The 58,971-nt window shown below is 37.9% G+C and overlaps 2 protein-coding genes across 2 annotated transcripts; one reads left to right on the top strand and one right to left on the bottom strand.

Annotated features, from left to right (window-relative positions):
- Positions 1-17,866: 17,866 nt before the first annotated feature.
- On the bottom strand, positions 17,867-18,690 carry LOC309849249 (uncharacterized protein). Its single transcript, XM_082701613.1, has 2 exons — positions 18,243-18,690; positions 17,867-18,032 (listed from the first exon to the last, which is right to left on the bottom strand). Exon 1 carries the CDS (start codon positions 18,667-18,669, stop codon positions 18,307-18,309), a length of 363 nt encoding a protein of 120 aa, XP_082557739.1. The 5' UTR covers positions 18,670-18,690; the 3' UTR covers positions 17,867-18,032; positions 18,243-18,306.
- Positions 18,653-46,276, top strand: ITM2B (integral membrane protein 2B). The gene is made up of 6 exons (XM_082701612.1): positions 18,653-18,784; positions 40,021-40,149; positions 41,606-41,812; positions 43,721-43,831; positions 44,473-44,623; positions 45,533-46,276. Exons 1-6 carry the CDS (start codon positions 18,668-18,670, stop codon positions 45,616-45,618), a joined length of 801 nt encoding a protein of 266 aa, XP_082557738.1. The 5' UTR covers positions 18,653-18,667; the 3' UTR covers positions 45,619-46,276.
- The last annotated feature ends 12,695 nt before the right edge of the window (positions 46,277-58,971 follow it).

The raw sequence follows: 58,971 nt of genomic DNA, 5'->3' as shown, positions 1-58,971 counted from the left end.
CCTGTATTAATATATACAGAAGATAATTTCCTACTAGAATTGCTTGGTCGATAAATCTGAGAACGTAAAATGTTCATAAATACTGCTAGAGTTCCTTCCAAAAGGTTTCACCAATTTACGTTCCTACTCAGAATATGTGAGCATACTTATTTCTTCACATTCTTGCTAACACTGGGTATGATAAAGAGTTTAAACCTTTGGTGATCAGATGGAAATCACATATCAGCGGTGTATTCATACTTTTATTTACGAGAGAAGTCCAGGCATTTTTACGGTTTTTTCTCATATTCATGTCCCTTTGCTCACTTTTTAATTTAATTTTTTCTTGTTGATCTGAAGTAGCTCTTTGTACATACTTTTAAAATAGCTATTTATGGAGGCACCTGGATGGCTCAGTGGGTTGGGCCTCTGCCTTCAGCTCGGGTCATAGTCTTGGGGTCCTGGGAAGAAGTTCCTCATCGGGCTCTCTGCTCTGCGGGGAGCCTGTTCCCTACCCCCCCACGTCTGCCTTTCTGCCTACTTGTGATCTCTGTCTATCAAATAAATAAATAAATAATCTTAAAAAAATAGCTATTTATGACATATTATAAATTCTGTGATCCTGAGAATCATTTCAGTTTGCTTATGGTACATTTTTATGAGAAAGTCTTATGCAGTATACTGTATTGATTGATGTTTATTCCATCATTTAAGATGATTGCTTTTGCCTAGAGTCCTTCCTTCACACCAAGATTGTTTAAATTCATCAATGTTTTCTTCCAGTAATTTTCTGGGTTTAAATTACATTTAAAAATCTGATCCAAGTGAAAAGTTTTTACTCTCCACAAATCTGCCCTCTAGTTATTTTGTCGCAATGAATATATACTAGTACTAAAATTTTTAAACAATGCAGTCACTAGCTAGTGTAGTATAGATGTATCTTTCTATGGAAATCTTAACAAAAACAAAATCAACAACAGATGTAATTTGAAAAAATCAATACGGTAAAAGGATGAAACTAGGCTTCCCATATTTTGCCTTGAGATGTGAAAGATCACCATATGTGGGCCTCCCTCTGCTGTGTCTAAGCTCCTCCTCAACGTGTACACACTGTTCAGCACAGGAGGACTGCCGGCTTGTTACTGATGGCCACCTCTCCTCGGGCTTGACATCAATCCACAGAAAAAAAAGGAGGAAAAAAAAGAAAAAAAGTAACAGAGCTATAGGAAGATAGAATAATCTGTTAAAAGCAGAATCAACATTTTCCAGTGAGCAGCAACAACTCTTCCTGTCATGTGTGGACTGCCACATAGTACAATTCATTTCTTGACTCCCCCTTGTAAAATAAAAACTTGTCCAAGCCCCCAGCCCCTCCAGTCCACAGCCCCAAAGGGTCTCTGCTTTGCACAAAGTTAAGAACACAGGCTCTGGGGGCAGATCATCGCATTTACACTGGACTCTCCCAGTGACCAGCTGTAAGACCTTGTCACATTGCTTGAGTATCTCTGGGCCTCAGTTGTCTCACCTGTAAAATGGGGATTATAAAATAATACCTTGAGATATCTTGCAGATGCATCACCTGAATTAATACATATAAAGCATTTAGCACAATGCCTGGAATGTAAGTGCTCAATATATATTAGCTCCTATCTTTATCAGAGAGCAATTAAGTTTATCGGAGCTACAAGTCCACTGCAGAAGTCCAAAGGAACACCGGCAAGTTGGGAATTATAGGACATTCCAATTTTCCTGTTGTTTGACAAGTTTGCAAAGATCATGCAACTCTCCCTTTCTATTTTGTTAAGCTATAATATGTGGGTAATTAGTTTCTTATAGCAATTAACTACTAATTGTAGAATGCAGTAAATATGCAATCTGGGGGCTACTCTTATTAAAGGGGTTCTTACTCACCTGACTTAAGACATGTTATTTCTTCTCCAAATGACTCAGAGCTCTACTCACTATTATTATGCAATGAAGTTAGAGAATTACTGAATCATGTCAAGCCTATTTATTGATGCAAAGATCCCACTGGGTAACAGCAAAAAAAGTCTTAGTCATAGAGTAAGACAAAGGCATCATGATGGAAAAGAAAGAAAAAACATCGTACTTGGTAAACTGCAGCTGAAGTGCATTTTGTGATGATTCCACCCAGCAACTCCATGAAGTAAGCATTTTCTAAAGTCCTATGACGTTTCCCTCTTACAGAAAAGTGAACTAAAACTTTTTGAGATTATATTACTAGTAGGGACCATGAAGGCTTATTTTAGGAAATAAGCCTAGCATGTTTTTTCTTTTTTCAAAAAATTTATGAATGCAATTAAAATGCATTTTTTAAATTTTGCTGTTTGGTTTATCCACTAGGGCTTTTATTGCAGTGATTACATTTTGTTGTTGTCAAGATCAAAACTGATTCTTTAATTAAGAACTGCCTGCTGGTATGGTTGTAGTACCTTCTCCTCTCTCTGAGGTTATTGATTATAATTAATTTATAATTGTATTTGCTCTAGTAACTATATCCTTGGGCATTCATGCTTGTATTTGTTGGGTTTGGTACCTGCCTTTCGTGGTGTTTTTCCTTAAAAGCCTGACGATTCCTGGTTTGCTGCTTGATTTGGTAACTGAGCGTCCCCATCTGTCGGAGATGTTCTGTGCCAGTGAGCTTGTCTCTGTTCATTGCAGTTAGGCCAGGGTAGAGGTACTAAGAGGATCTCCCATTTCTCTCCCGTTCCTTCTGTATCTCACTTCTCTCTGAAACAATGTGTTTCCACCTTTTTTTCATCACTGTCCTCCAAAGGAATCTTTTTAGGCACTTCTCCCCCTAATCACCACTTGTGCCCAATGCAATTCCACAGATAAGGCCACAAGTTACTGCAGTATCTAACTTTTTTTGCTTCCTTTTTCCCACCTCACTGAGAAAGATACCACCATGCCCTCCGCTGAAAATGCATGCCCTGAAGAAGGTCCCTGCCTTTCCCTAGTTCCATTTACCAGGTATGCCAGAGGTAAATGGTCTTCTGCTTAAAAAGGACTTACCCAAAGAACTTATTAGTTCCTTTATCCAATGCATCTGAATTTAAAACATTCCAATTTCTAAAGTCTCTGAGGTACTAGGGTTTTTGTTGCTGTTGTTGTTACTTTTTAATTGATAGACTTTATTTTTTTAGGGCAGTTTTAAGTTCACAGTAAACTGAGCAGGAAATACAGAGTGTCCTCTTACCTCCTCCCCACCCCACAAGCCCCTCTCCCTGCCCTCAACATCAGCAATGCACACGGGTTACAATCTGCACTTGTTTCAGAACTGAGGTTTGCTCTGTTAATCTGATGATATAAGCTCTCAATATTTCTGGAAGTCCTGAGAGCATATTTTGTTATTTTCAAGCAATAGAATGAATTCCTCTTCATCTTTATGATGATTGTAATTTTGAGGAACTGGGGCAGGGGGAGGGAGGCCATTCTTCACCTCCTCCAGCATGGGGGTGGGTGGGGGGAAGAAGGTCCATAGACTGTTATTCTAAGTCATACCAACAGTCTTCCAGTCTTAGCTCAATAATTCTTCTAAATTCTAAAAGGCAAGCAAGTTACTTTTAACTAAATATTCAGCATTTTTTAAAAAAGTAGTCTCTATGCCGAAAGTGGCTCAACCCAGAGATCGAAAGTCTCATGCTCTATTGACCAAGCCAATTTATTATTTAAATAATAAATATTATTTATTTAAATAAATAATATATATTAACCTATGTATGATAAAGTAGAATGGCTCTACTTTAATGAGTTTTTTCTTTAATATATTGTATTTGTGATTGTGGAATTTGTGACATATTTAATTTACATAGTATATTAAAATTGCTTACCAATACTGTATGTTTAAGCAATTTTATAGAAAAAAGACCACAAAGGCATTAAGTTCTATTTCTATTGCTCCATATTCAGTTTTAATCTGTCAGTATACATGAACGCATACTGCATAGTTCCAATATTTTGTACACACCATTTTTGTACTGTTTTGTTAACCAATGTGTATGTATATTCACTTACATTCAAAATTGTCATTTTTATTTCCCATATAATTGTTAAACAGAATGGAATCATTATGTTTACTGACATCTTGTAAGTATTAAGAATAGACTTTATTGTGTCTGAGAGTATGAATACCATAAGGCAGATTTCTAAAAAACTCAAACAACTGGGGTGCCTGGGTGGTTCAGTGGGTTTAAGCCTCTGCCTTCTGCTCAGGTCATGATCCCAGGGTCCTGGGATCAAGCCCCGAATCGGGCTCTCTGCTCAGCAGGGAGCCTGCTTCCCACCTCTCTCTCTGCCTTCCTCTCTGCCTACTTGTGATCTCTGTCAAGTAAATAAATAAAATCTTTAAAAAAACTCAAACAATTTACAGCGCCTTGTCAACCCTGCCAAACACTGGGTTCAAAATTTCAATTCTTTTGGAGGTTTTTAAATTGAGACTTTTTTTTTTTTTTTTTTTTAATTTGTGAACACATTTTCCCACTCAGTGACTTCCTATCTGTATTCTCACACGTACGAAAGTGTTTGTGGTAGACTGCGCTTTCCTAATCTGTCTGTAACAACCAAACTGCCCCATACCTTCTTCTTGGACACTCCTCCCATTGAGAGGTAAAAGCTATGCTTTTCTTCTATATTTTGAGTGTGACCCTGTGTGACCTCCAAAGCTGGGAGAGAGAATGTGTGGGTTCAAAAGAAGTGTATCAAAAGATACACCTGCTCTTAGAAGTAAGCCACCTAGCTGGGAGGAAGCCCAAGCAAACTGTAAAGAGGCCCGTGTGGAGCAGAACCGAGGGCCTCAACCCACCGTCCTGGCTGAGTTTAGTAAAAAGCCAGCCCCGACTTGCTAACCACGTGAGTGAGTCACCTTCGCGCACCAGCACCGGAACTAGTCACTCTTGCTAATGCTGTTGGCTGACAGAAGTATGGCATCCCTGCTCAGCTCAGCCCAAATTAAACATTTATGAGCAAAATAAATGACTGTTTTGTTTCAAACCACAAAATTCGGGGCTGGTTTGTTACCCAGCGACAGATAATTGATACGGTGTGTAGATCTCTTTCAACCATGCATGGAGTGCAATTTGGAATGCTCACGTGTGCAGGCATAGCTCAGATGTATTGCAGGTTTGGTTCCAGACCACTGGAATAAAGTGAAGATCCCAATAAACAGAGTCAAATGAATTTTTTTGTTTCCTAGTGCATATAAATATTATGTTTACAATGTGCTATAATCTATTACGTGATCAACCGCCTTATATCAGAAAAAGTACATGCTTTAATTTAAAAATATTTTATTGTTAAACAATGCTAACCATCATTTGGGCTTTCAGGGAGTCATAATGACTGATGAGAGATCACCATGAAAAACACAATAATAATGAAAAGAATTGAAATATTGTGAGAATTACCAAAATGTGAGAGACAGATGAAGTGAGCAAATGCTATTGGGAAATGGCACTGATAAACTTGCTCACACAAGGTCACAAACCTTCAACATGTAAAAAATTCAGTATCTGCGAAGCGCAAGAAAGCTAACACAATAAAATGAAGTATGCCTCTATTTGTCTAATCCTTTATTTGGAATAACCACTTTTTTTTTTTTTTTTTTTTTTTTTTCAAATCTGAGAGAAAGCAGTAGAGCATAAAGTGTAAGAGAACTCTGGCATTAGATTGCCTGGGGTCAGATCCTGGCTCTGCCAATCACCAGCAAATTATCCCATCAGCTATTAAATAAGGCTGGTAATGACAGCCATCTCATTAGAAGTATTCTGAGGATTAAATGAGTTAATGTATAAAAAATACTTAGCTCAGTACTCATCCCAAAGTTAATCCTCTTTAAGTGTTAGCCATTCTTACCAGTTACATATTTTCACCCATGACTCTATTTTGCTGTTTTTTAAAAAACTGCATTATAAGGGATGGGTTGGCTGGGTGATGGACATTGGGAAGGGTATGTGTTGTGGTGAGTACTGTGAATTGTGTATGACTGATGAATCACAGACCTGTACCCCTGAAACAAATAATACACTATATTGTACGTTATGTTAATAAAAAAATATGTTAATAAAAAAATCCAGTCTTGACCTCTTCTTTACACCATCCACAAAAATTAAACACATTTGGATTATACATTTAAATAAAAACATAAAACAATTAAAAATTGCATTTTGACATAAACATTTTCTTTCCTTTTTTTTTTTTTTTAAATATTCTCTTTACTTTTATATTTGGTATCAGTCAGGACTGGGGAGGCTGGGTGGCTCAGTTGTTGAGTGTCTGCCTTCAGCTCAGGTCATGTTCCCAGCGTCCTGGGATCAAGCCCTGCCATCAGGCTCCCTGCTCAGCGGGAAGCATGCTTCTTCCCCCCCACCCCTCCCCCCGCTTGTGTTCCCTCTCTCACTCTCTCTGTTATAAATAAATAAAATCTTAAAAAACAAAAGAAGAAAAACAAGGACATAGCTTAACTAACTTTGTAAGAGGTCTTCGTAGAACAAGATCTGGGGTTGATCACTGTATCATTTCAATAATTCCCTCAAAGATCCACGGTCTATTCAGCTCCTAGATTTCTTAATATTGGCAACAAAATGACTAGGTAATTCTAAGCTACATATCCAAATATGACAAGTCTAGAGGAAGTAGACAGGCCATCTTCCCTTTTAATTTTCTCATAGGAGCTTGAAATTTTTTCTTCACAGACTTAACGTTCAGTGGCAAAAATTGTGGATGTACCTAATTCAGAAACAAATCCTTTGCAATATCATTGAAGTGGAAAGAATGTTGGCCCATCAACCACAATGTTTATTGAACTTTTTAGCATATACTATTTGCTTTGGTAATATATACCCTGTTTCATCAGTAGTTCTGATTTCTTCTCTGACTCGGGAATTAAGAGTGTTCTGATGCTTTCCAGATGGTTGGTTTTACTTTTAAATTCTATTTTTGCTGTTGTGTCGTAGACAAAGTGACATGTAGAATTATGGTTGTTCATTTTTGATGCATCTTTGAATCTCATTCTACTTCCCAAAGAGAAAATCTATTTTTTTCTCTCTATGTCTGTTAATTCCACTTACTTCATTGTTCAGCTATATAATTGATTAATGGTTTAATTGATCTGCCATTTTGATAGGGATTTTAAAGCCTTCCATTATGAATACATTTCTATTTATTTCTTCCTATATTTCTGCATTAGATTTTGTTTTAGATTTTTGTTTGCTTAATTTCTTGAAGGCAGTTAGTTGCTTTTTTTTTTTTTTTAAAGATTTCATTTATTTACCTGACAGACAGAGATCACAAGCAAGCAGTGAGAGAGGGGGAAGCAGGCTCCCTGCTGAGCAGAGAGCCTGATGTGGGGCTCCATCCCAGAACCCTGAGACCATGACCTGAGCCGAAGGCAGAGGCTTTAACCCACTGAGCCACTCAGGCGCCCCTAAGATAGTTGATTTAATGTTAATATTTTACATGTTAATATCGTTTTTACCATCACATAGCAACCTTGTTTCTCATTTGTATTGTTTTAGTTTCTGATCTATTTTACCTAATACTATAATAGTAACTCTGCTTCTGCTTCTCTCTTTCTTTCCCTAATTTATTTTTGTTTCGTTTTCAGACAAACATGTTGAATGAAACTCAGACCATCTCTTAATAGCCCTCTTACCTCTCATTTTATAACAACACTTAGCTTAGAAAATCACAAAAACATCTATTGATTATATGTTTTATGCCTATTCTAATTTCCTGGAACTTTGAGAGCCAAGAGCCCCCTGATAATTGCATTTTTAAATAAACTCATCTTTTACAAACCAATTTGTACTTCATTATGGAGTATCATCAATACCCTTATGGTTAATACCATATTTTCTGATAATGAAGGTGACTGGTTAGATACAAGAATACTACTTCAAGCTTTAGCCAGAGTCAGTAATACCACAAAGGTTATTTTATCATCCAGTTTTCTATTCAATAATATTTTGAAGGCATTACAAGTAACTTTGTATAGAATTCTGCAAATAGTGAAAAACATATGGATTCTTTATGAACATTTGCAGGCTTTTAAATCGTTCTCCAAGTAGTCTAGTGATGACTCCTAGAATAGTTTGAGTATTGTGTAATACTATGTATGTGAGAGAGAATGGAACATATGTCTGTAGTCGGCTGAGAAAAGACCCCAAAGATATCAGGTCCTAGAGCCTATAAACAGAGCCTTATTCTGAAAAATTGTCCTTGCAGATGTGATTAGGGTAAGGATCCCAAGACAGGGAGATTATCCTGGATTATCTGGTGGGCCCTAAATGTCATCACAAGTATCCTTATATGAGGAAGGCAGACGGTGATCACACAGACACACACACACACGGGGAGCTGAGAGAAAAAGGAAGGAGAAGAAGATGGGGGGAGAGGAATGGAGGAAGATTTGAAGACATTGGCCTTGAAGATTTGAGTGATGAGGCCACAAACCAAGGAATGTCAGCAGCTACCAGAAGCTGGAAGAGGCAATGGATGGATTCTCCCCAAAGCCTCTGGGAGGAAGCAAGTCCCTGTGAACACCTTGATTTCAGTCTACTGATATCGGTTCAGGAATTCTGGCCACCAGTTTTCTAACAGAATAAATTTCTATTGTTTTAAACCATCAAGTTCATGAATATTTGTGAGAGCAGCCATGCCAATCAATATACGTTTTGAATACAATGAATACAATGCCAATCAATAATACGTTTTCAGTTATCAGAAGACACAAGAACCATACCTTTGGGGGCACCTGGAGCTCTTCTCTTCTTCCAGTCCTGGACTCATGGCGCCATTACAAGTCAATCACATTGCAGTCTAAAAAGAAAACCACTCTGCAATATCTTCCGTTGCCTATATTATTAGCCACATTGAATAATTTCTCAAGAAGTCTCAATATTATGTAGGCCAATAGGCCTTTCCACCCACTACCCCAACACTTCCATATAGGTTGATCTCTAAGGACCTGGTCATTTCTCAAATTCTCTGACCCATCAGAAGACTCTACCTTTAGTGGGGTCCTATGCGATGAGAGCAGGGTTCCCAGATCTAGTAGTAGGAGCCAACCCTGGCAACTAATATAAAACCAGAAGTCTATATGGAAGTGACCAACAGTGGTAAAGTGAGTTGCCTTCAGTCCCAGGAGAAGATTCTGCTAAAATCTTAAGATTCTTCCTAAATAAAATGGGCTTTAATTATCTAGTTAAGAAGAACATGGGAACAATCTAGCTTCAATAAAACTGAGCTGAACGGGGTGCCTGGGTGGCTTAGTCGTTAAGTGTCTGCCTTTGGCTCATGTCATAATACCAGGGTCCTGGGATGGAGCTCTGCATCAGCCTCCCTGCTCAACAAAAGCCTGCTTCTCCCTCTCCCACTTCCCCTGCTTGTAGTCCCTCTCTCACTGTCTCTCTGTCAAGTAAATAAATAAAATCTTGGGGGGGATAAAAAACAAGCTGAACAAAACACCCTGCTTCTAAAATACCAAGTGAATGAAACCTACAAATGGAATGCAGCTGTACCGGTAAGGTGTGTCACTTCCCGGCTCGCAGAGATTCCCATTTGACAGAGTATCTCTATGTGCAGGTTACTTTAGAACCAGCTGCCCACCCCCCACCCCCTACCCCTGCAGGCACTGGAGACAGATGCCAGGACTTCACAGGTTTCTCCATCTTTTTTTTTCTTAAGGTTCCCTTCTTGGTTTTGTTTTGTTTTTCAAACCAGGAAAGTGGCCTGCATTTCCAAGGTCATTAGCTCCTCTCCCATCTCTTCTTTTCCTGACCATATTCTTCTGTTTTGTTTTCTTTAACCTAGGGAAAAAAATGCAACCACAGAAGTAATGTTTACCCTTCAAAATAGCAGCTGAAAAAGGCACAGGATGTGTGAGACTAAAAACGTTCTTTTGGTTTCCTCTCCTTTTTTGTGTGACTTTCCTTAAGTTCCTCCCAGGGGGAGCCTCCTCTAAGTGACTTTCTTCTGTTTGGCTTAGGGGGAAAAGTTCCCCCATTGAGAGCAGCACCACCTTAGGAACATAACCTGGTCTGTTCTGTGCCTTTTGGCACAGGCTTCACTGCAGTTCAGGAGTGAGTCTCCACTGCCTTATCTTTTTTGCTATGACATGACTTGAAGTGGATTAGTCTTCACTCTTTGCAATTGTTTGAAAATAATCATGGATCATGGATCCCAGGGCTTCTGAAATACTGGCTTTCCTTGGGAATGCTGTAAGGAAAAACTTCTTGGAAATCTGTCTTCAACCAACAGAGCTATTTTTCCTTTCTTTTTGGGAGCCTTCCATAAGACAACAGGATTTATGAGTTCAAATTCTTGCCTCACAGAACTACTTGTTCTTAGTGACATGTGTCCTTTCTGCCACTTCTCATTCCCTATACCCTCTTTGCTCACTCTTTCTTCCTTTACTTCTAGATCTTTGCACAGTCTTCCACCTACTTGTCAACCACCTACTTGTTATTGTTATTGGTCAACCACCTACTTGTTACTGACTGGGGCCCTTTCTCACCCCCATTATTTTGGATTTGACTTTTATGAAGTGTATAGGAACTGTGGCAAGGGGTTTTTCAAAACACTGAATTGGGTTGCTTTGATAAGTGCCAGTAAGACTCCTTGTCTGCAGTACACATCTGTTTGTTTCTGTTACATGTACTCTAATCCTTCAAAAAGTTAACTGTGGTCTCTTAGCATGACGGTCATGCTATTTCTTGGTAATGACTGTAACACAATTATTTTATTATGCCTCCAAGTATCATCTTTCTCTTCCCAAGAGATAATTAATTCACTTACAGAAAGAAACGAGTTTCAAAGTTTAAAAATTGAGAATGCAAAGAAAGGAAAAACTGGTTATGGTCTACCTGGAGAGGCATGTTCCATAGTTAGTTTGACCCACAGCACTGAAAGACAAGGCACTGAAAGAGTCAAGAACAAGTGGTCCCCATCTGAGTAGTGCATAGCCACACTGAGGTATCACCCCTCCTTCTAGCTTAATTTTTTTTTTTTTTTTTTTTTTTAACTAGGCTCTGTGCTCAAAACAGGGCTTGAACACTAGACCTTGAGATCAAGAGATCAATGCTCTACTGACTGAGCCAGCCAGGTGTTCCTACTGCCTCTCCTTTCGGTGACTTAAGGAGCTTTAACTGAGATCTACTACTTTAAGAAAGTTCCTAAGTGTATGGATATTTCTAGAATGTCTAGTAATCTTTGTTTCTTTTCTACTGACTGGAGGTTTACTTGCAATTTTACTGGGCTTGTTTGCATTTCCTTTTTTTTTTTTCAGGTCCATTAAAGCGGCCTGGGACCCAAGCTGATTTGCCCAATATGGACTGAGGAATAAATAACTCCTTTTATATCTGAGCTCCTTTGGTTCTAAGTTCTCAATTCTTTCAGAGAATGTCTTCCTGCATTTATTCCTTCCAATCTGGCCCTGAGTGAGTACTTAGAAAGGGGAAGAAATGCTCTTTTTTCTTTGCTGTTTTCACTGAGGAAACCAAAGGCAGACCACTTCCTTGGTATATCTTTTAGCATCTTATCAGATGGTCTTTTATAATATTTTTTCTCTCTGTGTGGTCTCTTAATGCAAATGGCAGTTAAGCGTGCTATTTCTGGCTTAGGTCAGGTATTTTCTCATGACGGATTTTATAGGCCTTTTATGCAGTGTGATCATCTAGCCCCAAGAATATCCTAAGGAGAAACTTGTGTTTAGTATATACCAACATGCCTGAATTTCCCTTGGCCTTCAAAATATATGTCCTGAATCAGCTCTTATTTTATCTGTCTGAAACATTCTTTAAGGGAAAATCCAAAAATAAAAACAGTTTTTACATAAATATTTGGATCTTGGTTCTCTGGAGTTTTAATAAGTCAAACTTTTCTCCCCCTTTGCTTAAAATAAGCCAGAGGAAAACTAGATGAAAGATTACACAGAAATCGACTCTTTAGATGCTGTCTGCCTCAGAGTGCAAACAGTTTTTCTCTTGGGTATAAGTCCTCTCTGTTATGCAATGAGTCAAAGCATAACAGGAGAAAGTGGATTATACCAAATTCAAAGTAAAAATTCAAGTAGATTTCTCCAGCTGTGGTGGGCTTACTTTCATTTCCCATATTTTTTTTTCTACGTCTGTTATAGTGGTCTGGGACCCAGGCTGATTTGTCCAGTATGGACTGGGGAATAAATAACTCCTTTTATACCTGAGTGTTTTGTAGGGAGCAGTCTGGAACAGGGAGGCTCTTAGACACATTTCTTTTAAGACCTCTTTCTGTCCCTGGTGTGGGTCAGCAGGCACGTGTACTTCTTACACTTTTATCTCACCTGCAGCTCCTTTGGTTCTAAATTCCCAATTTCCTTTACCATTATAACCTCACTAAAGAGAGAAATATTTTTAACAGTCTTCTCTTCAGCATCAAAACCATCTTAAAAATTGTTTTTTCTTAAATAGTACTGGGGCAAAAGAAGAAACCAGCTCATTTCACCAGCCCAAACATCTGGCAATTATCACCCAACTGAAGAAACACGGTTCTGAAATATGTTCCCAACCACTGCTTGTCCTGGGAGTGCAGCGGCATGGAATCCGATATGGGCAACATAGGTTGACTACGTCCTTCAGTTCTAAGGGTTTCTTTGACAATAACGCATTGTCAGGCCTTTCCCAGTCTTTGCGTCTACTAAGGGTGAGGAACACAGGGGACAGTTTTAGGTAGGCACAGACTGCCATGCTGATATAGGACATACCTCTGAGTAAACAGGAAAGAGCTTCCTCATCAATATCTATGGCTGAAAACTGTCTATCCTGGAGGCCACCCAGAAGTCACAAAGACTAAGTGTGGAAAAAAAGCCCTTACTGTTTCTGTGCTGCTAATTACGCTGTTTATGAATGATTTTCTTGTTTAGTAACTATTGCCAGATGCAACGAATCTTGGGGTTGGAAGATAGAAAGGTCACTTTAGTGAACTTTGACCACAGTTCCACTGACCAGTTTTGCAGGAGACCAAAATCATTCAAGTTTTTCTTTGATTTTTGAATATTTTTGTTTAATGATCATAAGGAAAGTGATTTTGTAGTGGCCTTTAAAAAGAAGTCTGTCTAAATAAGCATGACCTTCCCATTAGGTTGACTTGCATTCTGTTCTTGGACTAGGCAGAGAAAGAACTATCAGAACTTCTTGAAGTCTTTTTCCAGGACTGTGATTTTATTAATTAGAACATTGTTTGAACACAAGGCAAAGTCCTCTGGCTATTAAGTCTGAAAACATGGGACTTCACATTTGTAGTTTTCTGAAATTTAAGTGTCCCAAGCCAGCCACATTTGTATTTTGACTTCCTGCCCAGCACTTTTTCTATTTTGACTTAGATTAAAATTGCACATATTTTTTAAAAATTGCACATATGTCTTAGATGTAATTAATGAATATATATGAAATATAAGGTATAATATACAAATATATTTAGAGATGTGAAATATCAAACCCGAGTAGACTATGTCACTCATTGTCATAAAGATTCTAGACGAAATAATTTTTAAAAATTATTTAGCAGTTAAATTTACAAAATATTTCTAGGAGGTAATGTATATTTTCACATGTTTCACTAATGAATGCAGCTGCATTTTAAACAATTTTTCAGAGTTAGGATTAAGTGATATTATTTTCTTTATTTCATTCAAGTGTCACAGTGTTAAATAATTCACCAAAATCCACATAAAGTTACTATTGTTTTTGTTCTCTGCCATGGGGAAAAGATTAAAAAATAAGGAAAAAAAATATAGGGATCTCACAGGGCCCTTTAATTAGATCCTGGGGTAATTAATACATTTTTTAAAATATCAGTGTTAAATGGAGTCTGCCTTCAGGTGCTTTTTATATGTGTTCTACTGTATGTGTCAGGTTTATCTCACTTTAGGAAAGTGCACAAAAAGATGGAATTAACTGTCTGGAAATTTAATCAAGCATCTAAGAAACCCACCGAAAGAAATCTCTTAGCACTAACTTCATATTCCTCTTCTGTTATAACAAAATGGGATTAAAAAGGCAAATAATTGCTTTCTCCATATTAATTAAAATAATAATTTTGGTATAGATAGAAGGAAGGCAGATTCCTATACTGAAAGCCAGCCAGAACCGAGTGGACAGAGCACTGGGGCCTAAGTCTGGCTTGATGACACAGGGCCTTGGAGTTTAGATTATACACATACACACATTTGTGCATGGTGGGGGTGGGAGGAGGGTTGTAGATCCTATACGCAGTCAAGACAGAGAAATATCAGTGCCTCCTCCCACATCCATGTTGCCAAAATAATGATTATAACAGCAACACTTCTACACCATTTGCCTGGAAGTTCTAGCCTTCCTGGGTGAAGCCTGGGTGATACTTGGTAAAATACTTGGTAAGATTTCACTGGCATAGGGCAGACTTTATATTTAGCTAGCCTCTGTGCATATTTCTTTGATCTTGCTTGACTTGTATACACACAAGACCTCTATTATATGTTATTAGTAACGTTGGTTTATACAGTACCCCTTCTCCTAATATATGAGTATTAGAAATGTGTCTAATTTATCCTCATTAAGAAAAACAAAGAGGGAAGCTGTTTCAATGGCCTGGAAACTTCTGTCGGGTGTTTCCTTCTTCCTCATTCACTCAGAGTGCCAATCAGTCTTTATAGAGCAATCTTTTTTTGTTTTGTTTTGTTTTGAACAGGTTATTTGCAGAAACTTTCAGTAATTCCATGAGAAAAAAAAAAATTCCAGGGGTGCCTGGGTGGCTCAGTGGGTTAAAGCCTCTGCTTTTGGCTCAGGTCATGATCCCAGGATGCTGGGATCGAGCCCCACATCGGGCTCTCTGCTCGGCAGGGAGCCTGTTTCCCCCTCTCTCTCTGACTGCCTCTCTGCCTTCTTGTGATCTCTGCCTGTCAAATAAAATCTTAAAAAAAAAAAAAAATTTTTTTTAATTTAAAAAATTCCAAACTACTCATTGTGCTATCCTGCTGTTACGCCCTGCATTAGCCAGCATGTAATGTTGTGGGCCCCTGGCCCAGTCCTCTCTCACAGTGGTCTTGGTGTCCTTGGTCATGCTGTTTCCTTCATTCAGGGTGTTCTTCCTCTTCCTTTCTCTGCATCCAAATTGTTTCCACCCTTCCAACAAAAATCCTGTCTCCTATGAAACTCCACCAGGTCCTCCACGTCATTCTAGACTTCAATATTGTATTATGAACAGTTGGATTATTCAAGTATTACTGGTAAAATGTGAGGCATGTGAAGTTTAAGCAAAACTAAGGTTCAGGTTGTTAGAGTGGATTCTGCTTGTTGGATTGTCTCTGTGCCTTTTTGCCATTTCTTTCTCTCTGTCTTTGACTCCTTATTCTCATCTTTTTTTCTCCCTTTCTTTTAAATGTGAAGGGACATATTACAAGCATGGATGTACTTGGAAAGCCATGCTTTGGAAGAGGGAAGCTAATAGATGGCAAATGAAAAGGCTGTGGAGAGTATCCACTCTTTCCCCCATCAGAACAAAACAAAACAAAAATCCCAAATCCCACAATCAATCAAATCAAGAGAACTGCATTTATTATTAGGACAATTCCCAAAGGCATATTATAGCCTGAGATTCTGAGGGGAAAAAAAAAAACCCAAAACCCTGAAAAACTAATTAAGTCAGTTCATCAAGGAAAATAATGACATGGTATAAAAGAAAATAATTGAAAAACATAGATGATATTGAGGTAGGAAGGCAGTAAGAAATATAAACCTGGGAGATAGGAAATTTAGAAACAATAAAGATTTATCTAAAGTTATGGAAAGAACAGTGCTTGCTTAAATCTGAAGAGAGACAAGGTGAAGGCTTCACCATAGCTTGGAAGAAATACTTCTTAAATAAAAACTGAGACAGCTACAAGAGCCCCAGCCCCAGCCACACATTGGGTTAGGAAAGAAGTCAAGAGAACATTTCAAAGGGCATACTGAGTGATGCTGTTTAGCCAAGGGCCCCCAATTTGCAAAAATCTCCAATTTTCCTGCTAAGTCTGAAAGAGAATGAATTGAAAGTATGGAGATGTAGGGGTGCCTGGGTGGCTCAGTGGGTTAAAGCCTCAGCCTCTGCCTTCCACTCAGATCATGATCTCAGGGTCCTGGGATTAAGCCCCACATGGGCTCTCTGCTCAGTGGGGAGCCTGCTTCCCCCTCTCTCTTTGCCTACTAGTGATTTCTCTCTATCAAATAAGTAAATAAAATCTTAAAAAAAAAAAAGAAAGAAAGTATGGAGATGCAGACAACCTAAAAAAAAAAAAAAAAATCCATCTCCAAGCACATCATATGAATCTAAATGGTCTAAAATTCTTGAATTTAATTTTCTGATTCTATTTTGTCTTCCCTCCTGGTTAAACTGAAAAACTCCAACATCAAGGTGAAATGTAAAGCAGGGACCACTTTTAAAATAGAGTCTCCTTATTCTTCCAAAATCAGTGTGAAGAAAGAAAACAAAGATCTTCTAGAAGCTCCTTTACATTCAGTAGTTAATGGTAACCAATCTCTATGTTTTTAACTTTCTTTTGTTGAGTCATCAACTTTCCTCCTCCCCCACTCCCTCCAGGGTCAACAGGCAACCTTTTATTAAATCAGGGGACTGCATTTGCTATGTTTGGTCTTGATCCAACTTCTTTATTATCTCTGCTGTATTGTTGTGCACTACACTGTTTTGTAGACACATCAGATAAAATGGGGAAACAAAACCAGGAGACTATTCCCAGACTGTTTGCCAACTGATTTTAAGCTCTTTCTAGATACTAGTATGCAAAATAATGGTTTCTTATTCCCAGGTCTTGTACAATAGAAATGGGGGAAGGTGTTAATTTCTGATTCTGTCAAATGCCTTCATTCTTCCTTTGCCTTAGTTTCCTGATTTAACAGTGTCCAGAATTTTGTTTTGTTTTCTTCCCTAATTCTATGTAGTGCAAATGCCTTAAATATTTTTCCAACATCCCATCATAACAAAAGGAGAAGCAGGAGGGATATATGTATAATCCTTTATAGTCCTCCAGATCTTGTTTTCAGAATTCCTTAGTTTTCAATTGCAGTGTGTCAGGAAATCTATGAAACTATGCCAGTTCACAAAATTAACCTTGCAGAGTTGATCCCTGGACAAGGAGGGCCCAGGGAATTTCAGTCCGTTGCCACAAGACATATGGTTGGCTAGGGTCAAATTCAATTTTTGCCATTCTCTACTAAGCACCTAATTTTCACTGAAATTTCAGAATGCCTAAGCAAAGTTAAATTCTGGTTTGGGTTTCTCTCTCTGTCCAGTATGATCTTTGGAAACATACAATCTGAAAGATACAAAGATCTTGAAGTATTCCACAAGGATTTTATATCTGATTCTATAGAATTTGAGACCTAACCTCTTCCTTGAGCAGAGCCACATTTCCAAGGAGCTCAGCCTCAAACTACTTTCTTCACAGTTGACCGAGGTCCGAGTTGACACAGTTGAAACATTTCTAGAGTATACCCACATCTCAGGTTGAACCAGGACAGAGTTGGGTGGGAGAAGGAGGGTACAAGATCAACCATTTGTCCAAAGGGTCACACAATCATTAATCCAGCAACAGTGCAGGCCAGTATCCTTTCTCACACTGGTTATAAGTAAAATCTTTTCAAAATGTAATTTTGCTTTATCATATATATATATATATATCTTCTTTTCTATATTCTTTATATATATTTGTGTATATGTGTGTGTGTATATATTTTTGTATACATATATATATATATATATATATATTCATTCTTTTAATTTTGCACAAAACTACTTAAGATTCATCATGGAGTACCTTGATTTTGAATCACAAGACAGCCCGGTGTGCACGTGGGTTTTATTCAGATCTGCACAAGAGTGGAACATTTTGTTTTAGGAATGTGAGATGTACAAAATACGAATCTGCTAACAGCCTTCCTCCAAATTGCTCTGGGAGTAGGCAGGGGAGGGAAGGAGGGAGAGAAGACAAGGCAAGTCTGCGTGAGGTAACGCCCTTGGGTGAGGTCCTAGGAAGATAAAAGAAGTTCACAAGGATAGAGTGCATTAAACATTCCTGCGCTCCACTGGGTCGGTTCCATTATACCGAGGAAATGGAGGTGTGGACGCCCAAAAGTTCCAGTCCTTAGATTTGCGGTGGGGGCAGCAAGCAGTAAAGGGACGGCCTAATCCGCCGTGCGCCGCAAACCCAGGAAAGTTCCCCTGATTTTGTTACAAACCTGCAACATTGTGCCCCGAGGTTAAACTGCTGGAAACGAACTCAGAACCGGAAAATCCGGGCGCTCACCCAAGGAACGCCCGTCCGGCCCCGGCTCGGTGCTGCGTGGGACCTGGGGCGGGAGCAGAATCTGGCGCGGCGCCCGGCCCCGCCCCTCCCGCCCGCCTCCAGCCCCGCCCCTCCGGTCCTCCCCGCTCCGACCCCGCCCCCGGGGGTGCGAGCCGTCTCCGCCCTCGCCCGGGAGCTGCGAGGCTGCGGGAGCGGTGCTGCAGTAGCCGCCTCAGCCGCCGCGGAGCCGTTCCCCCGTCCTCAGCCGTTGCTGAGCCGCGCCCGGAGCCCGGCCGAGGAGGCTGCAGCCGCAGCCAGGAGCCCGCAGCCCCCGCCTCCAGCCCGCCGCCGCCCCCCGAGGGCGCCCCAGGCCGCGCCATGGTGAAGGTGACGTTCAACTCGGCTCTGGCCCAGAAGGAGGCCAAGAAGGACGAGCCCAAGTGCGGCGAGGAGGCACTCATCATCCCCCCTGATGCCGTCGCGGTGGACTGCAAGGTCCGCGGGCCGGGGAGGTCGGGGGAGTGGGCGGTCGGCCCGGCCGGCAGGGCTGCGCGGGGCCGGGGGCGGCTCTGCGCGCGGAGGAGGCGCGGGCCACGGGCGAGGGTCCCCGGGGGAGCGGGGCTCTCCATCTGGGGCTGCTCCCTTTTCTTGTCCGGCCGCAGCTTCTCCTTTGTAAGAAAGTGCGTGTGCAGGAAGTGGAGCCTAACACGGGATCGGGGGCTTGGGAGGCCTGGAGGGAGAGGGATCGAAGAATTTGGGCCGAGTTCATGGTCGTTGTGCAGTCGGGGGAACGTGCGTGGGGTCTGGACTGGGTTCGTTCCACCCGGAGGCCCGCGGCGACATGCAAAACAACAAAAACAACAACAGAGTTTGGCACTTCCTCCCAGTATAAATAATGTTCCTAAAATGGCTGACATCATTCCAAGCCTAGACCTCTGTTGCTTCCTACTTTCGTTTCTAGGCTGAACAGCACTTGGACTAAGTCCAGCCGCTGTAAGCCTCTTAATTTTAAAAGCGTTTTCTTCGTTACCTCCTTTTCCACGGCCTTTGGGTATTGGCAGGTGAACTTCACATTGGGGTCTGGAGAGGGGGCTGAGGAGCGGTTGAGGGGAGAAAGTGAGGTGAAGATCTGCTCAGAATAGGCTTTGGCTGTTGATGTTTATAATTAAAACAAATATTCCTGGTAAGGATCAGTAATTACTGTGTAGATGCTGCTGTAAAACCCACGACTGGCTTTTAAGTTACATAAGCATATTTATGAGGACCCCTTAACACTAAGTGAAACTAAACGGGAGAAACTCGTTCACGTCCTTTACAAAATTTCCTTTATTTTTACAAAATCCCTCTTTTTAGTCCTAATTAAAAATCAGGAATGGAACTATAACTGTACCAACTTTGAGCGGATTACAAGAATAATGTATTTAGGATATACAATTGTAATTGTCTCAAGTTAAAAAGGAAAGCCTCGTAGCCTGTTCTCTACGAAATGATCTTTAGGCTGCAAACTTTCAGTCTTGTAAAAATTAACTATAGAAGTTTATTTATGTTGCTCAACTTTCTTTTTCCTTAGCATTTTTCAGGACCTGTTATCAGTAGGGTAAACTTAGTTTTAATTTCAAAAAATGCAGTGATTGTGTGCAGGTGTGAGTAATAAGTGTTTTTTAATGTGATGTAATGAAAATTACCGTTGAAAAATATGGCACTAATACACTGTCAAAAAATTTGAGATTGTAATGTTAATGGGGACTTGCCTGTGCTTATTTTTTTGGAAATGTTCTAGTTAAAATCAAAAACGTCAGGGTTTGATATTTAAATGACTGCCTTGCCTTGAAATACAAACAGGGAACTGATTACCTAAAAGGATTAAGAGTTTTGATACTGCTATTGTTTTTCTGAATCCTTTGCAAACAGTCTTGGTCTTAAAAGAAAATGTTTGGAATGCACAGAGGATAATTAAAGTAGCAAATTATTATCTTAGCTCTATGTTTATCTAACATTCATTGTACCTAAAATAGATTGTCAAGTGCCCTGTCATAACAATCTCAGATACATTATAGAGATTTTAATCCTAGTATGTATCTCTTAAAAATTCTGTAAATATAATTCCTTCCTTTTAGAAAAGGAGAGAGGGAGAAAGCATCAATGATGTCACTTCAGAGAGCTTTTTTCTTGATCTGTATTGAAGGAGATTTGGAACTCCGGATAAAAGTCAGAATTAATTTGTTGTAAATCTGACTTTAGACTTTTTCTGTCATTCCTGAAACATAACCCCATTTTCAGACTCTCAGAATTTCTCACAGTTTCACCATACTCAAATTTTGTGGTCACAGCTGCTGTGAAAAAGTAACCATTTATAGCTCTGTGCATTTTCTGTTTCTATTTTCTTAGATCCCATATCCAGATAAAAATACTGGAACTAAGCTGTGAGGTCCAGAGTATTCCTTTGTAACCACGCAGCAGTCATGGATGAATAGGCAGATTTTTAAAAAATGACTAATTCTTTTTCTAGCTATAAGCTCAAAGACTTCTTTTCTTCACTAAGTGACAAAATATTGCTCTACATTAAAAGTAGAATCCTAATAATCAGTCACTTAACGGTAAATGAAGACTTAGCTTAATAACAGTCATTGTGAAAGAACTTCTGATCTTTCATCTTGCAGTTCGACTGTGATTACATAATGTGCTCTAGCTCCTTGGGGTGACTTTATGGTAACCACTGAATTTGACTGCCTGGAATCGGCACAGAATCAGCCTTCCTGTTTGCCTGGGGCATATCCTTGCCTGCCTGATTGGTTGAGAGAATCAAGTAAAGCTGGTTATGGACCAGAACTCCTGAAGAAGAAATTTTTAGTACCTTTAAATCCTTCTAGATCACAATATCCAAATGATGTTTGTTTCTCAAGATGTACACTCCATGGCCACCGGCCCTGGTGTCATCTTGAATTCTAGTTTAAAAAGGCAGATTCTACTACCTTAGAATCTACCAAAGAATTCTGGTATCTCTCTGCCACCAAAAATTCTGATCACTCCAGTCAGCTGTCTTATGTAACACACATTCCAGTAATTTAATGTTGCTCCTATCCCTTGTTATTTCTTTAGCTCTTTTCTTATTACAGGTTGAGAACCCCTCTGAAAGCAGTGCCATTGCCCTTTTTTCATTTTGTCTTTCAGTAGCTCTCAACTCCCAACAGTCATGTCTGTTGATCTCAACTAGCTTGCTATTTACTATTCTTTTCCTACATTTTCCCCTTAATTTTTCACCTTCCTCTGCCTGTCCCAACTGACACGAAGCTCAGAGATACAGAAATAGCAAGGAGTATGACCTCTGTTTTTTGTAACAGGTGAATTTTAAATTATATGTGTGTGTGACGTTACAGGCTGCGGTTCATTGGTGGTTGTGTCTGTAACTTTGATCTTTGGAAGACTGTTATGTATGTGCAAATATCAAAGAAAATACCTAATGAACTCAGTCAGAAGTCCCAGTTTTGTCATTACATAACTGCTTGATCTTGGGCTTAAGTTTTTAGTTTTCCTTATCTGTAAAAATGAGAGGGTCTGTAAGGACTCTTCCAGTTTTCTCTGAAGATGTGAGGATTACATAATTAATTGGGCAGGAATTAAATTGTTTTGTGAAAAATAACAACCACCTCTTCATCCTAACCAGACCATTCCCTTTCTTCCCCATGTTTAGCATGTTACATTGCTTCTTCGTATTAAGTAGCAGTGGGTCAAAGAGAAGAGAAGTGGACCCAGGGTATTATGTAATAAACCAAATTTTTATTGTGGGTTACCTCACTTTAGAGCAGTAGTTGTTAACACTTCTGTGTGTGTATGTGTAATGCCTAATTGTGAAACACCTTCCCAATATCAGGACTCAGCTTAAATTTGCTTCACAGATATCCCTGCAAACTGTACTGCTGGAAAAATAGTATTGTCTCTCCTTTACCCTGTATTACAGTTATAGACCTCAAAGGGAGAGAAAAGGAAAGTGCTTGTATAGGAGAGAAGATGGGGCAGGATGGAAGTGAGAGAGAAAAGTGCAAGACTACTAACCCGGTTAGGTTCTGAGTTACCCATTACAACATGGCTCTTTGGACCCTAGTTCTTTGCAGTTTCTGGTATTTCCTGTATGCATAAATAGGACTGATGGGTTTGGTAATTGAACTTTTTTGGTGTTGGTGGTTTTTTTTTTTTCTTTTGGGGGGTGGTTTCTGGGGATAGGAGAAACAAAATATACATGACGTTTATTGAAGTGTGTTGACCTTTAGAGGAGGAATTTGGGAGCTTGGTTCTTTTTGAAGAAAGTACATATCATTACCTAGTTGTGTAATTTAGTGTTTGTAAGCAGTAGCCAGTAAAAACTTTACAGTCATTACGTTTTAGTTCTTGGTGAGGGTGTTGGTAGCTGAAATGTGAGGGTTTCATACTGGGAGATAAATTAATTGCCCCCCCCCCCCCCCCCCCCGTCCCCTGGGGTCGGGGGGGGGCGGTTAGGACGTGACTTGGCAGGACAGGTTCCTGTCCCGTGTCTCGCCCCCCCTCCCCAGACATGCCTAGGGTTGGGGGTGCTGCTGCTGCAGAGGATGGACAAAGGTTGGACGAGGTTGTGTATTGCATATTTGGAGAACAAGTTACCTGCCTGGGGCTCCAGTGTCATCTTAAAACATATTTTGTCTGGACTAAACAGAAGCAAGTATGTTATCAGTAAAATCATAAGCCCCTGAGAGTTTGTGGCATTCAGCTCTGCTGTGTAAGAGGTTTAAGTAAGTGAAGATATCTTTTTTACCCAGAAGTATCTCTTAGAACACATGGCACAGGCTTATTTGATTCAGTATTTAACTTAAAAAGTTTTCATTATGTATTACTAAAACTTGACTTGCTTTAAATGTTTGTCGAAAAATGTAATAAGTAATAATGTAATAAAATGTAATAAGTAGAAAGACGTTTTACTTCTTTAGTTCTGTCATAATTTAAATATCTAGGGTGTGTATTTAAAATGCATTTTCTTTTTCCAAAAGGAAATACTTTCTGAACTCAGTCCAAGTAGCTGGACTGCTTTGCATATCATAGTGTCAGAAGAAAATCTAGAAAACATTTGTCTTTTCAAATACAATATTGATGAATTCATTCTCCTAAACTTTTAGGTAAACTTGGCAATTTTTATTAGAACTTAGACTGAAGGAGTTAAGTACTTGGTCATCAAAGAGTTTTTTCAGTAATAACTACTACCTGTTAAAATAAAGGATTTGACAGCTTGGAATTTCTCAATGAGGTGGTTTTTATCCAAAGGATGTAGAAAATATTAACACTGGCACTAGTTTTTCAAGAAGCTTGTGTATAAAGTTGTTTTCTGGCGGTCCTGTTTTCTTTGCACAAACCTTGGCAGTGAATATTTTTATAAGGTAGATGGCTGAAAGTTGGAAATTAGAAATTTTATTGCAGACATGATCTAAGAACATTATTAAAAAATCATTTAATTGTGATTATCCCCTTTAATTGGTATTTATGATACATCTGAAGAGCTTTTAAGACAGCTATAATATAATTCTCTTTTTATGTGTTACCAACAATTGAATGAACAAAATAATTTTCAACAATTGAAGATTTCTTTAAAACTCTTTAATCAGTTTGAAGGGAAGAAAGAACTTTATGAAGTATTTCTGTAATTTTACCATTTGGGGGGAAAATCAAGTAAGAATGAACATAGACTTTATTCTTAAGTTAGAAGAATTTTAATCTTGAGTTATAGAAATGAAATCATTTTTTATGATAGTCTGATTTTTCATTTAATATTTTATCTTTTAGTATTAGTAATTTTCCAGCAGTAATTGTATGTAAATGTGTATATGTATCCAAATAGAAATTAATATTGAGGTAAAATTTGCCTAATTTATAAATACTGATCATATTTGAGTTAAATATATAGGGAGCTTATTTGGGAAATGGTCACTAATTACGGTGTTCAATATGCAATACTCGGAAATTTTAAAATATTTGCATAATCTTGTTGACACAGTTGAATTTCATAATTTAAGAAATTTAAGTTTTGATGGGTTTTTGTATATTTGAAAGTTTCTTTTAATGCCAAAATTATTTTTAAAAATTTGTTTTGCAGAATGTGTTAAGAGTAAAGCTTAAATCTTGAATTGTTTTCACTGCTTTAAATATGATTATCATGTTTAAAATTAAGATTAAAAAACCAGAAAGGTAAGGTGCATTGTTAAGTAATGACTTGGATGCAGCATCCAAAAGAAGACCCAGCTTTAGTGCTGGGAAAAATGATTTCCAGAATCAGTGTTTTTGCATCGCATTTTTTTTTTTAAGATTGTATTTATTCATTCGACAGAGATGCAGCAAGAGAGGGAACACAGACGGGTTGGGGGGTATAAGAGAGGGAGAAAGAGGCTTCCTGCTGAGCAGGGAGTCCAATGTGGGGCTAGATCTCAGGACTCTAGGATACTGACCTGAGCCTTCACAACTGAGCAACCCAGGTGCCCCCGTGTGCCTGCATTTCTTAAAATTGATTTTCTCAGCCAGCCTTTGTAGTATTTTTGTTCTGCTATATACACTTCTCTGTCAGTTTTTATCTTTCCATTTATAACTTGCTCCTTCAGTGCATTTTTTTCCGTGCTTTCATCCTAGCGCTAGGACCAACATTTCCCAAGCAAGTCATCAGTGTTAGCCAGGGCAGTGCTAGACAGAGATCACAAACTCAGTGCCTCCTGGGCCCAAGCAGAATTAGTGAAGTTGGGCTTTTTACTTATTAAACAGTTTAGAATATTCTTCATTTTCATTACAAAAAAAAGAGGCGGGGGTCAAGTGTTTGGTTCTCCAGTCTTTTTAAAGGCAAGCTAGAATCAGGATGATTTTTGACACTTAAGTATTAAGTATTCCCAACTAATTTATATAAGAATTTCAAGCAAGGCAAAAATACTGACAATTTGACGTGGGCCACTTGTTTTAGTCTCCTTTACAGTAGAGAGCCTGGCTGGCAAATGATGGTGCGTGTGTCCAGACGTGGCATGCTGCGTGTTTTTGTATGGCCCATGAGCTAAGAATTATTTTTACATTTTTAAATGCTTGGGGAAGAAAATCAACCAACTTTTCCCTTTTGTTCTAATCAGTAGAGGGGTGTACAGTTCAGGAAGTAATACTGTCTACTTACGGAGAACTCAGACTATGCGCTTAAACTTCAGGGTTTAAATCCTATCTCTGCCACTTACTGTGTAATAGGTGAGGTAAGTTACTTCAACTCTCTGTCTCAGTTTCTCCTTCAGCAAAATGGGGAATATGATAATCTGTAAAAAGTTTATCACCATGGCTGGAATAGAGTGAGAATAAGACTCAGAAAACATTAGGGACACATGGATGGCTCGCTCAGTCCGTTAAGCGGCTGACTCTGGATTTGGGCTCAGGACGTGATCTCAGGGTAGTGAGATCAGGTTTTTGTCAGCTCTGTGTGCTGGCCCTGGAGCCTGCTTAAGATACTGTCTCTCCCTTTATCCACCCCCCCCCACTCTTTTTTTTCCCCCCCCTCAAAGTAGAGACATTTGCTGCTGTTATCAGTACTACTGTTACTGTTACTTAAAACTACAACTGTCAAACAGGGTTTGGCAGTCCTCAGATTGTTAAACAGCCATGTGATGTGAGACCAAATGTAGTATCTTTCTAGTTTTCCAGTTGGCTTTGATTCAGCTTTGCAGATGTCACTTTTTCAAGTAAACTTACCTTCAAAATTTCTAGAAGGGAAGATTTAAAGATAGAAGTAAAGTTAATGAAGCAGAGCAGTTCTTAAAATTTGTCTTTTTTTTTTTTTTTTTAATAGACCAGTGCCACAAACCTAAAGCCACTTTTCATAGGTTGAGAACCTGCTGTCAAAGGTTAATGTAACCTGGATCTGGTAACTTGGACAAGTCAAGAAACCTCCCCATGACTCAGTTCCCTCATTTGCAAAATAGTCTGGTGGCACCAGCCCTGAAGTGTTGTTGGGATAAAATTCAGAGTGCCTGCTACTTAGAAACTAGTTAAATGTTAAATACGCTTCCTCTGTCCCCATTTATTGAAGTCCCATTTTTCCCCCTCATCATTCTTGTTTTGGAGTAGTACTTCTGTTACCACTATTGTTTTATCCCTATGTCGCATATCAGTTAGATAACATTATTATTGTTAAATCATCCTCTACAAGGTATCCTGTTGAGGATTTATTTCTCTCTGTAATGTAGAACTCTTAGCGTGCAGTACTTTTATCCATTTTCATTAAAAAGTGGTTATTTCTCCATTACATAAAGGACGTTGAATTTAATTTTGTAAATTTAATTTTGGGTTTTACCAAATAATGCTTAGTTTTAAAAAGCAAATATTCCTGCCCTATCATAAAGGAACTCACTTTTTAAAGATTATAGTATATTTATATATAATACAGTACAGATTTTGAGTGTACAGTTACATAATTTTAAATACATGCACCTGAATAACAACCAAGGGTCAAGATAGACCTATCAACTCAGAAAGTTCTCATGTCCTTTTAGTGCCTGTCCTCTCCCCTAAGAGGCAACCACTAATCTAATTTCTATCTTTGAAGATTAATTTGAAGCAATTGGGTTCAGTCTATCTTCTAGGCTTTCTGTAAAATAAAAAAGAGTGTGGTTTTGGTGAGCAGCATACAGACTGGATTCTGGCTCTATTGATCTCCTTGGCCTGGCATCCTTGCGCCAGTATATTCTGCCTCGCTATATATGGTGATCCTAGCTCCGCATTTCTGTAAAAAAGTGGTTTTCACTTTTTGGACTCAGGACACCTTTGTATTCTTAAAAATTGTTGAGGACCCAAAGAGCTTTTGATTTATGTAGGTTATATCTATTGATAATTACTATATTAGAAATTAAGACTATTAACTAATTTAAAATAGCAATGATAAACCTATAACATATTACCATAAATGGCATTAATATGAATACTAAGATTTTCCAAATAACCCGAATTTAAGAAGAGTAAGGGTAACACGTTTACATTTTTGTAACACTCTACTGAATAGCTTAATAGAAGACTATTAATAATAGCTGATTCTCACATCAGCTTCTGCGGTCAGCCTGTTGTGCTATCGCACATTCAACTTCTGGGAAAACTACACTAGTCAGAGCGTGAGAAAGAAAAAAAACACTGTCTTAGTTTTATTATGAGAAGGTTTTGACCTTGTGGAACTCTTAAAAGGGTATCCCTGGACCACATTTGGAAAACTTAAATTCTATGCACTTTCTTCTGAGCTGCTGTTGTTGGTTTTTGTTTTATTTGTATGTTTTGCAATTTTAGATATCATCTATTGTCTTCCTAATATGGAAAGTGAATATTTAGCTTTTTCTGTATATTAACATATTACACACATATTCTATCTTACGGTGTAGTTACGGTAATTTCTGGTTAAATTGTTATTCTGTGCTTTTATTGTAATTGACAAACATTTACGTCTGAGTAACATAGTATAACCTAATAAAGTTACTAAGTTCTTTCTTACACAAAATTGTTTTATTTTCCCTGGATTTAATAATTGTTTCTTGGACCAGCGATAGTTGCTTAATTTTCTGTGTATTTGTTGCTAATTCATCCTCAGATTTTGACAGCAGTATAATTGCCTTTGGGTATTTACAAATAAGTTACCAAGTTTTGTATTTTTCTTGGCAGTTTTCCTTTTGTCATTCTTCAGTCTCACCATCCACACTGGTTATAATCTAGACATATTACTACCCAGATGCCCAAGAGTAATTATCATCCTGGAATTGAATTGGTTTATCTTTATCCTGTGTTTTATCTGCAGTTTAATGAATCTGAGAAAACGTATCAGATCAATTCTTCTAAAAAAAACCTTTCACATCTGAGAATCTTTATCCTCACATTTAATTGGTGATTGATTTGGGTATAAAATTCTAGGTTAGCTGTAATTTTCTTTCAGCATTTTGATGGCATTGATTGCTTCATGCCATTCTGATTCCTGGTTTTTTTTACCAATTTTTTCCCCCGTCTATAGAAGCTTAAGATTATTTTCTTTATGCTTCTGGCTCTCGAAATTTTTATTGATGTAGTTTGTTTCAGGTCATTCATTTCCATTCTCTGGCTAAAGATGTATTTATTTGTTTATCCCTTTATTATTAACTTTGTCAAGTTTTCAGGAAGAAAACATGGCCATTTAATTGGAAATCAATCATTGGGCTTCTAACTGTGCTGTCTTAATAGCTTTTTAAAGATTATTGGAATATTTCCTTTTCACATTAAAAATAGACTTGTATAATAGCTATTAGTGGAAACCATTATTGTCTGGATTATTACTATTGCACTAGGGTTTTGTTTGTTTGTTTGTTTGTTTTGTTTTGTTTTTTTAAAATGTTTGTTTCTTTAAGTAATCTCTCCTCCCAGCATGGGGCTTGAACTCATGACCCCAAGATCAGGCGTTCCATGCTTTTCCATCTGAGCCAGCCAGGTGCCCCATATTAGCACTAGATTCAGGGACCTATAGGATGGCCTGAAAGACATGAAGCATCATCTATCTTCTGGTCTCCCTCTTTAAATTTAAAAACTGTCTCCGTCATGAGTTAGAGACAACTTGGTCACTACCAACTTTGTGATTTTGCTTTGTGGCTTTGCTACTCTACTTCAGTTTCATTTTTGTAATTAGTATCTTGCCTTTTCTATTTATTTTCAAATGCCTGTATCCTTGTAAGCCCGAGTTATTTTCCTTTGTTGTTTTTGCTTCGTGCACATATGATTTTAATATTCTTGTTACTGTCCTTTGTAATTTGATGAAGAGAAAAATCCTATTAATTTATTTTGAAACTTTTTTTCAAGATTTTATTTATTTATTTGAGAGAGAGAGAATGAGCAAGGAGAGCAGCACAGGGAGGGAGAAGCTGACTCCCCACTGAGCAGAGAGTTGATCACAAGTGAGCCAAAGGCAGATGCTTAACCAACTAAGCCACCCAGGCACCCCTAACTTTCTAAACATAATAATAACACCGCTGTTGTAATAGTTAATGCATAATGCTTAGTGTGAGTGTGGCTCAATTCAGGTAAAGTCTTTAGAGCAGAATTTTGTAGAAACTCAGGCTAAATCATTTCTGATTGGATATCAGCATTATCCTATTGTGACATGGTGTCAAGTCATTATTATCAGAATTAATTTGCATGGTTGAAAAGCCCCATGCTTTTCCTTCTGTATGATGTACATGGAGTGTGAGAGGGTATTCATGCCTTAGGAGTTCTAAGATACTACACAAATAATTTTACTTCTCTGGACCTCATTATAAAACGATGTGTTGCACTAAATGTGCTTTCATGGTCCTTCCATAGTAGATGTTTTCTTTCTGAAAACTATACTGATCACATATTCAGAGGCATGTACCTCATGGCCAGGTGCTATATTAGGAATTTAAAAATTACTAAGCATCCCAGTCTTCAAGTAGCACCTTGCTGGGAGAGACCAGCTGATTGTGTAGACCAGCTTGATCACAGCTGTCTTAAATGTCACAAGAACACAGCACCCTTGGATCCAAGAGCCAGGGGAGTGGTGAAATAAGGAGCAAGATCCAATGATTGATTACTGAGTATGTATTGTGCATGTACTTGGTGCTGGGCATAGGTTCAAAGGACTTTTGACGTGTTCATGATAGACACATGCCTCTGATCTCCAGAACTGGAGTATTTTGCAGTAGTCCTTTTGTCTAACTTTAAAAATTCTAAACTTGGACAGAAAATACACTTTCCACATTTTAAATTATTTCATGCCTTTAGAAGAATATAATTGGAAGTTTTTATCGAGAGTTCTGCATTTTAAATAGAATTACTCATATTTGAATATAAATGCATAATTATCTTGTTGAATGACATTAAAATCTGGGATATATACAGAAATGATTCTGGAACAAGTTTGCTCCCCCCCCCCCCAATCTTGACACTTAATTTTATAATGAATTATAGACAGTAGAACATTCTTATCATACTTCAAGTTTTTGTTTTGTTTTACACAGTTGACATTCTTATTAATAACAGTAGGAATTCATAATTCAGCCAGTGCCAGAAAAAACCTGTCTTGACCATTTTTATTGATGTCTGGTAAAGGCTATGATTAACAATAACTAGCACTTGTATATAATGCTCTTGACTATCCAATACCTTTAGATCTCACCAATATGAATTTGAAAATCTGGGGCACCTGGCTGGCTTAGTTGGTAGAGCATGGGACTCTCGATCTCAGGGTTCTGAGTTAAGCCCCACATTGGGTATGGAGCCTGTTACAAAAAAAAGAAGAAATTCTCCTGAAATAGAAAGTTCTCTTTAGTGTAGATTGAATAAACACCTTGAAGAATATTGGCTATCTTTAAAATATGTATAAAAAAGAATAGAGAATGTTTAAGGTGTTCCTATATTACCATTGTGCTTTGTGTTAGATACTCTTCTTGTCCTTAATATAAAGTGATGAAGTGGGGTGCCTGGGTGGCTCAGTGGGTTAAAGCTTCTGCCTTCGGCTCGGGTCACGATCTCAGGGTCCTGGGTTTGAGACCCGCATCACTCTCTGCTCAGCGGGGAGCCTGCTGCCTCTGCCTACTTTTGATCTCTGTCAAATAAATAAATAAAAATCTTAAAAAAAAAGTGATGAAGTCGTGATCCAGCACTAAAAGCATTTATAGCTATTTTTTTTTTAAGTTCTGACCTATATATATATATTTTTTTAACCTAGGCCTGTGCCAATTTTATATACTGCCAATAATTTGGTTCAGTTTTAACTTTTTCAGAATAGTTATATTATGCAATAGCTTAAAAATTTCTTTTTGTTTATTACAGCTTTTTTTTTCAGAATAGTTACATTATGCAATAGCTTAATTTCTTTTTGTTTACTGCAGTTTATTGCTTTTTGTTTATTGCAGGGTTTGTTCACAAAAAAGGACATTAATGAAGAATCTGTTTTGTAGACATTGTATTTTGTATTGATTTCTCACTTTTCATTTATTATTATTTTAAGTTATCTTTACACCTGGGGCTTGAAGCTACAACCCCAAGATCAAGATTCACACGCCGCACCAACTGCGCCAGCCAGGCACCTCAGTTTCTTACTTTTTAAACCTCTTTTTAGCCCTAGTACAAGTTAATGCAGTAACTTTATTATCCATATAATGCCAAGCACTTGGAAAACTGCTTCCTTTTTGTGTGCTAGACACAACATTTGTCATGTGGACTTTTCTCACCATAGAGGAGATGGTAGCGATCTTAATTTGAAAAGTAAAATGAGAAAGCATAATTCAGATACTGATTTAAATGAACAAGACAAAATGTCAACAAATATTTGATGTCTATAGAGGTTAGCATTTTAGCCATAGATTTTGTGTTTTTACATAAAATATATATTTGATAATCAATGCTATTAATACTGAAGGGATCGCTGGGTCATGTCTTTTCAATGCTTCCATACTTGGGAAAGAAAACTCATGTACAAGTCAGGTGGACAGAACATGTACCAGCAGTAAATGGATGGCACTGGTATTCTACACAATAGTAATCTGTTGGGGTCATCACCTACATAGCTTTTGTGGTTCTAAGAGTATAGTTGGGAAAGAATTTTGGAAAAATTTTAAATAGATCTTAATTGATAACCAAGGTTTGTTCATTTGTTACTTTAAAATTCTTACTGGAATAGGAAATGATTTAATTTCCCCCTCCCGTACTGTCAGTCTTTTTCCAGTTGGCCTTTTCAGGATTTTGATGTCGATGACTTTTTATTGGCTTCAGCCCCAGTGGATACTTGTTTCAGCTTCACCTCTCTCAGCTAAATCAGGTTGTGGTGGGATAATAATGACTATTATCTACTGATCACTTACTGTTTCCTGTGTACCAAACAATGTTTCTAAATGTTTCCTCATTTAATCCCTGCAACAACCCTGTGAGGAGGTGCTACTGCTAATCCATGTTTAAGATGACATAATTGAGATAGAGAAGTTAAAAACTTATCCAGCTTTCTCATCCTCCCAAATTCTGACATTTTTTGTCTGCTGTCTTCAGTTTTGTCTTCACCTATCTTTTCTAGCTTCTTTAGTATCATTTACTTGAGTCTTAGGAAAAAAAAAACTGTCCTGTTGCTTGTAAATTGGGGAAGGGGAGAATCATTTGATTTTACTTGAGTATTATTTACATACTGAAAATTCAGCCCTTTTAGGTATATTGTTGTGTTAATTTTGGCAAATGTAGTTATGTAATCATCACAGTCAAGATGTAGAATATTTTCCTCATTCCAAAGTGGTTTTTTTTTTTTTAAGATTTTATTTATTTATTTGACTGAGATAGAGAGGACAAGTAGGCAGAGTGGCAGATAGGGGGAGGGGGAGAATCCCTGCTGGGCACGGGCTTGATGCAGGGCTTGATCCCAGTATCCTGGGATCATGACCTGATCTGAAAGCAGATGCTTAACCGACTGAGCCACCCAGGTGCCCCAGAGTGTCCTTTTTGATACCACTTAGTAGTTCTGGCTGTCACTCCATCCCTGTTTTGTCTTTCTGTCGTTTGCCTTTCCTGGAATATAGACTGTATTACAACCAACTGGCTTTCTGTCATTCTCTAGCTGTTTTTATGTTTTCTGGGAACTGGGAGTTGTCTGGAGAAGGTCTTGGATTCCTGTAGCTCTTGGCCCACAGTTTTCTCTGGGCCTGCCCAGTTCTACATCTTCTCTGTTACACTTTTGGCTTGCTTATGCCGTTCATACTCAGATTCGAAGTTCGCAAGAGAATTCGCCTGCTGTGTCATTTAAAGCATTAAGGTATTTTATTCAGAACATTAATCCAGTCTGAAGCTCAGAAGTCAGAATCCTTTATACCGGGAATGTTTTAGACTAGTTGTTTTATCAAGTAGGTTCTCAGATGGACGTATATACCCAGTCATAGCAGGACTTAATTCAAAACTAGGCAACACAGTAGCCAGTAACTTGGTATCTAGGGAGAAAAATTATGGAGGAGTTGAGAAACCAGGAAATTCATGTGTAAAAATTTGAGTCATGGGGCACCTGGGTGGCTCAGTGGGTTAAGCCTCTGCCTTCAGCTCAGGTCATGATCCCAGGGTCCTGGGATCGAGCCCCACATTGGGCTTTCTGCTCTGCAGGTAGCCTGCTTCCCACCTCTCTCTCTGCCTGCCTCTCTGCCTACTTGTGATCTCTGTCAGATAAATAAAGAAAAAATCTTTAAAAAAAAAAATCTGAGTCATAAGATTTTTTTAAATGTTGGCAGCTAATTCTGTATTTTGGAAAATTAGTATATAGGCCAGATACATCCATGGTCAGCTGGCCTGTGCATCTCCAGGTTTATTCATATTAATCAAGTGTATTTTTTTAATAAAGATTTTTATTTTTGTCAGGGAGAGAGAGGTAAGCAGAGAGAGAAGCAGGGTTCCTGCTGAGCAGGGAGCCCAATGTGGGACTTGATTCTAGGACCCTGGGATCATGACCTGAGCCAAAAGCAGACACTGAACCAACTGAGCCACCCAGGCATTCCTACCAGATGTGTTTTTAAAATGTACATGTTTCTTGGATACATGTACATGTTTCTGAGCCTGGGTGGCTCAGATGGTTAAGCATCTGCCTTCATCTCGGGTCATAATCCCAGGGTGCTGGGATCGAGTCCCATATCGGGTGCCCTGCTTCTTGGGGAGCTTTCTTCTCCCTCTACCTCTGCCTCTGTCTGCCTCTCTCTCTCTGTGTCTCTCATGAATAAATAAATAAAATCTTTTTAAAAAAAGTTCATGTTTCTAAATCTATTTCTGAAGGTTCAGTAGTTCATGCTGCTTTGAGTTGAATAAATTGTATTGATTCTTTTCTCTGTTTCTGTCTGGTTTCTATACTTAAAATATTTTCATACCATCTCTGTCCCCCCCTCCCTGCTTCCCTCTCTTCCTTCTTCCTCTTTCTTTTTTTCTTCATTGATAAGATTTTTAACCCTTAGAGATGTTTTCCTTTTTAATATTCTGGTTCCTAAGGCTTTGTGATTGCATTTGCCATAATAATTGCATAATAGGGAATCTGATAGCTTTGGAAAAAATGTGTCTTCATTCATCCTATAAAGAAGGCTCAAAGAGAAGTGCCTGAGGATGTACAGTGATTTGTTAGTATAGGAACAGAATCAAAATTATATGAAAACCCTTGTGTTTTGTCTGAGTTAAGCTGATAATGGAAGCAACATTTACGGAAATCTCTTAGGGAGCTGACTGAGGTGACCTAATTCTTAACTAATTGAAATACCAGAACAGAATTTATCCTTCATTTTGCTTGAAATATAATTGGTTAAGTAATCTTACTTTATCATTGATGAGAAGATTTATTTAAACCAGAAATTAGTACAACGAGAGAGCAAGAATGCTTCCAAAAACTGTGTCTTTCCATACTGCTGTAGAGGGCTGATTATAGGCCAGCGCGTGCTTCAGTGTCTTCATTTATAAACTGGGGTAAAAACTTGAGGTTTTAGGAAGATTAATGAGATGATAATTGTGCAGCACCTGTGGGAGCTCTTCTACCTTCTCAGCATAATTTAAGATGTACCAGTTCTGTTGGCAGTACAAGGGGAGGAAATGTCTCTGACTTGTTCTAAATTAGGCCAGGTAAACTCATATACCTTGTTCGTGAGTGATTTTCCTTTTTTTTTTTTTTTGGTTGATTTTAGATTATGAAATAATCCAAGCATACAAAGCCAGAGAATTTATAGTACCATTTGATATGTTTTTAAAGTCTTAAATATATACTGGTAATATCCAGCTTGCCTTTTTTTTTTTCTTTTGTAATTTGGGATTGTGTTTCTGCGCTCTTAAAACCAACTATGGTAGTTGATATTCATTTTAATTATTATTATATGAACCTGTAATACTTTATTCTCCACTTGATGGACATGTAGGTTATTTTTAATTTTTTCCGTATTGGCCATTCAGCAGTAATCATTATTGGACCTTTTTCTTTATGTACACATATAAAACTTTATCTAGGGCCACGTTCCTAGAAATGAAATTGCTGGGTCATGGAGGGGTGTGTGTGTGTGTGTGTGTGTGTGTGTGTTGAACTTTATTAAATATTGCCAAATTGTTCTCTGAGCAGTTGTACCAACTCCTGCCAACTATATGAAAGTTCTCAATGCCCATTGCACCATACTTTCCCTAGCACTTGGTGTTGTTAATTTTCTCTTTTTGCCTGCTATGTAATAACTCACTTGATCCCCCCCACTTCCTACATTAAAATATAATTTACATGCAATAAAATTCATCCATTCCTTGTATATGACTTGATTGAATTTATGGTAATAACAAAGTTGTATATCCCCCACCATCAAGATACGAAACATTTCCATTATCTTCAAAAAATTTCCTTATATGTCTTCAGTCTCTCCCTCACCATTTCTTGGCCATGACAACCACTGAACTACTTTTCTGTCACTACATTTGCCTTTTCTGGAATTTGATAAAAATAGAATCATGCAATAAGTAATCTTTTATGTTGGATTTGTTTCACTTAGCATATTTTTGATTCAGTATGAATATACCACAGTTTATCCATTCACCATTTAGTGGATACTTTTGTTGTTTCTAGTTTGGGGCTATTATGAATAATGATGGTATGACTAATACATAAATCTTTGAGTCAGTTGATTTTTAATTACCAGTTTTCAATCTTGCTGAACTTCAATTAGTTTGAATTTTACCTTCTCAGATTTTCTAGACAGTGATATCATTTACACATAATGATAGTTTTGCATTCTTTTTTGTAATCTTTATATCTGTTCTTGTGCTTCTCAGTTGTATACTAGCTAGGATTTCTAATACAATGTTGGATGGAAACAAAGAATCAGTTTTAGTGGGCAACCCTCATAATTCCTGACTTGAAAGGTTAATGGTATTAAGTCAGAAGTTTCACCATTAAGTATGAGGTTTACTATGGGTTTTTGATCATTATTAGCCTTAGTCATGTTAAAGAGTTTCACCTCTTTCCAGGTTGCAAAGACATTTTATTATGAATGGGAGTTCGGAGTTTGTCAAATGGATTTTCGACATATATTGAGATGGTCATGGGGCTTTTCTTCTTAAATCTTGCATATGTGGCCTTTTAAACTTGAAGCTTACTCTTTCTGGAGTTAATCATTTAAAATACACTTTTTTTTTTTTAAGATTTTATTTATTTATTTGACAGAGATCACAAGTAGGGAGAGAGAGGAGGAAGCAGGCCCCCTGCTAAGCAGAGAGCCCCACGTGGGGCTGGGTCCCAGGACCCTGAGATCATGACCTGAGCTGAAGGCAGAGACTTTAACCCACTGAGCCACCCAGGTTCCCTTAAAATACACTTTTAGTAAATCACTTAGATTAAAAACTTTTCTGTTCTCAATATATTTTAATGCTTTCTCCATGACTCAGATTGTAATATGGTATGCCCTTCATCTGTCTTGAATAATGTTAATTTTGACTGCGAATTACTTAAGACGTGAGCCATGCCTTATTACATTTGTTTTTCCCACAGGATCTTCCACAGTATATTGCAAATAACAGGTCCTTAATAAATGTCGAACTGTACTAAGTACTTAGGGCTGCTGTTCTTTGCTAAATAGCCACTATCTGTCTTGTGTCCTGAAGTCTTAACGTTGATCCCAACCCTCACTATCACACTGGCTGTGGTTGTAACTTCATGCATCATTAAAAAAATAAATAACCCAAGCTTTAAAAACAGATCTAAATTTCATTCACTCATCAGATATTTGTAGAGTGCCAACCAAGTACTAAACTTAGCTTGGAGCTAACAGTAATGCAAAATGAATATGAATGGATAGTCACAAGAACCTTACAGCCTGGTCCGTAGAAGATGTATATATGAATTATTCTAATGCAAGGTAGGAAATGATCACTAAAAAATAAGAGGGGAAAAAAAGAGATTAGATAGATTTTGAAGACCCAGTAGCTCTTTTAGGAAGTACATGATTACGGTGCATGAACTTGGGTTTATAATGTGGTTATTTGAAGACTTAGTTTCTGATTCTTAAACCATGGTTCATATTGTTGAAGTGCTGAACAGATGACTGTGCATAGTGAAGCATTTGTCCTTGTCCAGAAATGTGATTTTTGAATGAACATGAGAATTCAAACTCCAGAGCATGGTATGTAAAGGCCCTTTGTGATCCGCCCTAGTTAACTTCTCCATTCTTAGCTTCTTATATCCTCCTCACATATTGGACATGCCAGCCATAGCACATGTGTTCCTTGGAGATGTCATGCATTCTGGTTCCATGGTTTTATTCATTCTTTGCCTTCAATGTAATGCCCTTTAACTCTGTGTTTTCTGTGGGTAATGAGCATTTGTCCTTCAGCATTCCATTCTAGTATTTCTCCTCTAGGAGATGCACTCCAAACACTGTCGCCTTTTCTGTGCTCTGCCTTCTTCTGTTAGAGTCCATATTGTGTTTACGTTCTCTTTGTGTATTTATTTCCCAGGCTGATCCGAATGATCTCTTTCTTGGCAGGGGCTGTATACCAGTGCCTAGCACAGCTCTTGGCACATAGTAGACATTTATAATTTGTTCTTGAAATTTGCTGACCAATTAAAAATGATACACTAGAGGAGCCTGGGTGGCTCAGTCATTAAGCGTCTGCCTTTGGCCTGGGTTGGAGCCCTGCATTGGGCTCCCTGCTTAGCAGGAAGCTCCTTCTCCCTCTCCTACTCCCCTGCTTGTGTTCCCCTCACTCACTGTCCCTCTCTCTGTCAAATAAATAAAATCTTTTTTTTTTTTAAAGATATATTAAAAGACCTAGAAACTTGTCATCAGTTTGACAGTTGGGGCTGTATATATATATATTTTTTTATAAGTGTCTGCCCATGGTCTTTGGATATTCATTTATGTGTTGCTAGAGGAGGAGTCTGCCAAACAGGGTGGGTGTTGTACGCACATTTGACTGTCTCAGCAGCTGATACCAAATGTTTGGAAATGGCTGTTTCCATCTGTCATCTCCACCCCCCACCCTGCCTCCACCCTAAAATTAATAATGCTAGGAACTGTTTCTTATCTCCTTAGGTATTTATATCACACAAGGGCTCAAGCAAAATACTAGACTTTATCATTCAAGTTTCATATTACCTTATGACTCCAGGGAATTCTTGTAACTTTCTGTTTACAGATGGAATATGTTACGTGACTTGATAAATTATTCTAGGCTTATTCTTTTTACATACTACTTTGTAGTACACTTGTCTTAAGTACATATACTAACAGCAGAGTGTTAATGCTCTCAGAATGTCTGATCCAAGCCTCAAGTTAAAAGGCATTTGTTCCACAGTGTTACGTTCTGTGTTTAAAACCTCAGTTTAACCTAGTTGTACACTGTCTAGCCCTGAGGTGTTCTTGGCTGTTTGGGACAGATGGGATTGGACTTTTCCTTAGTAGTATCAAGTTGAAATTCCTTACCTTAGCATTGAAAATACAACTTTTAGCTTTCATTCATTCTTTCTTTCTTATTTTTTTTTTTTTTTTGGATTTGGAGCTTTCATTCTTTCTTAACTGTATTCTTGTTTCAGCCATATCCAAAACTGTTCAATCAAAAACTGTTGATAACAGTTTTTCTTCCTTTTTTCTTATATCCTGTTTATCTGTAAAGGTGTGGATCAAGTCTACATTCTCCCTTAATACAGCCTACATTGATTTTTCTAAGCAAAGATCAGAGTCCTGTGCTCGAGAGGCTATACATACATACTACTAATGAGAACATCTTCTATTACGTTGTTTTCAGGTCAATTAGAGCCTTTCCCTGGCTGTCTGTACAATATATCTTTAGCCATGAGTTTGATGACGTGAGCAGCTAATCTCAATTGTCAGCTCTTTGACATGAACCTGGGTCCAAATCAGAAATTAGCCATAAATTTGAAGTGACAGAGTGACTGAGTTAGAAGGGCAACGGGAGTATTTAAAGGCCTGAACATTGTGACCCCATTTGACATTCTGAGGCTAAATTATTTCTTTGAGTGGGTCCAAATAAAAATTCTAACTAACTGCATGTCTCTTGACTTAATAACTTTTTTTTTTCTGTTCACTCTTTTCCTTATTTTTCTACTGCTTCTATCTTAAAAATGAAGACCTCTGTCAAACTAGATTTGTTTTTTAGGGAAGGGCAGGAAAACTAATAAGATTATTTTAAGACTCCAGTGGTTCAGAGAATTTGTTTCATACTAGTTGTTCTGTCCCTTAATTTCCTTTTACTTTTTCTTGTGTATTGTTAGGAGTGGTTTGATACTTGCTATGAAATATACGAACTACCTGTAACAGGCTAATACATAATTTTATAATATACTACACAGTAAGGTTGTATATATAAGGCTCAGCACCGTAATATTGCATGACAGAGTTGGGTTGTAGCCTTTTCTGAATTTTTAAATGTTAGAAGATATTTTAGTCACCAAAGTTGTGCACAGAAATTAGGAATTATGCAGTATGTTACTGCTCGGGAGGTATGAGTAGCAAAGGTGTTGAGAGAAGAAGGCAGAACTCTACTAAGAGACTGATGGGTGTGGTGAGTCCTGGCACCACCACCTAATAATTCCTGGGCTGATTTTGTTATGATATCTGAATCCATTGGTCTTCTTACCTTTGTTTATAAAATGACCATCTTTTTCAGTCTTCTTTGAATCCTGACCCTTCTGTGATTCTGACTGGAGATAACGATACTGACCATTGTTGGTCTTTTTCATATTTTAGGACCCAGATGAAGTGGTACCAGTTGGCCAGAGAAGAGCCTGGTGCTGGTGCATGTGCTTTGGACTAGCGTTTATGCTTGCAGGTGTCATTCTGGGAGGAGCATACCTGTACAAATACTTCGCACTTCAAGTAAGTGGGAAAATGCTAAGAAGGACTTTCTGCCTTTCCTTCATGCATATTAGAAAGTAGGTCCAAATTTGTTCTAAGCCTGCATTTTTTGTCTGTGGCCTTTGGCCAGGGTGGTAGTCCTGTTTTAAAGTCCTGTTTTAAAAATCTGAACATAAGTTTGCTGAGCCTGTTGGGCAGTCACTAAAAGCAGAATGATGTTATTTTGAAATGTTGCTAAGAGGACAGATACTGGATGATTTTTCAAAATTGGCTAGTCTTTGTTTTCCTACTGTAGTAGCTAAGATACACTATGATTATTTGCCTGTTGAGTAAATACATCAGATAACATCAGAATGTTGTCATATTCATGGATTCTAACTTGGTAGCCAGTTTGGACTTGCCTACAATTTGACTTTACTCCTGGATACCGGGCGCACTGGCACCACGTCTCTCTGCCTCTTTCCCAGCCATTGATTTTTCTTCAAGGATTGTATAACTTCAGCAATGATATTGAAGTGATTTGGGATGAACGTTGATAGCTCAGAGTGTTTAATAGAAATCCTTAATCTTAGTGGGTTAAGACAGATACTTCTAATGATAATCATGATTTATGATCTCTGTTTTGTGATAACATTTCTCTTAACAAAAATTTAGTAGGTTTTTTTTTTTAAACATTTTAAAATTTGAAGAAACCATTGACAGAGATTTTACTAAAATAATGAAACATTCTTCCAGAGGAAATGTATACATTTCATGCCCATTTGCATGTTGATAGACATTACTGAAATACTAGTTATCTTTTTTAATGCAGTTTTTAACAGGAAATGTATTTGATATAGAAAAAAACAATTTGTAATTCCACCATTCACAAACACTTTTGCCTTAACATTTTGTTATATACTTGTAGCCTTCACGTATACTTTTTAAAAAAACAGTCTTTATAATGATTACTGTAATCTGATATTTTCCACTTAATTGTAATTTATTTTAAGGAGAAAAATCACAACTACTTATAGTCCTGTAAAAATTACAGAAAAACTATCCCTTTTTTGGCCACTAAGAGAAAAATCATTTAATCAGTGACTCACATCAAAAAGTCTTACAGGTATACTCTTTCAGAAAAAAAACATTTGTTTAAAATAAAGTAATGCCTACAGGTAGAAGTTGGCCTATGTATTTCTTCACATTTACTTGTCACCAGATGATTAATTGCTTTAAATTCTGTTTTTGTCAACTGCAAAAAGTAGAGGAAAAAATCAGCTGTTTTCTCTTTCTGAAACCACTTTTTTTTCTTTACAATACTTCAGAACCCCATCTTAAAGGATATGTTAGCTCTGTAATTAAACTGTCTGACTTGTCATCTGAAAGAGTTTGCAAGCAAAATGCTATTTAGATAGCGGTGGCAGCTTAAGTAATGCTTACATTTAAAAACCTGTCTCCCACTGAATTGCTGAAATAGTGTTTGAACTCTCTATAGCCCGATGACGTGTACTACTGTGGAATAAAGTATATCAAAGATGATGTCATCTTAAACGAGCCTTCTGCAGATGCCCCGGCTGCTCGCTACCAGACAATTGAGGAAAATATTAAGATCTTTGAGGAAGATGAGGTTGAATTCATCAGTGTGCCTGTCCCAGAATTTGCAGACAGTGATCCTGCCAACATTGTTCATGACTTTAACAAGGTGAGCCAGGTGCCTGGAACTGTTCAGGGGGAAAAAAAAAAGGGCAGGTTTCTAAACTGATGCTCTTTACAGTTTTTATTTCAGTATTTGCTGATTTCCTTTATTTAGAGCTGACTTGTTATTTAAAGAAAAAATGGGCTTGGGTTTCTTCTGCCTCATAAGATATAAACTGTCCAACATCTGATGTTGAGCCCAACTCTGGCTGCTGCTCTTCTGCTAGTAAATTGCTACTATTTCCTATCCACCCTGTTTTCTTAGCCAAGGGGAGATTCACGGTCCCATTTCTTTTTTTCTTTTCTTTTTTTTTTTTTTGAAGATTTTATTTATTTATTTGTTACAGATAGATCTCAAGTAGGCAGAGAGGCAGGTAGAGAGAGGAAGGGCAGCAGGGTCCCTGCTGAGCAGAGACACACCCTCCCCCCAATTCAGGGCTGGATCTCAGGACTCTGGGATCATGACCTGAGCTGAAGGCAGAGGCTTTAACCCACTGAGCCACCCAGGCACCCCCATGGTCCCATTTCTATGTAGCATTTTCAGAAGTTAGTAACTTTAGTTCTGTATCATTTTCTAAATCAGTTTTTAAGTTCTCATTCTATATTTCCCCTAGTGTTGAATATTGTTATGCATTGCACAAAAGATGAGGTGAGAAAACAGTGAATATCCCAAATTCTCCACCTAGTTCCAAAATTTTACCATATTAATTTTCTTTTTCTCATATTTGATACTTGAACTCTTGTCTCTTCTATATAATTCTATATCGCTAGCACATCTAAGAAAATGAATATAATATAGTATTATTTAATATCTAGTTGATATTTAAATTTCCCCAGTAATTTTTGTCCCAGGAATGTTTTGTTTTCTTAAACCAGGATTCTGAAATTCAGAACTTTACATATTTTCTGTGAATTTTGCATCTGTATATAAGTTTGCCAGTTTAAACACTCAGGAGACATAGTTACTGAAGTTAGCTTTGCAAATATTTAATGCCTCATAAATACATATGATAAATGTTTATAAATTAAAAAAATACATACTTCAAAATAATAAGCCTGTCCAAAACAATAGGAAATAACTAATACTGAGCCCTTAGAAATCTGAGTGTTTACATGATTTGATATAACTCATTTTAATCCTCAAAACGGTCCTATGGGACAATCTTTCTGAACCATAAGAACACAGAAAAACCACTTAATTAACTATTATTTCAGTTTCTCTAAGGATGGTGGTAATTAGTACCATTCTAAATGCATTGGGTAGAAGTTAATTTTTACATGTAACAGATGGATACCTTGGAAGGTATTAGGGCTTAAAAGTGAGAGAAGTGACTGTATCTCTTAACCAGGTGATAGGCTGTCTGCAGTTAATTTTAATAGTTTATTGTTAATCATTTATAGAACAAACTCTTGATAAGAATTTTGTTTACTACATGGGGGCTTAAGTGGGTACGAGAAGAATAAATGAAAGAAGATGGGATTGGGAGGGAGACAAACCATAAGTGACTCTTAATCTCACAAAACAAACTGAGGGTTGCTGGGGGGAGGGGGTTTGGGAGAAGGGGGTGGGATTATGGACATTGGGGAGGGTATGTGCTTTGGTGAGTGCTGTGAAGTGTGTAAACCTGGTGATTCACAGACCTGTACCCCTGGGGATAAAAATATATGTTTATAAAAAATAAAAAAATTATATTAAATTAAATTAAAAAAAAATTTGTTTACTAGTAGCAATAATTTTTTCCTCTCATTACTACCTTCTGTTCCTATCCTACCAAATACTTCATTTGTTGAAATGCAAGTGATTTATATGTCCTAAAGCCAGCCCATTTTAATGATTATAAATTATTCTTAAAACTCCAGGTGCTGCCTGTGCTACAGATACTAATCTAATGAAAATGAATCTTTCTCTTTGCAGAAACTCACAGCCTATTTAGATCTTAATCTGGATAAGTGCTATGTGATTCCACTGAACACTTCCATTGTTATGCCACCGAGAAACCTGCTGGAGTTACTTATTAACATAAAGGTAGAAGGTGTTCAGATATATTTTTTTTAAGTTTTTATTTATTTATTTGGCAGAGAGAGAGAGAGTGCACAAGTGACAGGCGGAGGGACGGGGAGAGGGAGAAACAGGCTTCCCCCTGAGCAGAGAGCCTGATGTGGGGCTCAATCCTAGGATCCTGGGATCATGACCTGAGCTGAAGGCAGATGCTAACAGACTGAGCCACCCAAGTGCCCCTGTTCAAATGTTCAAATATTTCTTACGAATAATGCTGTTATAGGATCTTAGAATTTCCAGTTGAGATAATAGCCCTATTAGTGCCCATCTCACCAGACGCATAGCTAAGAGCTTTATAAAGAGGAATTAAGACTCACGATTTTGGGGTTTTTCCTTTTATTATTTTATATTTTGAAATAAAATAACAATCTCTTAAATTATTATCTGAGTTTTCCCAATGGGCCTGATAATAAATAGTAGGCTTTCAAGAAATAAGATCTGTGTTGCAAACTATTCAACTCATGGAGAGTGTGTAAATAGACAGGCATGACTGTACTGCAGTAAAACTTCATTCATGAAAACAGATGGTGGGCAGTAGTTTGCCAATCTCTATTCTATACCTTTCCTGTATCCTCTGAGTATTCATGTAATATTTCTTCCAAATGTAGGCTGGAACCTATTTGCCTCAGTCCTATCTGATTCATGAACACATGGTTATCACTGATCGCATTGAAAACATCGATCACCTGGGTTTCTTTATTTACCGACTGTGCCATGACAAGGAAACTTACAAACTGCAACGCAGAGAAACCATCAGAGGTAATACTTTTCACTGTTAAAGTCCTGGCAGAAAAGTTTGTCGTTTCACTTCACTGTGTCAAACTAGATTTAGATGTAAGCCAGTGTATTGTTATCAATATGTTTGCCAGGAATGAGAAAGTAAAAGTATTGTGTCATTATGTGGTATTTCTAGATTTCCAGAGAATCCTCTGAATTCTGAATCCACTTTTTTCACGTAGAGAAAACTAGGTGTATGTGAAGTGTCAATGCCTTGAGATGCTGTTACCTCACTTTCCATGTGGTCACCCAGCCCAACCTTCCATCCCACCACCTTGGTTCATTGACACTGGGCAAGAGTTCTTCTTGTCCAGAGGTCTCTGGAGAAGTTCTGAAGCTATGTGCTCAGGGACCTGGATTCTAAACGTGAACTTTTGGATCACGTTGAAGATCGTCACAGTCAGGTTAATTACATGGGAAATTGGCTGAAGAATTAAGAGCATTGACACAAGTAATGTAGTTTTGCCAGATCATTTAACCTTTTTTTTTTTTTAACCTGAACAACAAGAATAATAGTATCTCCCCATTTCCTTTCATTTCCTTTATAGTTGATGATTTTTTTTAAAGCCAGATTTACGCATATGATGAAATTCACCCTCTTCAGTGTGCAGTTCTGAGTTTCAACAGATTCCTACCACAGTCAAGATACAGAATATTTCCGTACCTTTGAGGTCATAAATTTACATATGGCATTATTATTGGTTGCTAAGATCTATTAAGATACTTAGTTTAGACAAGAGAGGAAAATTACTTTCTCCAGGGCTAAAAAATCAAACTACAGAAATTCATCGAATCTAGAGTAAAATATTTTTATATGTATAAATAATGTAACTGATAAGTATGAATTACTTAAAGAACCGGAAATTTAAAAAATTTTTCCCTCCCCAACAGGTATTCAGAAACGTGAAGTCAGCAATTGTGTTACAATTCGGCATTTTGAAAACAAATTTGCTGTGGAAACTGTAATTTGTCCTTGAATAGTCAAGAAAAATATTAATGGGAGAAAAACTTAATATCGCAGCATAACCCCCCACCCTTTGTATTTTGTGCAGTGATTATTTTTTAAGATCTTTCATGTAAGTAGCAAACAGGGCTTCACTATCTTTTCATCTCATTAATTCAATTAAAACCATTACCTTTTAAAAATCTTTTCTTCTTTCCAAGTGTGGTGTCTTTTATCTTAAATTAGTAGTTGTATGATAGATAATACTACACTTCACCATAGATCTTATGTGTTAGGAAGAATTTAAATTTCTTTGAATCATTTATCCAGATTTTTGTGTTTGAATTAATGCATTTTCCAGAGGAGGGGTTATCTAAAGAATAATCATATATATGCATACGTAAAAATGGACCACAGTGACTTATTCGTAGTTGTTAGCTGCCCTGCTGCTTAGTTTGTTAGAGCATTTGAGCACACATTTTAATTTTCCTCTAATTAAAATGTGCAGTATTTTCAGTATCATATTTAACTATTTAGAGTATGATTTTCACCTTGATGTTTTAATATCCTAGACATCTGCTGTAATAATATTTTAGAAAATGTTTGGAATTTAAGAAATAACTTGTGTTACTAATTTGTATAACCCATATCTGTGCAATGGAATATAAATATCACAAAGTTGTTTGACTAAAGGACTGTGTGTTGTTTTTCCCATATAACAAAACCAAAGAGTTATTTGGTTCTTTATATCTTCAGATAATCCATGTAAAGAAAGTATTTCTTAAAAGTTCAATTCACTATTACAGTGGGTAAAATTGTAGATTTTTAAAAAATAAAAACAAACTTTTAAAATAAGTTATATTCTTCATGGATACTATTGAAGTAACATCTAAGACTCAACCTTGACAGATACTGTGTAATACATTTAAACTAATGTTTTTGTAGTTAATGGGAGGGCTATTCTTAGCGCTCAAGTTCCCAAGGAGCATAAAATATACTGCTTTTCTGTGAATGTCTCCCTCACAAATGGAGCATTTAAAGTTACAATGGTGATTCTTTCATTTCCAAGGTTACTTTCTACCTGAAATAATTTAGAATCCGCCACCATTTAAAACATCTAAGTAATTTCGGGGTACCTGGGTGGCTCAGTTGGCTGAACCCCCCTGACTTCCTGATTTTGGCTCAGGTTGTGATACTGGGGTTGTGGGGCTGGGCCCTTTGTTAGGCTCAATGCAGGGTCTCCTTCTCTACCTCCCTCCCTCTCGCCCTCAACCCCTCTCCCTACTATCACGCTCTCTCTAAAATAAATAAATCATATATATAGATAGATAGATACATATATATAAATATATAAAATATATATTTGTAATTTCATTGTAAATTCCTAAGATTAAAAAATTGCAGCTCTAAAATTAAGACATCAGAATTTTTAGTTTCACAAACCCCGTAACAGCTTGGTCTAGGAACCAGTTGTAGTCTTAAAAAACATTTAATTCCTGGCTCCTGGTTTTATTTCAGGAATTGTTAAGAGCTTCAGGCTAGTCAGATACTACAGAGATTGAGAATTTATTTTAGAAGAAAATATATTCTAATAAAATGAGAATTGTTTTTCCCCTACCTTCCAGGCTCTAAAATTTCTTGTTGTTTAGGGGGCTGTGAACATTTAAGAAAATGTTTTTTATTCTGCAAATAGCTACTAGCATCCTTTATATGTTTGGCATGTAGTGTTAAGCGTTGGAGATAATCTGTGAAGAAAGACAACTGCTGCCTTAGAGGAGATTCATAATCTCGGGAAAGGAAGTGGTGACTAGATAGCTAATTACAGTACAGTTGCAATTGGTGCTGTGATGGGGAAGAACAGGTCCAGGAACTTCCGGGAGCATTCACAAGGGACAATGAGATATTTGGGATGTGAGGTGCATGGAGCTAGGGTATGGAGGACCTTGTATGCCATTTTGAGGAATTCCTTCAATAGATCATGAGCTGCTCTTGAAGGTTGGTATTTTGGAAGGAACATTTTAGTTTCTATTTTCCCATGGGTAATAGTGGTGCTCTATCAGGATAGCTAAACTGCTTGTAACAACCCCCAACATCTCAGTGGCTTCAGACAGTAGGAGTTCATCTATTTTTATCATACTCCATTGTGACAGGAAAGCTCCAGGCTCCCAGGGATCCAGATTGCTCTATCTTGTAACAGTGTCAGCTTGGACTCCTCAAATCTTGATGGAAGGAGAGGAGCTAGAGTGGTAGGTACTGCAGGGTTCTGTGTCTTGGCCTGGTTTCATGACTGGCGCCCAGTCATATGACCCGAGGCCAGTGTTAAGGAAGAAGGGGAAATGTAGTTGTCCTGTGTGTAAATCAAGAGAGCCATAATGATTTGTTGCACATATGGCATTGTCTTTACCACCAATGGACAATTTGAATGAATGAATAAAGGATTGAAAAAAATTGCAAATAAAGTTCATGCATGGAGGTGCCTGGGTGGCTCAGTGGGTTAAAGCCTCTGCCTTCGGCTCAGGTCATGATCCCAGAGTCCTGGGATTGAGCCCCACATCAGGCTCTCTGCTCAGCAGGGAGCCTGCTTCCTCCTCTCTGTCTCTGCTTGCCTCTTTGTCTACTTGTGATCTCTGTCTGTCAAATAAACTAATAAAATACTTTTTTTAAAAAAAAGTTCATGCACGGTTCCATCACACAAACAATCATAACAAAATTGTGGGTGTGTGTTTAAAACTTACCTGACTACAATAGTGACATGTTCTTGGTGGATTTGGAAAATAGGTGAAAGCACAAAGAAAACAGAAGTTGTATATGTTCCCTACCAATAACTTAACTGTTGTTTTGTTGGTTTATTTTGGTGTGTACATTCCTTATCTCTCTACTGTTCTATAGTCTTTAGCCTCTGTTACACATCATAGACACTTTTCTGTATCATTGAAAATTCTACGTTTTAAAGGCTGCATTATATTTATGTAGGTACACCATAATTTTTTAATTTAATTTTATTTTTTATTTATAATTTTTATTTTATTTTATTATTTTTTATTTTATTTACTTATTATTTTATTTATTTCATTTTATTATATATTATTATTATTGTATTTATATTTATTCCTCAGTGTTCCAAGATTCATTTGTACCATAGTTTTTTAAGCGTATTCTCTTACTGATAATTTTGACATTTTTGCCAATAAAAACACTTGATGAGTTCCTTTTAATAAGCCTTTATACATATATCCATGACTATTTCCATCTGTTTTTGCAATTTTTCCTTTTCTATTTGATCTTCAAAAAGTTATTCAAGTTATAGATGCAAATAGAAATCAAGTACTATTAAAGGAACTTAAAGAAAAAAAAAGAGGCAGTCTCCCGTCTCCTTCCCTATGTCCAGATCATACTCTCCTGTTAATTCTGATACTGATTTCTATTTTTCTCCTCATACTTGTAATGCTATCTTTAATATCTCTTGAGTTTTTCTTCCCAGTCTGTACTTTTTATTTCCTATTCTTGTCTCCTTGTATTAATGACGACTTCAGTATGATGTTGAGAAGAGGTGGTGAGAGGCAACATCTTTGCCCTGTACTGGAGAGTGGAAAAGCTCCTAGTTTCTCACCAAGTGTGATGTTAGCTGTAGGTTTTTTTTTTTTTTTTAAGTAGTCTTTATCAAATTGAGGAAGTTCCTCTCTACTCCTGGTTCACTGAGAGTTGTTTCGTTTTGTTTTTAGAGTTTTTATCATGAATGGGGATTGTGGTTCGTCAAATGCTTTTTCTCTATCTGTTGATAAGATCATGTGATATTTTTTAGTCTGTTGGTGGTGGTGGATTACATTAATTGATTTTTGAATGCCAAACCAACCTTGAGTATCTTAGGATAAATCTCACTTGATAAGGTGTTTAATTCTTTTTATACTTTCTTGGGTTTGATTTGCTAATACTTCGTTGAGTCAATGTTCAAGGGAGATTTTGGTCTCTAGTTTTTTTGTAGCATCTTTGTCTGGTTTGGGTATTCGGCAATGCAATGCCCTCTTCTTTCTTCCATCCTCCTCTCCAGTCCCATTTTCCAAGGGAGACCATTGTTAATCGTTTAATGTGTAACATAATTACCTAGTGCGTAAGAAAAAGAAAATGACTTCCTCTGGTCGGATGATGTGGGTTCATGTGTCATGAATTGTGTGAGAAGCCCAGGCCAGAAACCGTGCTCTGTACAGACTCCAAGTCATCAACCTCCGAACGTCTTCTGGTTGGCCTTCTACAGTCATGGTGTAACCCAGTTAACCACATCTGTTTCTGTGCCCCCTACAATCCACTCTTCATGCCACAGCCACAGCAGTTTTCAAAACACAAATATGATGTTTTATCGGTTCCCTTGCTTGCTTAAGCACTTTCATGGCATCCCCTGGCTCTTAGGGTAAAGACCAAGTTACTTAATCTGCATGACCTAGTCCCAAACCACCTCTCCAGCCTCACCTTAGCACTCTTTGCTCTTTCCATTCTGCCACAATGGCTGCATTAGTTTCTTAATAAATAAATGCAATTTTCCCTCCTTGAAGTTTACTCCCATCCATTCCTCACTGTGCCCATTAGTTGGCTTCTAGTCAACTTTCAGATAGTTCAGTTGGGCTTTCCTCAAGAGAGACCTTTCTTGAAGCACTGGGAAAGCTGCTGTTTTTTATATTTTGTCATGCTTGCTTGTTTGGGTAATATTATTTCCCCCACTAGACTCAATATATATAGGATGGCTGGCACACAGTTGGAGCTTTTCATTATCTATTGGGTCAGTTAAACACTCCTTCCTGTACCACCTTAGTCTTGCCTACTGTCAGCTCTATTCTAGATAGTACAGCATTTCCCAACCAATTAATTGTCTATACTGGCTCTTCCAGAATCTTTGCTGGCTTTCTCACTCTGGATCTGAGTGAGTTGATTTAAATATTAATCTGTGTTTTTTTATAAATGTTCATGAGAGAGGCGCCTGGGTGGCTCAGTGCGTTAAAGGCTCTGCCTTCAGCTCAGGTCATGATCTCAGGGTCTTGGGATCGAGCCCCACATCGGGCTTTCTGCTCAGCGAAGAGCCTGCTTCCCCCTCTCCCTCTGCCTGCTTCTCTGCCTATTTGTGATCTCTGTCTTTCAAATGAACAAATAAAATCTTTAAAAAGAATATATATAAATGTTCATGAGAGTTGTGTTGCACATGGGGAGAAAAAAAAAATTTCCAAGCCCCAAATTCTTCCCTGGCTGAACTTCTGTTCACCACTTAACTGTTTGTTTCCTAACCTCTGCTTCCTGGTTTGGTGAATTTCATGTGATCTGATGGCCCTGCTAGAAACTGTCCTCTTTCGGCCTGTTCCCACCCCCATTCCCACAAGCAAGACACTGAGTTAACTCCCACTCATCCTTCAGATCTCAGATTAAAACATTTCTTCAAAGAGGCTACCATACTTCTTTCTTTTAACTCCCATGTTGCTTCATTATCTGTCTCCTGAAACCTTCCGTGAGACCTAGCAAAGTTTGTGCACCACTGTGTTTTCTCTACCTGGCACATAATAATAGGTCTTAACATTGAATGAAAAAACAATTATTCATGGTCAGCTGTAGCTAGGAAAACAAAAACAGTTCAATATCCACTCATTAAAGCCAAAATATTTATTTTTTGGCAGAGGATCTTCAGCACTTGAATGGGCCATGTTCAGTTAATAATGTGCTACGTTTTGTGGATCAGTTCATTCAGCTGGTGAGGGCTTTACTTGGAGGCTGCTTCACCCTGGTGGGCTCACGGTACAGACACAGCCTTGTCCTAGATAAAATGTGCTATGAGGACCATATTAAGGTTTTGTAGGATGGAAGTAATAACACACTATTTCTCCTCAAATGTTATAAACCAAGATTGTTTTTTTCCATGCCATGTCATTCCATGGAAGTTGAGGCCAGATTCTTCCATCTTCAAAAGGATACCAACATGATTTTTGGCCCAGTGGTTACCAAAAGGGGTTAGAATTAAGTTTTTTAAATGTGGGCCAAAAAGGAAATAAATAAAAATTAAAAAGCAGGCACACTGCTTGGTTGTCACTGGAGATAGGCTCTTTGTATTTATTGGGTGGGGTCACAGATGCTAAATGACTTAAAAACACAGCAAAGTATTGCCTTGCCTAATTAGTCAATTATACCCCTTCTGGGAAGCACAGGATATTCGAAGAGTTTCTTGAATACCAGGGATAAAGGCACCCATTAAGCCCTTGAGTCTGTAAAGCAAGACATAGTTTTCAATTTGGGTGTGAATATGGCGGTTTCTTCAAACATTTTTTTTTAAAATAACAAAACATATAATTAGCCAAATACAAGTTTAATAGCTAAACTCCACATATCTAGTTTTAATCAGCTCCAGAGAATATTACACTCTAGCCAACCCGTAATTACCTGATACCTAACTCCTGTCACAAATCTAGCTGAGGCACGAGGGAGCGTAAGCCTAGGAAATCTGAGAATCCTCTATTGCTTGGGAGTGAGTCCAGATTGTATCCCTGCAGCCAGGGCACTCTAGAAAACCGAATACCTTCCTTTAACTCCCTGTAGAAATGCCTTCATAGAACCATAACTCAGTATCATCCTCTTGACTTCTGTTGAGGACTGACAGAAAAATCAACCAAAAATGGTTCTGCTTTTATGGAAGTCCTAGTGAAGGTATTATGTAATATCTAGTGTTTCTTACCTAAATACTCTTAAATTTGGTGTTAGGAAAAGTTTTCTCTTCCGATACATAGTAATACTAGATAATAGAGCCAAGCAGTTTGTTTCCCTTTTACATTGGTGGCTGGGAAACTCAAAACAAAACTTAGATTTTGCTTTTAGCCTAGGCTTTCCTGTTATATAACCTTTTCAGTAGCTGGCTCATGTTTTGTTGCATGTTTTAGATAGAATTTACATGTGATAAAATGCACATGTGTTCAATGAGTTTTAATAATTTTGTATGTGTTAACAATGATCAGAACATTTTCGTCACCCCAGAAAGTTTGCTTGTGCCCCTTTGCACTCAGTGTTCACTCCTGTTGCAACTACTTTATGGTTTCTGCGGCCATAGGCCAGTTTTTGGCTGTTCTTGAACTTTACTTGAATGGAATCATTTTAGTCTGGCTTTTTCCACTTGACATTGGTGACATTCTGTGCAGTTGCTTGAATCAGTAGTTCTATTTAATTACTGAGTAGTAGTTCGCTTTTAAATATACTTAAATTTGTTTATCACTTCTGCATATGGATATTTCAGTTTCCAATATTTGGCTATTAGAATAGTTCTTTTGAACATTCGTGTGGATTCTTGGTAGACAGCTCATACTCATCTTTATGAGAAGAGTGGATAAATTATAATACATAACCAAAAACACAGCAGGCTCCTATGATTAGATTTATAGTCATTAACTTATAACACTAAAAAACCCCTGCAAATACCAACTTCCCATTGTTTTTAGTATATGCGCTGCCAAAGTGAGCATGATTTCCCATTGTTTTTAGAATTGAAGGCCAAGCCAGATACATAACTTATCCCTTCAAACAAACTTCTGCAGTTTGGATAACTTCTCATTTAGATCCCTTATAAAGTATAGGTTGCTCAGTCTTTTCATTCAAATCCCCATTTCCCTTGTCCGGTAGTCATACCAGACACCGTATTCAAAGCCAAACTTGATTTCCTTCTCTAAACCTAGCCCTCCATGGCTTCCTCATCTCAACTCTTTTTTCAGTTGCTCAGTCAAAAAAATGTCTCATTCCTGTTGGCTCTCTTTCATAAACATCACATGGAATCCATCAGCGAATCTGGTGTACTCTGCCTTCAAAATGCAGATTATTAGCCATGCAGCTTCTCACTCTTCCTAACGCTAACATGCTAGTCAAAGCCACAATCATTTCTTGTTTGTATTGGTGCCATAGACTCCGAACTGGTCTTCCTGCTGCCATCTTTGGCCTCTAGAGCCTATTCTAAACAGCTGGGAGGGATTCTTACTCAATCTCGGTCACATCAGCTATACCTGCTCAAACCCAACATGCCCATTGAGAATAAATACCAAAGTTCTTACAGTGAGACGTCTACAATGTCATACATAATCTGGCCTTCCAGAACCTCTCCTCACATCTCTGACCACTCTGCCCCTTTCCTGCTCCCCTCCAGTCACACAGCAGCCTCATTTTCTTTTGCACTGACCAAGAGCAATCCTCCCTTAGGCATTGCACTTGTTTCTGACTCAGGATTCCCGCTCCCCTCTAGCCTCTCCATATATCCCAAGGCGCAGTGTCTTACTCTGTTCTTCTCTGGACTCAATGGTCTCTTTATTCAATAAGTCTTCCCTGATCACCTTTCTTTTTTCTTTCTTTCTTTTTTTTTTTTTTTTTTAGATTTTATTTATTTGACAGACAGAGATCACAAGTAGGCAGAGAGAGAGGAGGAAGCAGGCTCCCTGCTGAGCAGAGAGCCTGATGCGGGGCTCTATCCCAGGACCCTGAGATTATGACCTGAGCCGAGGGCAGAGGCTTTAACCCACTGAGCCCTCCAGGTGCCCCCCCACCCTGATCACCTTTCTAATGTGAGTCCCACCTCCCACCCCAAAGCCAGCTGTGTTTATCTGTATTACATTCTTATTTAGCACCCCCCACCAAAGCCAGACCTTGAAGACTGCTTCAAGTTTGAGGATGGGCAGAAATGCTGATGAGAACTTGGCCCAAGTTTCCTGAAGCAGCTACTACCCAATACAAAGAATAACAGAGTGGTTGAGGATACTTTCTCATAGCCTCCCTTGTTTTCTCATGGAGGTTCCTCTGGGATTTGATGGTCTCCACAGCCCCCACATGGAGTGAGATGTCCACCAGGGTAGGGAAGCATAGAACTGCGGGCTCTGCCTTGTCCCTTCCCTCCCTCGGAGCTGTTCAACAACCAGAAACAACCAGTTCTATCTTACTGTGCTGCACAGGGAGTCTCATCAACAAGGCCTTGTAGCTACAATCGCCCATTATCTATGCCTGCACTCCAGTAGGCTCTAAGAGTTTTGCAGTCTGCCCCCTTACGGCCACTTTTGGCCATAACCTACCACAATGCCTTATTTTCTCCATGGTGCTTATCATTATCTGACCTATTACAAATTTATATTTTGTACTTGTTTATTGTCTGTCTCTCCAAGTAAAATGTAAGTTCCCTGAGAACACAGACTTTTTGTTAATAGAATAGTACCTGACACATAAATACTTGCTGAATTAACTTTTGTTCAATGTATTTAACGTGGTTTTATGTAGTCTCTGTCTAAAAAATTGGCATCATTTTATATAGATTTAAGTGACTACTAATGTCAGACTAAACCAACCTTCCCTTTTTGCTTTTCTCTTTACTTTTAGTTTCAGAATCTTTCTTTTTTTAAGATTTTATTTATTTATTTGACAGAGATCTCAAGTAGGTGGAGAGGCAGGCAGAGAGAGAGAGGAGGAAGCAGGCTCCTGAGCAGAGAGCCCAATGTGATGCGGGGCTCGAGCCCAGGACCCTGGGACCGTGATCTGAGCAGAAGGCAGAGGTTTTAACTCCCTGAGTTTCCCAGGCACCCCTTAGTTTCAGAATCTCATTTAGAGGTTGGAACGGCCACGGGAATGCAAGTTGCATATATCTCAGGTTTAGTACAAGTTTTGTTGGGGTATTAAAGGGAGCTGGGAATTGTGTTTTCAGTAGCTGGAGTAGAAAAAAAAAAAAAACCCAAAACCCTAGTCTTATGTTAATATCTGAAGTTCAAATTCCCTCTAATGTAGGGATCTCTTGAATGTGATAATGCTGAATCACAACCAGAGAATAAAAGATAGCAAAGACTGGGTTGAAATTCAGATTGATTCACAAGTAAACACCTCTTGGAAATAACATTCTGAGGAAGGTCCTGCTTCTTTGAAAATCTGCATGTTTTGAGGTCTGGATGTGTGCCTTGTACTGAGATTTGAAATAGAAATTGTAGATTTTTATTAATTTGTTCCAATAAATAATTTGATCAAGTGTTTAGAATATCAGATCCCTCAAATATGTAATCCTAATTGTGATCTGTTTTTTCAAAAAGTCAACATTGTTTCCATAGTAAAATATTTTCTACTAGATGACCCGGGAAATCCAACTCCCTAGCGGTCAATAAATAATATTCATTGAGTGCCCATATGTACAGATTACAGCACTAAGCTCTACCCTAAAGCAGTTTGCAGCAGTTTGCAATTTCTGTCTGCCCAAGGGTCTTAGTGGTTGAAAGGAGAATTATAACTAAGTTTAACTCTTTCTCACTAAGTCTCACTGTACTCTCTTCCACAGTAAGTCTCACTGCTTCCAGTGGAAGGAAGAATGTTGACTAATAAACTTTTCTAGGTCATTTTCTTTCAGTAATGTGGAAATGATTAAAATATGTTTTGCAAATTTTGAGAGAATATTTGATACTGACATAATATCAAACTGACTATCAGTATGTCAGCTGGGTTTGTGGTGGAGGGTGGGGCTTGTGCTTGGGAGGGTTGCAAACCTTCTATTATTCTCCCCCAATACTCAAAGACCATGGTCAGGAAGATGGTGACTATGACTCCTGCAAGAACAAGGGCATTCCACACCAAATTCTGGTCGGAAATAATAACTATGGAAGACATAGTAATCACCTTTTAAAGAAGACACATATACATAAAAACAATCTACAAAGACAAAAATTCATGTGGTTCCTGTGAATTACTAAGTTAAACAAGTTTGGTTTAGGACTATGCAATGAAGCCTCTGTAAAACCCAAAAAGACTAGGCCCAGGAGCTCTCTGGTTGGAGAACACGTGGAGGAGTAGGGACAGTGGCACCTCTGGAGAGGGCATGGAAGCTCTGCATCTTTTCCCCACACCTGGCTCTACACATCTCTTCATCCAGCTGTTGATCTTTGTATTTGTTAACTCTTAGTTTGGCATTTCCCTGGAAATTCTGTGGGAAAACCAGCTTTAACATTTGTAGTTGCTTCTCTCCAAAGGTAGAAAGGAGGTTGGCAGAGGAGTAGGGGATCCTAGGTTCATCTGGTCCCTGGAGTTCAGCTAGATAGCGATCAAATCATTCTGAACACCTGTGAACTCATCTGGAGATTTAAGAAAAGAATTGCTGCAATTCTACAAATAGAAAAGCGACTGCTTTTTGGAAGAATGACAAATGGAAAAACTAAACTCGAAAAAGAGAACAACAAGGGACCTAATCATTACGGATATAAATAAGAGGTTGGAACTAGAGGTCAGAATAACGATTATAAAGATAATAGCTAGGCTTGAAAAAAGCATAAAAGATAGAAGAGGATCAACTTCTGGAGAAATAAAAGAACTAAAATCTAATCAGGTTGAAATAAAATAGGCTATTAATGAGATGCAATTAAAAAAATGGAGGCTCTTCCTGCTAGGATAAGAGAAGCAGAAGAGAGAATCAGTCATATAGAAGATAAAATTATGGAGAATAGGTACCCCTGGGTGGCTCAGTCAGTTAAGCATCTTGCCTTTAATTTAGGAGTTCATACCTCCTGGCTCCACCATTCTACCATTTGCTGAATGAAAAGATGGGTCTTGTGTCCTACAGAATTACCCAAACTTTTGTTTTTTTCTGATTGTGTTTCCATGATGCCATTTAAAATTTTTCCTGTATGTCCCGTATTTTTTGTAAACTGATAGTTAGATCTGGAGGAGGAATTCAGTTCAGGTGACGGACTCATTGATTGATTGGTTGATTGATTTAGGCAACAATACTCATTGGCTAATAGCCTTCCTATTGCATCTCATTAATAGAAAGAGATATTTAGCTTGATTAATGGGTTCAGCTAGATTTGTATGTTTATTTAAAATTCTTAATTCTGAATATAATATATTCACTGTAGAAAAACTGAAAAATACAAGAGCACCTGGGTGATTCAGTTAGTTGAGCATCTTCTGCCTTTGGCTCAGGTCATGATCCCAGGGTCCTAGGATCGAGCCCCACTTTGGGCTCCCTGCTCGGTGTCTGCTTCTCCCTCTTCATCTGCCTGTGTCTCTCCCTCACTTGTGCTCTCTCTCTCAAATAAATAAAATTAAAAAAAAAAAAAAAGAAAAACTGAAAAACACAGCAATCTAGAAGAAAATAAAAAGCAAGAGTATTCCTACATTCTAAGGAAAACTATTATTTAAATTTGGTGTACATCTTCCCTGTTTTTTTCTGTTTTGGTTGATGAGTCTTGAAACTTTCTCCTTTCTCTCCTTTATTGAACTTATGCAGCTTTTACAGTATCATCCAGTAAGTTAGTCCTTTAGTTAACAAATATTTTGGGGTGCCTGTTATGTTTTTGTGATACTAGAAAGAAAGAAGAGAGGAAGGTAGGGTGGGTGCCATTTGAGCATCTGCTATATGCAGCAGTTGCTTGTGCATTAGTTTTTACATATCTTCCCAATCACCTTTTCAGAGAGGTATTATATTCCTATTTTGTGAAAGAGGAAATCAAGAAATCAGTGGAAATCAGACCACTTGGAATCTGTAACTTTGAGTCCAAAGAGTCTTAAAATCTGTTGATTCCAAATCCAAAGTTCTAACATTAATTTTCTTCCCGAATTTTTTGGGAACTGGTCAAATAGGACCATTTTGTCTAATTGGTTAAGAATGTACTTGATGGTCATGAAAAAACTTCTTAGTTGCTTAAAATCTCGAGAGATTTTATTAGAGAGTCACCAAGGCAAACTCAATTAGATGTATGAAAACCAAGTACAGAAAGTTCTCCATTTTTCAGAGATTATAAAATAGTTCTACAAGTTTTCCATGTTCCATTTCATCTTTACTATTTATCTTTTCTTGTGGTACTGGCATTTAGTCTTTAACTTCATATAGGAAAAGGAATGAAAAAGAGGACAAAAATCTGTGTTGGAGGAAGTTAGGGTTTTGGCTCTCTATAAATTCTGTGTCATATCAATTCTTCATTGCATGAATTAATTAAAACAAGCACAGAATTTTAGACCTGGAAAGTATTTTAAAGATAATCTTCTAGAACATTCTCAATATTAACGAAAAGTCCAAAGCCCTAATGGGTTCAGTGCCTTTCCTCAGGTGACTCAACTACTTTGATATCAAGGCATGGGTTGAACTCAACAACTTTGACCTTCAGTTATACATTGCCATTATGAGAGAATTTCCCTGGATGAACCAAAGTAAATGTTTAAACCATCCTTTTGTTATGCTTAGAGTGAGTACTGATTTTATCAGACTCAGAAGCATGTCCTACAGTCATAAAACATGTGCCAAGAATGGTTTCCTACTATTGTGAGAGCTGAGGGCTGGGTTACAAAGAGGGACTTCAGACAGGGAGAGAAGACACATTTGAAATAAGGCCGTGATTATATTTTCTAGAATTTCTTTAATCCTCTGCAG

This window comes from Mustela nivalis (genome assembly GCF_964662115.1).
Source record: "Mustela nivalis genome assembly, chromosome: 15".
Lineage (NCBI taxonomy): Eukaryota > Metazoa > Chordata > Mammalia > Carnivora > Mustelidae > Mustela > Mustela nivalis.
The sequence above is the reverse complement of the archived record's forward strand: the minus strand, read 5'-3'. Positions and strand labels throughout refer to the sequence as shown.

What these genes read in the sequence shown, in the direction of transcription:
- LOC309849249 (XM_082701613.1), bottom strand. Translation starts at nt 18,669, where the DNA reads ATGGCGCGGCCTGGGGCGCCCTCGGGGGGCGGCGGCGGGCTGGAGGCG.
- ITM2B (XM_082701612.1), top strand. Translation starts at nt 18,668, where the DNA reads ATGGTGAAGGTGACGTTCAACTCGGCTCTGGCCCAGAAGGAGGCCAAG. An exon ending in CCGTCGCGGTGGACTGCAAG is followed by an intron (nt 18,785 to 40,020) that starts GTCCGCGGGCCG and finishes TTCATATTTTAG; the next exon opens with GACCCAGATGAAGTGGTACC. An exon ending in AGTTACTTATTAACATAAAG is followed by an intron (nt 43,832 to 44,472) that starts GTAGAAGGTGTT and finishes TTCCAAATGTAG; the next exon opens with GCTGGAACCTATTTGCCTCA.